The sequence below is a fragment of the Melospiza melodia genome, chromosome 20 (genome assembly GCF_035770615.1).
Source record: "Melospiza melodia melodia isolate bMelMel2 chromosome 20, bMelMel2.pri, whole genome shotgun sequence".
In the NCBI taxonomy this organism is placed as follows: Eukaryota; Metazoa; Chordata; class Aves; order Passeriformes; family Passerellidae; genus Melospiza; species Melospiza melodia.
In genome coordinates this window covers 6,677,131-6,738,078 of record NC_086213.1, presented here as the reverse complement: position 1 = coordinate 6,738,078, position 60,948 = coordinate 6,677,131, and the positions used below count along the sequence as shown (strand labels likewise).

Genomic DNA, 60,948 nt, shown 5'->3' with positions numbered 1-60,948 from the left:
CCTGTGTCTGCAAGGAATGGGGAGGGGACGGGCCAAAGCTGCTGTCCCCAGCCCGATCTGCCTCCTGGCAGGCCCCTGCAGTCCATCTGCAGTCCCCCACACTGTGCGGGGGCGGGCTGGGGCACGGCGGGGATGCTGCCGCCCTCCAGCTTTGGGGATGGGGAGCGGGGCGGGGAGCGCCGCACCCGTGGGCTCCGGCAGCCCCCGCTCCCCGCCTGTCCCTGTCCCTGTCGCTGTCCCTGTCACGGGGACCCGGCGGGCGCGGGGGGCTGGCCGGGGGCCGGGCTCTCCCCGCTCCCTCCTAGCAGCCGAGGAGTTAAAAACTCAGCCCGGGTGATGAATATGTAAGAGCAGAGCCCAGGCTGGAGCCGAGCATCTCCCGGGCTGCGGGCGCTGCCAGCGCTGCCGCCCGCCCCAGCCCGGCACCGGGCGCGCTGCGGAGGGACGGGACGGGACGGGGAGGTGCGGGGGTCCCCCCGCTGCCCCGCGCCGCCATGGGCCCCACCGGGCTCGGCATAACTTTCCTGACGCTGCCCCTCGTCGTGCGAGCGGCCGCGGGAGGTGAGCTGCGCCCGGGGCGGGGGTCCCGCGGGCGGAGAGGACGGGGGCGCGGGGCTGGGGGGCTTGGGGGGCGCCGCTTTTTCCATTCCCTTCCCACGTGTCGAGGGGTGATGCGGGCTGAGGGGTCGGCAATAGGGGCTGGGGGACCCAGTCTGTCCCAGGACCCTCTCCTGCTCTCCCACCGGCCCCTCCCGCTGCTGGACGGCCCTGAGTGCTGCCGGCTCGGGGGGGCTCGAGATGGTGGGGCCAGGGCCCCCTTGGGACAGTGGGGTCTTGGGCTTCAGCCCATCCGCCCCACTGACCTGCACCACCGGGAAGCACCAATGAGGACGAAAGCTCGGAGCGAACGGGCGCTGCCGTCCCGGGCCGCTGGGTGCTCACCTGCATCCGGGCCAGGCTGGGGCGCCCAGCGCTACCTTGGCTCATGCCGGAGGATGCTCGAGGGCTGCTGCGTGCAGGTCTGAGGATTTCCCAGGAGATTTTCTGCCCCTGGACCCCAAGATCCCTGCTCTGGGAACCGTCAGAGTCCTGCCTGCTCTGTCCCACTCGCAGTTCTCCTCGGGGGCTGGTGTCTCCTGTATCACTCCAGTGAGACTGTGGATGCAGTGCCGCAGGCTGGGGCCTTGAGCAGCACAGGTGGAGGCCGGCAGGGCTGGCAGGGCTGCCTTTGTCCTGCTGCTCCGAGCGGCTGTGGCTGGCACAAGAGCGTGGCTCGGCTCGCCGGCAGCCGGCCCGCTGGCATCGCCCTCCCCACCAGCGGGGACCCTTCCCGTGGGCTGGGCCCGGGCTGCACCGGCTCCTCTGTGCCTCCTGCCGGGCGCAGAGCGGGGAGCTGATGGGGTGCCCTGCATCCCCTCTGCAGAGCTGATGGCCCTGGGCGGGTGTGCAGCCAGCAGAGCAGGAGCGGGGCTTGCTCGGCATCCCCTCGGTGTCCCCGCACCTGCTGCGCCAGCCCTTGCCATGGAGCCCGCGGTGCCCAGCGCCACCCGAGCGCTGGTGGGAGCTCGGCAGCTCTGGCTGGGGTGGCCCTGAGTGACGGGGCCGGCCACCATCCCCACAGCGTGGGCTCGGGCCTGCCCACGGCCCCCTGCTGCCGCTGCCAGCCCCCTGGGAGCCGCGGGACACCGGGCACAGGGGAAAGGGACACCGGGCACAGGAGAAGGGGACACTGGGCACAGGGGAAGGGGACACCGGGTACAGGGGAAGGGGACACTGGGCACAGGGGAAGGGGACACCGGGCACAGGGGAAGGGGACACTGGGCACAGGGGAAGGGGACACCGGGCACAGGGGAAAGGGACACCAGGCACAGGGGAAGGGGACACTGGGCACGGCAAGAGGGACAACGGGCACAGGGGAAAGGGACACTGGGCACGGCAAGAGGGACAACGGGCACAGGGGAAAGGGACACCGGACACGGCTGTGTCTGCTCCCCTCGGCTCCCGCTCGCCCCTGCTGTGGGGTGAGCCTTGGCTGCCCAGGATGGAAAAGGGGGGATGGCTCCTCGAGAGCTGGGGAAGGAGCACAGTAAGCAGGAGGTTTGGCTGCCTTGGAGCAGCGATACTGAGGGAGGTTTCCCTGTGAAGCGTGTGGGGGAGGCAGGGAGGGTGTGAAAACACAAGCGCCAAAAATAACCATGATGAACACAAGTGTTGGCGGGACCCCGGGCTGCACTGGGGGATGTCCTCATTGTCGGGGGGCTGGGCATGGCCATAGGTGGGTTTGGGAAAGGGTGCCTGTCTCCATCACCTGCCCTGAGCTCTCCTTTCTCCCACAGGGCAGTGGTGTTATGACTCACAGGACCCCCGATGTGGTGAGTGGTGCCGAGTGTGGCTGTGTTGGGGCTGGGCAGGGCTCAGACCCTCGTGTCCCCCCACAGTGCCCAGCTGAGAGCGCCCTGGGCAGCATCAGCAAGGCCCAATGGGGAGTGAGGCATGGAAAAGGGTAAATTCCCCCATGGGAATGGTTAGAGGAGCTTCACTTTCGGGGATGTTTCTGTAGGGACTTGACAAACACCTGAGCCCCTTGGAACAACTCAGCCCCAGCCCTCACCTCAGCCAGGTCCAGGTGCTCCTGGGACAGCACCAGCTTTCCCCCTTCCACCTGAAACAAATTAAGTCCAGGCTTTAAAGGACTCTATTAGAATCCCCATGAAGTGTAGGCAGCATTGGGGCCTGAGGGTCCAGGGGCCCGACTGAGGAGGGACAGCACCCTTTGAGCAGCCCTGCCTGGATGGGGAGGGAAGCATGGCTGGGGGCACTTTGTCTCAAAACACATAAATACAAATTACAAATAGCTTGTAAAAGGTTAATTAAAGATCATCAAGCATTTAATCAGCTGTTACGGCCCAGCTGTTTTATAGCTCTTGGGTTTCCATGCCCTGTGGCTGCTGAGCCTGGATTGCTGGGCTCGGCCTCACCCGGTTCAGCGCTGCTGGGCAGGTTTTGGCAGGGCAGAGGGGCCGGTGGGAAGCGGCTGGAGCCACGTGGAGCCGGCTGTGTGCCTGCAGCAGAGCCATGGGGAATGTCCCCCCTCACTGAAGGCACCTGGGAACCTGTGGGGCTGCCCAGTTGATGCCAGGAACCCGCTGGGATGGTGGCACGGCCAGGCTGCAGCTCCCAGGGCTTCCAAGTAATGAGAGGAGAACATAAAGGGTAAGGGCTGAGCCCAGGGGGCAGGAGGTGGGATACAGCCCACCAGTGTCTGTGGTTTTGTCTGCCCAAGAGGAAGTGAATGTCAGAGCTGAGCTATGGGGCACCGCTGGGGGAACAGTTCCCCAAACCCTGGCTGTAGGCAAAGCCATGATGTGTGTGTGAGGAGAGCCAGCAGTGCCTGCTGGGATGTGCTGAGCTCCCCTGGGAATGGAGATGCCCCGGGAGGACAGGGCTGGAGGCACTGAGGGAGCTCCTGCTCCCCAGCTGGGACTGAGAACAGACACTGGCAGTGCCCAGGGCTGACACCTCAATCCTGGGCTGCACCAGGAGGAGGAGTGGGTGCCATGGCAGCCACATGGAGCAGTGAACAGCAGGGTGGCTGGCTGGCTGCATCCTACAGCTGTGGGCTGCCACAAGGGTTACAAGAAGAGGTGATGCTGGGGCAATGGGGGCCAGCCACATATATGGGTTGGTTGTGTGGTGTGGCCGTGGTGGCAGCCATGGGGACCCTGCTCACAGCCCCCAGGCAGCACTGTGGGTTTGCAGTGGGTGCAGTCAGCTGCCAGCACTGCTGTGTCCTCACCCAGCTCCTGCCAAGGTGACCCCCCACCCCAGGAGCTGCTGATGGGCATCGTGAGGTCACTCTGGAACATGTGTAGGATTTGCCCCAGGACGAGTTGTGTGGCCAGGTTGCATTGTCACCTGTCACAGCTGGACAGAACCAGTGTGAGTAGGTTGAACATGTTACAGCAGGCAGACGGGGCAGCGAGAAAAGCCTGCCCTTCACCAGCGTCAATGTGGATGCTGCTGCCAGGCTAAATATAGCCCCCAGCCCCTCGAGGAAATCCTGCTGAATTATGGATGAGGCTGGAATAAGCCCCTGCTCATCAATAGGAAGGAAACTTAGCTGGGCAGGAGAGCAGCTCCCATGGGATGCAAGGCCAGGCTGGCAGGGATGGCAGGGCTGGTTGGGGACAGAGCCACCCGTGGGCCTGTGTCCCCTTCTGGGGCAGTGGTGGTTTGGTGGCTGCCCGTGGTGCCCCCGCTCCTCCTCTGCAGGGCCCAGCCACTGGAAGGAGCTGAAAGCCACATGTGGTGGGGACAGGCAGTCCCCTGTGAACATCGACAGGCGCCGGCTGCAGCGGGATGGCGGCCTCGGGGACATCCTCTTCGAGGGCTACGACCAGGCTCCCCCTGGCAAGTGGAGGCTGACCAACAACGGGCACACAGGTGCGTGCTGAAGCCGGGCACCTTCCCCTTTCCCAGTTCCCCAGGCACCATCCTGACGGGGGCCTGGCTCTGCCACCACTCCGGGGTGCTGCAGGATCCCATGCAGGTGAATGTTAGTGCTGGGACAAAGCTGGAGGGAAGGAGCTGTGCCAGGGCTGTTCCCCACCCCGAGCCTCCCCTGAGCCTGTCCTGCTGCCCTTGCAGTGATGCTGAGCCTGGCGGGCGAGTCGGCCTCGGAGCACATCGCCGTCAGCGGGGGCGGCCTCCCCGGGCGGTTCCGCGCGCTCCAGCTCCACTTCCACTGGGGCAGCCCGGCTGGGAACGGCTCCGAGCACACCCTCGATGGGCGCCAGCTCCCCATGGAGGTACGTGAGAAAAACCCCAGCACGTTCTGGGCTGCCCAAGCCTTTGGTGGGGTGGGAAGGGGAGATGCTGGGGCACCCCAAGGCTGTTGTGCAGCAGGTGAAGGGGCTCTGTGACTCTGCACTGGTGGCATCAACAGTGGTCCTGCACAGGCACCTGGCTGGTGAAAGCAGCTGAAGTGAGACTCGAGGTGTTTCTTTACCATGCATGGGCCAAGCTGCTTCAACCAAGGCACTCAGTGGGGTTTGGGGGGCTCTGTGCCCTGCTGGGGTCACAAACTGAGTTAGTGAATGCAAGTGAGAGCAAGCAGGAGCCTGCTGTGCTAAGCACATTGGGATCCTTCTGGATGAAAGAGGCTCTGCGCCTCTAAAATATTCATTATCTGCCAGAGGAAAGCAGAATTTATGTTCTGTGTCTGGCGAGCACCCCGGGACTGCTGGCCCCCTTTTGCACACCCTTCAAAGGATTCTTGCTTCACTGGGGTGCTTTGATCCTCCAAGCACCCACCCCACAGAAGTGCCAATAGGACCAGACGGGAAAGGCTGGCTCAGAGTCTGGCCAAGCTGGCTGGAAGGATCCGTAGCAGAATGTCCTGCTGCCAGAGTGTTGGCTGGGGGCAGCTGTGCACACCTGACGCCTCTGTGCTCTCCTCAGATGCACATTGTCCACATGAATGCCAAGTACCAGACACTGGCAGAGGCCAAGGGGCATCCCAATGGGCTGGCTGTCCTCGGCTTCTTCTTCCAGGTGGGTCTGCAGGGGCCCCCTAGAAACTGGGTGCTGGTGGTGCAGCTGGGTGAGCATTGTATGGGTGTCCTGGAGGAGTGGGAAGGGGCAGGAAGGCTGGGTCAAGGCCAGGAGAGGCTGGGGAACCCACTGACTGCAAGGGAACCTGGCTGGGAACCTTCCCCACTGCCCTGCAGCAGGGGAGGCTGGCTCTGCCTGTGGTTGCTTGGCAGGACAGGATGACCCAGCTCTGCCCTGCTCGGGCTCTGCCTGACTTCAACCACTTATTCTCCCCGGACACAGATCTCTGAAACCACTAACACCAACTACAACACCATCGTGGCAGGGCTGAGGAATGTCTCCCACGCTGGTGAGTCACCTCCTCATTAGGGCAGGAAAGGGTAGACCCTGCAATGGGAGGGCAGGGATGCACCCCAGTGGGTTGGATGGGGGACCCTGCCATTCTCTGAGCTCATCTGGGTTCATCTGCTGAGGGGAAATTGATGGGGGCGGCCCTGCCATCCCCACCACATCCCCGGCAGGGACAGGCTGAGTGTCCCTGTGTTGCCCCACAGGGGACTCCGTGGATTTGGCCTCCACGTTCCGCCTGGGCACGCTGCTGCCGCCTGCCGCCCGCCTCTCGGGCTACTACCGCTACCAGGGCTCGCTGACCACCCCCGACTGCAGCGAGGCCGTGCTCTGGACCGTGTTCGAGGAGCCGGTGGAGATCGGCCGGGAGCAGGTACTGCCACGCACGGCCCCACGTGCCAGCACCCACAGGCTGGGTGCCCAGGGTGACCTCTCTCCTTGTCCTTCCTGACCCTAGAGCAAGAGCACGGGGAAAGTCATCTCTATAATAATGCTCCTGGCAACTTGGCAATTAATTAATTTTATGAAGGTTAAGTAATGGAGATGTGGCCACCTGCCAGTGGGGAGAAATGCCATCCATACTGCACTCCTGCCCAGCCTTGGCATTCAGAAAGAGAAATGGGAGTGAATCCATTGAAGCTCAGTAGAGGCTCCAAGGAGATGGATGGATGCATGGAAGGAAGGAAGGAAGGAAGGAAGGAGTTTTCTTCTGCTGCTCAAGCATTTTAGTAGATGTATTTTCTTGAGAGAGTCATGGGCCAGCCACTCTCTAAGTGCCCACTGTTGGCACCAAAACACAATTAGCTCCTTGAAAACCCAAGACCTGATCCTTGTAAGGACCTGCGTCTGTGCTTACCTATGGGTCTGGCTGCAGCAGAGCCCTGGGGGTGGTGGGAGGACACGCACCGGTGTGGGGCCATGCCCTGGGTCCTGTGCCATTGGCAGTGGGGCAGTCAGAGGTGGGCTGATAGTGGGCAGGGCCTGGGGTTCCTGGCAATGCAGCTGCCCACCCTCCCTCTCTCCTGCACAGCTGAAGGCATTCGTCAGCACCCTGCACTTCCCACTCGAGGGATCCACGCTCCTGAAAATGATCAACAACTTCCGCCCGCCGCAGCCGCTCCGCAGCCGCAGGATCTTTGCCTCCCGGGGGGCCACAGCCAGCGGGGTGTCCCTGCACGGGGACCAGCTCCTGTCACCCCTGCTGCCCCTGGCCCTGCTCAGCCTCCTCTCAGCAGCCCCGTAGGGTCTGGCCCCGCTGCAGTGGAGATGGAGGCGATGTGTCTTGTTCGTGGAAAACGGGAAACGAGGGAAAAAAAGCACCTTGAAACCTTGGCTGGGTGAAGATTTTGTGAAGCTGAATCTCTGCAGAGGTGAATCTCTGCAAGCCTGGAGCTGCCCTGGGCTGCCCCTGTAGATGGGCAGGGGGAGCTGCTGGGAGGGGGATGTTGTATTGACTGGAATAAAGCCAAGGCCCTGTCAGTGGATTGCTGCCTCTTTTTTGCTGGCTCTGTCCCTTCGCCAGCTGGGACAGGGGCTCGGCATGGCACTGTAGGGTCAGTGGGGAGGAGCTGGGGGAGCTGTCTGGGTGGCATCCAGGGATATCCCCTGCGTGCTGGTGCAGGCAGGCAGGAAAAGCCAAATGCCGGCCCTGGCTCGGGAAGCAGGCCCCGCATGCAGTCCCAGCGCTGCAGACGCTGCCCTGTCACCCTCCCTAGGGCTGGGGCTGCCTGTTGGAAGGGTGGGGGTGTCACCGGGAGCACAGCACCTGCAGTGCCTTTGTGCAGGACACAGGGATCTTTCCACGGAGCTCATTTTGTGCTGGCAGGAATAACTGCATGAGCGGGGTGGTTCATAATTAATGTGCTGGAGCTCCAGGCATGTTCCCATCCTCCCCTGAATTATGGGCGAAGAGCACAGGCCGTTATCCGGGAGAAGAGGGGGCAGGCTGAGGTTTTTCATCATTTCTGGATGGAACCACTGCCAGTGCGGGACTCCAGCCCCCAGCCCCAGCCGTCGCCGCCCCACCCGTGGGTCCCGAGCATCCCCCTGAGCATCCCCCGCGCCAGGCTCCTGGGGCAGGCCCTCCCTGCAAGAGCCTCTCCGTGGGCGGAGGGGCCCCGTCGCAGATCCCTGATGCCCACGCCGGGGGATGCGGCTCTGTGATCCCCCGGAGCTGAGGGCTGGAGCCGCGGGACACGGGGACACGCCGGACACGCGGGGGCGCCGCGGGCACGCGCACGGAGAGGGGCCCGCGCGGCTTGGCGGCCGCCAGGGGGCGCCCTCTGCACGGCCCCGACCCCGCCACCCGTGCCCGGTGTGCTTCTGTCCCCGACCCCGACACTGCCACCCGTGCCCCGTGTGCTTCTGTCCCCGACCCCGACACTGCCACCCGTGCCCCGTGTGCTTCTGTCCCCATCCCTGTCACCGCCACCCGTGCCCCGTGTGCTTCTGTCCCCATCCCTGACACTGCCATCCGTGCCCCGTGTGCTTCTGTCACCGACCCCGACACTGCCACCCGTGCCCCGTGTGCTTCTGTCCCCATCCCTGACACTGCCACCCGTGCCCGGTGCGCTTCTGTCACCGACCCCGACACTGCCACCCGTGCCCCGTGTGCTTCTGTCCCCATCCCTGACACTGCCACCCGTGCCCCGTGTGCTTCTGTCCCCGACCCCGACACTGCCACCCGTGCCCGGTGTGCTTCTGTCCCCATCCCTGACACTGCCACCCGTGCCCCGTGTGCTTCTGTCCCCATCCCTGTCACTGCCACCCGTGCCCCGTGTTCTTCTGTCCCCGACCCCGACACTGCCACCCGTGCCCCGTGTGCTTCTGTCCCCATGCCTGACACTGCCACCCGTGCCCCACATGCTTCTGTCCCCATCCCTGACACTGCCACCTGAGCCCCATGTGCCTGTGCCTCGTGTCCCTGTGTCCCTTGTTCTTGTGTCCCTGTCTCTGCCACCTCCATCCAGTGTCCGTGTGCCTGTGTCCCTGCATCATGCCATCGCCGCCTGTATCCTCCTGTCCCTGTTCCTCATGTCCTTGGGGCCCTTTCCTTTGTGTCCTTTGGCCTCTGTCCCCTGACTCCTGGGACCATATTCTTTCATGTCCTCATTCACTTTTCCCCTCTGCCCTGTTACATATGTTTTTGTCCCCCGTGTCCTCATGTCCCTGTACCCCATGTTCTCCTGCTGCTGTCCCTTGTGTCTTCATACAATCATTTCTTGTGTCTCCATGCCCCCAGCCCCTGTGTCTCCGTGCCACTGGCATCCATGACTTCTTCCCCCTGTCCCCCACATCTGGATACCGTTGTGCCCTGTGTCATCATGTCCCTGGCCTCAGTGTTCCACTGCTCCCTCTGCCCTACCACCCTCTCTGCTGTGCCCTCTCTTCCTCCCATGTCCCACCATGCCCCCCTGTGTTCCCTGCCCCTCTATGTTCCCATGTCCTCTATTCTGCCTGTTCCCTCATGTCCACCCATGTCTCACCATTCCCAGCTGCACTGCCCAGCTCCAGCCCCTTGTGCCCAAAGGCCACAGGGCAGCTGCCCCATGGATGTGCCCAGGTCCAGCCCAGGGTGGGCCCAGCCCCAGCTGGTGAGAAAGGGGGGCCCAGTCAGCTGTGGCGAGTCCCAAGTGGCTGCAGCCCCCCAGTCCAGGCCAGTGCCAGGCCAGGGTGTGAGGGGCACCCAGGCATGGGGGACCATGGAGGGCACAGGCTGTGGCTCCCAAAGGCATGGGTGGCCAAAACGTTGGGCAGTGGCTCTGGGAGCAGGGACTCCACCGGGTCCCCATCACCTGGGGACCTGTCCTGGCTGGCTGTGATGACCCCAGCAGAGAACAGTAGTGGCACCAGGCAGGGTCTGGCAGCACAGATCCTCTGTACAGCTGGACACCAAAACCACCCCAAAGGCTCAGCACACCCTGGGCAGCCCTGCTGGGACCCGAAATCTGGGGGGTGCTGTGCCTGTGCTGGGAATGCCGGGCTGCCAGGGAAGGAACAGGCAATGCCCCCTCCATGAGCATTGCTGAGTTGGCGCCAAGCCCCAGCTTTTCCCGCCCTTGCCCTGCCCTGGCCCGGCCCGGCGGCGGTGCCCGGGTGCCACGTGCAGGGCAGTTTGTGCCAGGGCAGCAGAGCGTGCGGGGCCGGGGCTATTCCTGGCTCCCAGCTGATGTTTGCCCAAGCGGGCTCTTGCTTTTGGCGGGCTCCTGCTTTTGGCGGGCTGTAATTTTAGCAAGGGCTGTTTCCAGCCTGCGGGGCTGCGGTCAAAACAGCTGCCTGGGAGGGTGCCTGGCTCAGCTGGGGGGCTGTGATGTGCATCAGACCCCTGCCCACAGCCAGCTGGGGGGTCCGGCCAAAAGCGCCCAAAACATGGCAGAAATGTTTAATCCTGGTGGTTTTTCCCTGCAGTGGCTGCAGAGGAAGGGGAAAGGGCTGTGGCTCTGGTGTGGGGCTGGCAGCATGTGCACAGGGTGGGGAGCTGTTGGTGAGGGTGTCACTGCCTGGGGTGGGAACCCAGAACCCTTAGGGATGGAAAAGCTGTCCAAGATCATACTGACACTGCCAGCTCCAGCCATGTCCCTGCACACCACATCTGCAGGATGCAGGGTCCAGCCCCAGGGTGCACCCAATGTTCTCCTCCACTCTCCATCACACTGTCTGCTCTGCCCACCCTGGCTGTGGAGAGGGAAAAAGGCAGATCTGGCTAAAAGTCCTCGCTAACTGGGTGAGCCTAACCCCGAGGGCCTGGTGTGGACCCTGGCAGCCACCCCCATCACACCCCTCAGCCACCACTGCCACCGCCTTGTTGTCACCGTTCCCTACCTAGAAATTTACTAACATTAAACTAAAAAGTCCCACCCAGGGAGTCAGAACAAGGTCTGCAATTCAATGACCATGTTTCTCCAGAGAGGGAGCACCAGCCCTGCAATCAAATCTTTATCAGCACACCTGACTGGGGATCAGCACCTGTTTATCTCGAATATGAGAGAAAACAAGGTTTTGCTGAGTCCCCAGGCCAGGCTGAGGCTCTCCTGGGAATTACATTTTACTGCCACAATAAAATTGAAAAAATAAATATTTTGAAGCAGCTGAAAGGTGTTTATTTTTTAGTTGGTTCAGCTTGTTTACAATCTGTTTACAAGCCTGGGCACTTATCTTTGGGGCTGTTTACTGGGCTCTCCCCCAGGCTCTGGTGTGGTTTCATACACATCTAAATAACCCCCAGCTAGGGGCTACCTTCCTGCCAGCTGCATGTCCTGGCAGTTGCTGTTTTGACACAGTTATGCAAATGATTGCTCTTGTCTTCACAAATGGGCTTGAATGCTCAGGTTGTGTTTTCGACCACACCAGCCTGAAACATTTATTTATTTCATTTAATTCTATTCCAATTGCAGGGCAATAAACCCTGGTTTTGCACTCTCTTGCCGCCTGCAGCTGGGGCTTTGACCTAGGGCTGCCCAGGGGTGTTTGATAGTATTTTGTCATTCATGACTTGTACTTTATAATTTGTATCTTGTATCTTATTAATTTATAAATTTATTTCCCAGACTTGGGGAAACCTGCCCCATATTTTGTGAACCTGGAGGTTGCCCCTGTACCCAGCAACAGGTCAGACTGAGGGATGACCCCAGAGAAGGGGCTGCCTTGGCAGCAGGCAGGGACTGATTAGTTTAATTAAGTAAATGAGTGGGTAAATTCAGGGTGACCTGACAGCACGGTGGCAGCAGGAAGCTGTCCAGGCTGGTTCCCCTGTGGTGGTGGCACAGGGAGACAAGGCCACAATGTCAGTGTCAGGGTCTCTCCTGGCCTCAAGGCCCACAGGTGTGGGGTCAGTGGTGCCCAGCCCAGGCTGGAAGCACTGGGGTCACTGGAGGGGGGATGTGTGTATACATACGTGTGCAAGGTGTGTGCACACACGTGTGTGTGTGTGTGTGTGGTGTGTGTGTGTGTGTGTGTGCGTGTGTACAGCAGCTGGGACATCCCACACCAGGGCAGGGACCACCCTGTCAGGCAAGACCCCACTGGGTGCCTTGTCAGGGACACTCAGGGGACAGGAGGGGTGACCCTGGCCTGGGGACACGTACTCTGCTATGGCACAGAGTCTGCACAGCCTTGGCACCAGCCCCAGTGGGTCCCTGCTCAGCATCACCCACACTGCAGCAATTTTGGGCAGCACCATGCCACCCCAACCATGCCACCCCATCTCAGGGGCTGATGACCCCACAAGGTGATGATCCCCCACGGTGAGAGCCTTGGGGACACAGAGCTGGCCACCATCTCAGGGCTGATGTCCCCCACAGGGTGATGATGGCCACTATCTCAGGGCTGAGCTGGCTCGGCTGTGTGGCGCTCACTTGCCTTCACACGTCAGCACCCACTGGAGACAGTTTCAGTTCCTTTTTTGGGGCGCCCTTTTCAATTTCTGATTGGGGACTGCAGCGGGTGAGGGTTAAATTTAGCCAGGGGATGCCCCAGTGCTGCACAGCTGCACGGTGGGGCTGGCTGGGGAAAACAGGGGCCCATGCTGGTGTGGCACAACGTGGGCTCTGCTCAGCCTTTCCCCAAGTCCTGCAGAGAACACGGTGATGTGAGTGCAGGGAGTGCCGGGATGGGGAGCAGCACTCTCCTGGTGCTCGGGTGCTGCAGCCCCCGGCTCAGGCAGGGCAGAGACCCTGGGTGTCACCCGGGCTTGGCACAGCTGTAGCACCAAAGCGAGGGCACTTGTGCCATCCTCCCACTGCTGTCCCGGTGCCTCTGGCTCTGCCCCACTCCCCCCAGCCCGGGCTGGGGCTATTCTGGGACGCTGCTCTTGCTTTCGAGTTTCAGCCCCGCTGCCTCCAGGAACGCGGCTTTGTGCGGCTGCAGCTGCCTGGGGGCAGGCGGGACCCGTCCCCTCCTCTCCGGCTCTGCCACGCCGCCCGTGCCTCTCCAGACGAGCTGTTTCATCAGCTCCAGGTGCACTCTCTCTGCTCCTGCCACGTCCCCATAACAGGACCCCACCTCCTCCTGGTACAAGGCATTGGGGCTTGCCTGGCCTGGGGAAATCACCCAGTGATGTACAATAAAAAAATAGCAGGTCAGGGCTGCTTTTTGGGGCACAAATGTGGCCAGAGCTGGTCATCATGGAGGGGACCCAAGGAGGGTTCGGGGAGCAGAGCAGAGCTTTGTGCTCGAGGTTTGTGACTGTGGTTTAGGGACGAGGGTTGCAAGAGCTCCCATGGTCCCACATTCCTTTGCCAACATTCCTGCATCCTTCACTCTATTCTCAGCTGTGGGACCCCTCCAAGCCCCTGATGTCCAAACTCCCAGGGTTTATCAAGAGGCCCCTGAAAGGTTTGTTAAGCCCTCACCTGGGAGCCTCAGCCTGAGAGAGCAGTTCTCAACAAGCCCAAACCCTTCATGGGATCCACTGCTTCTCTTTGCAGCTAATTAAAGCCTTCCCGAAGCATCTCATTTACTAAATTAGATCCCCCTCATTTTAAAATTACTGGCAAGCTGGGAAAATGAGCAAATAAATGACTGTTAAAATTGCAGTGCAGGAGCAGGCAGAGTGAGAGCAGGAGCTGCAGCTGGGGAGGGGAGGGAGGTTTCGGTTCTGCTCAGCACATTTGCTCACCAGACACCCCCAGCCAGGGTGGTGATTGCTCTTCCCAGGCACTGCTTCCCTCCCTGCCAGGGGATGCAGCAGGCCCTGCATCCCTCTGTGATTCCCAGCCGAGGCTCTCTGGCCCTGCTGAAGGTTTGTTAAGGGTAAAGCTCTGGCTGGGAATTTGCCAAGTTGCAGGCAGTGGGGGAGGATGGAGCCCTGGAGCGGCCAGGGCCACTGATCTATAATTAATCAGGCTTTTTTCTTGACAGTTGTTGCTTATGGAAAAGATTTAGAAAAATCTTTTAATCAATAATTAGTGAGATTTCCTTCCCCCTGAGCCAGAGATGTGCTTGCCCTGCCCACACAGACCTGAGCTGAAGCGAGACCCCAGCTCATGCCCCAAATTGAGCCCACAAAAGCTGGGGTGGTGTCCTGTGACCAAGGAATGGGCTTTACTCAGGAAATGCCAAGATGAATCTCAGGACCTGGGGAAAGCATTGCCCTGCCACCAGTGCCCCTCCCCAGAAATGTGGCATTTCTCAGGGTAAAACCTGGCAGCACAGCTGGGATGGGGGCCCTGTGTTACCTCTCATTCACTGCAGCCTCAACCAGTACTGAGGTGATTCAGCAACTGCTGGAATTGGTAATTACTGAGGCTTGATCTTTGCAGCAGAAAAGAAGTGAACATCCTCCCTGGCAGCAGGTCTGGGTCATTGGGGCATTTCTGGCTGGCAGAGTCTCAGCTCTCCTGGCAGCACCACAAGGCTGGGGATGAGATGCCAAAGGCAGGGCTTTGCCAGGGAATAACCTTGCTTGAGCAAGGAAGGGGACCAGTGGCAGTGTGGAGGAGCTGCTGCCATCTCTGGGCTCACATCCCCAGCAGTGAGCTGGAATGGATGGATGCATGCCCAGATGTGGCCCTGCTGCAGGGACCCTCACCTTCAGCACCACCTGCCATAGCCCTGTGGCCCCCCAGGAGCCAGCCCTGCACCTCTGCCATGGTGGGTCCTCCCTGCTCAGGAAACTCTGTTAAAGAAGCTTATCTTGAAACACAGTGGGACAGAGCTCTCCATCATCTGCCCTTCCTTCCTTTGCCTGGCTCCAGTGCAGGGTGAGCATTGTGCTGCTGGCTCCTTCCTTAAGGCCAGCAGCAGCCCAGGGGTCTGGCCTGCACATGGGTTTGCTCTGTGGCAATGGGATTTGGGATTTCCTGTGAAAACCATGAGCTTGTGACCCCACACATGGGAAGGGACATTGTGACTGACCCCCTGAGCAGGGTGATGGGAAGGGGGCTTTGCCCTGTGCATGGGGCTGCTCCATGGCAAGGCCTCCTCTGCCCAGCTGAGGAGGATAAAGCAGGGTAAAAGGCAGTGAAGCTGTTTTGGAGCATGAGGTGCCCTTTGGCAGCTCAGGTGGGGTCAGGGCCTGCTGCCAGCTCTCTGACAAAAAGCAGAAGGGAAGGGACACTGTGCTCTATATCAATACAGGCTGGGGCACGAGGGAACTGACAACAGTCCTGCCACAAAGGATTTGAATCAATCAGTGGATAATGGACCTGGCAATGTGCACCTTCAGCCCAAAAAAGCCAGCCATATCCTGGGCTGCATCAAAAGCAGTGAGGGCAGTGGTTTGAGGGAGGGGATTCTCCCCCTGTAACCCACTCTGGTGGGGCCCACCTGCAGTGCTGTGTCCAACTCTGGATCCCACAATATAAAAAGGACATGGACCTGTTTGAGTTAGTCTAGAGGAGGCCACAAAGATCTCAGAGCACTGGAGCACCTCTGCTATGATGAAAAGATAGGGGAGTTGTGGCTGTTCAGCCTGGAGAGGGGAAGGCTCTGGCAAGACCTTATAGCAGCCTTTTAGCAGGCCCTGATGCAATAGGACAAGAGATGTTTCTTAACTAAAGAAAGGTCAATTTAGGCTAGGTAAAATTAAGAAATTTTTTACTGTGGGAGTGGTAAGGTGCTGAAACAGGTAGCTGAGGGAAGCTGTGGATGTCCCATCCCTGGAAAGATTCAAGATCAGAATGAAAGGGGCTCTGAGCAACCTGATCTGGTTAATGTCCCTGTTCATTCCAGAGAGCTTGGACTGGATGATTTTTAAAGGTTCCTTCCAACCCAACTCCATTCTAGGATTCCATGATTCTGTGTCCCTAGAAGACACTTGCAGGGACATGTGGCAGCCCAAAGCCTGGAGCAAGGCTTTCCATTAACAGAGCCTGGGGAGGAGGATGTGCTGGGGCCATCCCCCCTTTCCCAAGAAGCTGGTGAGGGACACCTCCCCCAGAACTGCACATGGCATGGCTGGCTGCTCCCAGCCCCTGTCCCTGGAGTGGCTCCTGGCTGCCCTGATGGGGTGACAACAGCAGAGCACTGGTGCTTTCAGCACAGCAATGGCTGTCAGCCCTTCCATGGGCAGGGCTGCAGGGAAACCTCCCCAGTGCTGTGCTGGGGATGGGGACAGGGCATGTGGCACACAGGAGTCCCAGCTGTGGTGGCACAGGGTGTGATGGACAGGCTGATGTTTGTGCTTAACTGGCAGCTACATTCTGGGAAGCACTGGGATGACAATGAAAGGGGGACAGAGCCTGGTGGCAAAGGGACATGGCTGGCTGTGCCTTCACCACCGGCCACATGTGCCGGCAAGGCAGCTGGCACCCAGAGGCACAGGAGCAAGGGTCGAGAATGGCACAGCCAGGGCTCTGTGTGCAACGAGTGCATGGGGGCTGACTGCAGGCTGTGCCCCAGGCTGCTCATTCCCTGTCTTGGCAGTGCCAGGGGATTTCATTGGGGTCCCCAGGGTTGAGAAAAAGCTTTGCAGGGCCCTGCAATATGAGTGTGTGTGTACACATATGTCACGAAGCTGAGAAGCTTCAGCTTCTCCATGTTTTGCTGCTTTGGAATGTGATTTGGAGAATTGTTTATCCAGCATGTGAAATTGTTTTTACTTGATGACCAATGACAGCCACCTGTGTCAAGGCTGTGAGCAGTCACAAGATTTTATTATCATTCCTTTCTATTCCTTGCTAGTCTTCTGATGAAATCCTTTCTCTATTCTTTAAGTGTAGTTTTAATATATAATTTTCTTTTAATATAATATATATATAATAAAATAATAAATCAGCCTTCTGAAACATGGAGTCAAGATTCTTATCTCTTCCCATGTTGGAGTTGCCTGCAAATTCCACACACATAAGTGTTCCCATCCCACCCTCCCTACTGGTGGAGGTGTTCCCATCCCACCCTCCCTGGGCTGCTGCCAGGCCGCGAGGGGAGCGGGCGCGTTGGAAGGACACAGAGCCAGGGATGCTGAGCCAGCGTAGTTCAGTGTCGGTGTTTATTTGTGTGACACTCACAGTGGGGGGACAGGAGCAGGGGACGGGCAGACATGGGCAGAGACACCTGCGGCTGGGGGAGCCGCTGTTCCAGAGGTGGGGAGGAGGGAGGGAGCCAGCGGGGTGGGTTAGTAGCACTCGGATCTGTTCACGGTCTTCTCCACATTTCCAGCGTCGTGCCTGACCTTGCACGAGACAGAATTGTAACTCTGCCACGTGCTGGCCTGCAGGGACAGGTAACTGCTGGCCATGTACTGGTTGTTGCTCTGCCGCTGGGCCTGGCTGGTCTCCACGCCAGTGGTGATGGTATTGCCATCAGCCACCCATTCCACTGTCACCTTGCCTGGGTAGAAGTTCTCCATCAGGCACACCAGGGTGGCTTTGCCTGACTCCATCTCCTCGGTGGATGGCGCGAAGAGGTGCACGGTGGGAGCAACCTTAGGCTGGCCTGTGAGGGACAAGAGTGGTATGGGGTCAGAGATGGCCCTGTCCCCCACCACAGCCCCTGCCTGCCCTGCTGACACAACCCAGAAACTCCCCACTTTCCCCACAGCCAGAGCTTATCACTCCTAACTGCAATGTATTTAAATTTGGGATATATATATATATATATATATATATATATATATATATATATATATATATATATATATATATATATATATATAAATATATATATATATAAAATATATGCATATATGTGTGTGTGCAATACACATACATCTCATACATGCTTGTATATATGTTTTTTTATATACACTATGTGCACATATATGTGCATATATGTATTAGATATGATAGATATATACAGTTAATATGCATAATATATATACAGTGTACAATATACATACATAGGACGTCCATATCATATGAATAGATGTATAATTCTATAAAATGCATATAACATGGATATTTATACATTTCTGTATCTCATATATAAAAAGACTAATTTTTTATATATTTATATATTTATGTATATTTTATGTGTATATATATATATATATATATATATATATATATATATATATATATATATATAATTAAATATTAATTTCTTTGCCATAAAGCCATTTCTTTCCTTTTACAGGGCTTTTTTTTTTTTTAAACCCCAAAATTTCACAGACAAACCATCCTGTTTTCTGCCCAGTTCTGCTTTCAGACATTTTCTTGTCTCTGGAAACTACCACTAAAAATCACACAAAGGAAGATGGAAAAAAGATGTCTGGTCTTTCTGGTGTGGTTCTGCTGCCTCCTCCAATGTGCAATGTTTCCATTTCTATCTTCACCTCTATCTCCATTTAAAAACTAGGATGACTCCATTAAATACTTTTTGATTAAAAAGTGCCCAAATAACATTTTTCTTGGTCTTAGCCCTGCGTAATTTGGTTCAAATTGGGATTTTTCAACAAATTCTTTTAAAAATTACAGACAAAGACAGACAAACGACATTTCCGGCAGCATTTTCAGTCCAATAATCTCCATTTTTGACATGTCTTACCTGGACAATGGGCTCTCTAAGATACCTTGGAATCTTTTGTCTAAGATTCCAGGGACATTTTAACACAAAGTCAGGATGACTGTGGGCTGCTCGTAGCCAAGGACAGGCTGCCCTTTCACAGCACCTGCACCCCTGGACCCCGCAGAAGAGCCCCTGCCTCTCACCAGGGGTGACAGAGACTTAGTCCTCAGGACTAAGAATTGAAGACATAGACTTTAGACTGACAAATTTCTTTGACAAAGACAAAAATTACATCTTTTAGGGACCTAAATTTGAGTTTCCTTCCCCCTCAGACCTCAGACACATTTCCTGGACGAATTTTAAGACTTTTCGACTAAGAAAATACGCCCCGAATCTCCGTGGCGTGCACAGAGGCGTCAGAGTCCGCAGGGACGAGGCAGAGCCCCCAAGGCCGGGCTTAGTGCCCGGCCCCAAATGGGCGGCAGAGCCCAGCCCAGCGCCAAGTCCGAGAAAATACCCCAAATCGCCCAAAATCGACAAAATGTCAAAATTCCGCGGTGGGAGAGGAAAGACCGAGGGGAAGTCGGCGACTCACCTTCGACGGTCAACATGGTCCCGGCCCCGAATACACCACACAGTGACACAGGGCCACACAAAAACCTCCTGCCTCATGGCTGAGCGGTCCTGGAGCCCACGGATGTGGGAGGGTGGGGAGGATGGTCTGGAAATATCCCAATGGGTGCAGTGGAATGAAGGTGATGGGATGGGGACTCCCCGATGGACACAGCAGGATGAAGGTGTGGGCACAGCTGTACCTGTGGAGTTTTGGTCCTGGCTGGGCTCTTTCAGTGCAGCTTCCACCACCAGCAATGGAGATAATAGCTGAAGGTCTCTGCAGGCAACTTATTTTTATTCATATTTACCCTAAAAATATGAAAAGGCAAGAGGTGGAGATGCCTTCATAAAGCTGAGATAGCCAAGGAAGGGGTGAGACAAAACGAGTTTCAGCTAAAGCCAATTAACTTCAAATTTCCCTGTAAAAAGGCTCAGCTGCTTCTTTGAAAAATATTTTCCCAGTTTGGTGCCAATCTCACAGATTGGCACATTCAGTGCTCATCTTGGACCACTGAATGCCAACAGCACCAATGTAAATTGAACCCACAGATTTTCAAATGATGTGGTTTGTGCAAGTAGTTATAGAAAGAGGCAGAGTCAGTGAACTTCCTGAGTCACAGGAACTCTATAAATAGTTCACTGTAGAACAGGTAACACTTTGAAGATTTTGTGGTTTGAGACACTTTCTCTTTCAGAGGTTTGCTTTGCCTCTGGGAAGGTTTATGCTTTTGTGCAAAGTCTGAAACTATCCGAAAAAGAAAAAACATCACTGAAATTGTATATGCAAAGCATTTAGCTGAAGCCACTGCCCTCTATTGTGGATGATCATTTTCTGAGCATTTCTCAGGCTTCAATGGGGTTTTGGTTTCATTTTGTGGGAGGACAAGAGGGGGACAATGTTCATCTCTTCAGTTCTGCTCTCCTTGCAGGGAGGCATGGAGGAGGACAGAGGCTGTGCTGCATGCAGCAGGGTGTTGCTGAAGTAGCTTTTGGCATTGCCACCAGAGCAGGAGATCAGCAGTCCCTCCTGTGTTGGCTGACACCTTGGAGAGCTGACTCAGAGATGCTGCCTGGACCAGGGAATGTAGAGAGGGAGAGGGGAGAAGAGAGGTGTCAGTCAGTGCCCCAGGACAGCCCTCTCTGACCTGCTGGACGGGGCTGCTGTCCCGAAAAGTCCTGATGGAACAGAGGGGTCACTGCCTCAGACAGAGCTCACGGCCTGAGCTCAAGGCCAGGGCCCCATGAAGAGCCCTGGCAGAGCTAGAGGACGTGGCTGGCAGCAGAATGAGGTGGTGGGGCTGAGGACAATGCCAGGCACTGCAGAGCCCCTGGACTCCTCGTGCCCAGCATGAGGCAAGGAGGAGGCCATTCAGAGCCAGGGGTGATGGAGGGGGGACTTGAAGCTGCATCAAGCCCACAGGTCTACTCAGCCCTGAGAGAGGACAGAGAAATTCCATTTTTAACTCCTTTGTTTCCAGAGGTGGTGATGGTCCAGAGGGTCCTGGCACAGCAGGGCTGGGAGGCATCAGCAGGGCTCTGGGTGCTTGCTAGGGAGATCAGAAGAATCTTGGCTCTGGGGCACAGGCAGGCACAGGAAGTTATCCCAGCATTTCTTTATTGAGAATGTGGGCAAATATTGGACAGGTTTCCTAGAGAGCTGGATGATATCCCAGGCCTGCAAGTGTTTTATACAGGCACTTGGACAATGCCCTACATTTTTGTCATGTCTGAAGTGGCCACGCAGTTGGACTATGTGATCATTGAAGGTCTCTTCCATCTGAAATGGTCTGTTCAGTTCTATCCTATCTGCTCTCATCCACAAATGACAAGGAAAGGGCTGTGAGGATGGAGCTGTGTCACTGGAAACAGAGCAGGGCAGAAAAAAGACAGGGTTGTTCCAGGGACCTGCCCCACCAAACAGGGACAGCAGAGGCTCCTAACAGGCCCCTGCCATGGCAGGAAGACTTTGTATCCCATCCCCATTGCTCCATTGTGAAATCCAATCGTAACATCATCACTGCCATTTTGGTAGCTACCACATTAACAGACAGCCTTGTCCTGGGCTTGGACCCCAGAGATGGTTACTGTGCTCATGGCGCCAGGCTGGCATCCCCAGAGGGATGTCTGGTGGTCCCAGGTCATTGCAGCAGATCCCAATGACAGGGGCACAGCCAGAAAACTTAGGCTGGTACCAGTCACAGCTGCTGCCATCCCTGGAGCAGATGACTTTGGTGGTTTGTCCCACAATGCTGACACTGAGTAGAGGTGAAAGAGCACTGCCTGGACCAGGGAACATGGAGAGGGAGAGGAGAGAGAAAAGATGAGGGTGAGCCAGTGACTTGGAGCATGGCCCTCTCTGATCAAGGGAACAGTGACAGGACAAATCTGGCTGCAGTCACATACATGGGACACCCTGGGCCATGACAGCACTGCTGGGAGGTCATAACTTCCTCAAATGACAGAGGATGGGCGCAGTCTTGGGGCTCCAAGGGTAAGCTGAGGCAGGAGGTTTTTGTACCACTTCCCCATTGCTCTGTATCACAGTGCAGCAGTACTGCTGCTGTCATAGCTACCACAGAAATAGACAGCCTCGTCCTCGGCTTGGACCCCAGTGATGGTTAACGTGGCCGTGGAGCCGGACTTGGATCCGGAGAATCGCGAAGGGATGCCCGAGGGTCTCTTGTCATTGTAGTAGATCACAGTGACAGGGGCAGTGCCAGGGACCTTCTGCTGGTACCAGCCATAGCTGTAGCTGCTACCAGAGCAGGTGATCGTGACGGTGTCGCCCACCTTGGCCGTCTTCTCGGATGGCTGAGTCAGCGCTGCCTGGACCAGGGAACCTGGAGAGGGAGAGAAGAGAGGGGAGAAGACGGGGGTCAGTCAGTGTCCCGGGAGCACAGGCCTGCCTGGGCAGCAGGATGGGGTCCCTGTGCCCAAGGGCCCAATGCTGGCACAGCGAGTCTGGCCATGGCACCTGTGCTGTGGGCGAGCACCACGAAGAGAAGAGGGGCCCAGGCCATGGTTCAGTCCCACCGGCTCAGCGTCCCCAGAATGATGGAGCTGTGCCGTGGACCCTGACTCCCTTTTAAGCCCCCGCCCGCCCAGGACACGTCCCCTCCATGCAAATCCGACCCTGCGGTCACGGCCGGATCCTGCCCGCGCCTCTCTCCGCACATCCCTCCCTGCTCCACACCCAACCCCACCACCCCAGATGTAGTAGGGCTTGTCCACAGACACAAAGCGGAGACACCCCCCAGTTCTGAGCCTGAAACCCACCAGTATTGACCCCCCTGCCCCCACACCAGGCTGAGTGGCTGCAGTGCCTAAGAAGGGAGAGCTGGGCACTGTGGCAAGGGCAGACAGAAGTATCTGCAGCTCCCAGTGATGGGACTGAAATGATGCCAAGCTCTACCATTCCCCAACTCATTTTTGGCATTTTTCCCTCCCACAGGTGTTCCAGGCCTGTAAAGTACCTCCTTGATCTCCTGCTTTTGTGTCCGAGCCCTTCCTCTGATCCACCACTCAAGACTAAGACCTTTGCTCTTCCCAGGCATTCACACCCCACAACAATGGGAGTGGGCCAGCAATGAGCCCCAGGGTCCAGCAATGCCTCCCCATGATCATGAGCCCAGTGTGCTGGTGCTCAGCAGCCAGAGCTGGGGCAGCTCCTGGTCAGTGCTGCTCCAACTCAGGGCACAGGGATCATGGCTGCCTCTGGCAGTCTCAACCCATACAAAGAGTGGCTGCATCACAGGAAATTCCCTCTTCCCCAGGATCCTCCCTGTCCCCGACTATGCTGTTCCCAGGGTGCCCAGGGCACCAGGAGCCTGGCTGGCATGGGCAGGGCAGGGCTGCAGGGCTGTCTCCCTGCGAGCAGCACGGAGGGGACCTGCTAGAGCACAGCATGTGTCCCATAGCAGGAACTGCCACACAGGCACAGATGCTGCTCCATGTTGTCCCTGGGCAGCTGCAGGCAGCACGCAAGGGTGTCCTACTGGGGCAAGAGTGGGCCTGTGTCTCCCTTTTCCTGTGCTGGGAGTTACCGTGGCCCTGATCACTGCTGGTGTCCCTGCCAGAAGAGTGAGAGCCTCCTCCCGCTTCTCCTCCTCCTCTGCCTGGACCCAGCCATGGATAATGTGGCCGTGGAGGCAAGTGTGTTTCCAAGTGCTATATATCCCCTCCCAGAGTGCCAGGGAACGGGCAGGGACCTGGGGCTTTAAGGGAGTGCCAGGCTGAGACACGAGGCACAGCCACATTCAGTGCAGGGCAGCAAGGGCAGGGCCATGGTGAGGGCCTGACCCTCCATCAAGCAAGCACAGCAGAGACTCCTGACTGATATCTGCAATAGCAGGATGTTCTTGCATCACTTCCCCAGTTGCTGCATGCCACTGTCTAAGCACTGCTGCTGCTGTCCTCACCACCACAGAAATAGACAGCCTCGTCCTCGGCTTGGACCCCAGTGATGGTTAACGTGTTCGTGGAGCCGGATGTGGATCCGGAGAATCGCGAAGGGATGCCCGAGGGTCTGCTGTTACTGTTGTAGATCACAGTGACAGGGCCAGTGCCAGGGACCTTCTGCTGGTACCAGCCATAAGCATTGTTGCTGCCCCTGCAGCAGATCGAGGTGTTCTGTGCTGCAGAGACATGGACACTGGGGACAGCTATGCCAGAGCCATGTGAGAGCCGGGGCTGAGGCAGAAGCTCTCCATGCCCAGCCAGAGCACCCAGGGGTGGCAAATGCCCACACTCCCAGTCTGAGCTGCCAGGGCAGCTGCAATGCTGCCAGGCCCTGGACAGGACTCAGACTGTGGAGCAGGTATGTGGCAAAGGTGTTCTTGGGCAGCTCCACTGTCTGCAGCTCCAAACATTGTCCCAGGCTCCTCTGCCCCTCACATGGCTATTGGGCAGTGAGGATGAGCCCAGGTCAGGGCTTCTGCAGCACCAGGGCCCAGTCACTGGGAACAGAGTTGTAGAATCATGGAATGGTTTGAGTTGGAAGGGACATTAAATACCATCAACATTCCTGCCTTGGGCAGGGACACCTTTCACTAGACCAAATTGCTCCAAGCCTCATCCAACCTTGCCCTGAACACTTCCAGGGATGGGTCATCCACAAGTTCTCTGAGAAACCAGCTCCAGTGCCACATCATGCTCAGAGTCACAGCCCTGGAACACTCAGAGAAGGGAATGGAAAAGTCCCAAAGCTGGAGAAGTGGTCCTGCCTGGTGGAGTGGAATGAGGCACCAAAACCAGTCTTTTTGACACTCAAGATCTTGCTTGCCTGTGGGACAGGTGTCACCATGAGATCAGCACTGCTGCTGTCAAAGCTACAACAATAGTAGACAGCCTTGCCCTCAGCTTGAACACCAGTGACCCTCTGGAGCCAGATACAAAACCAGAGAATCACGAAGGAATGTCTGAGGGTCTTAGGTCATCCCAGTAGATCACAGTGACAGGGGCACTGCCAGGGACCTTCTGCTGGTACCAGCCATAGCCACTGTTGCTCCCAGACCATATGGCCCAGGCAGTTTGTCCCAGGCTGGCTGGCACCGAGGACGATTGACTGGACCAGGAAGCCTGCAGAGGGAGAGGTGAAAGGCAATGAGATGGTGTGAGCCATTGCCCTGGGAGCACATCCTTGCCCAGGCAGTAAGATAGGCCTCCTGTGCCCATGGTCCTCATGCCACGGTGACATATACAGCCTCAAGACAAAGAGGAAGTGTTACAGAGCTTGCAAGGATTTTCAGGGCAAAGAGAGAGGCGAGAATGTTGATTCCATGTTTAGAAGGTTTGATTTATTATTTTATGATATATATTACATTATTACTATACTAAAAAGAATAGAGGGAAAAGTTCTCAGAAGCTAGCTAAGATAAGAATAGAAAAGGAATGAATAACAAAGTTCTGTGTCCAGGCAGAATGCAAGAACAGCTCTGCCATGAGTGGTCAGTAAATCTAAACATCCACCTGAGACCAATCACGAATCTACTTGTTGCATTCCACAGCAGCAGATAACCATTGTTTACATTTTGTTGCTGAAGCCACAGCTTCTCAGAAGGGAGAAAAATCCTAAAAAAAGGGTTTTTCACAAAAGATGAAACACTGTGATCTATCTTGTCTGTGACAAGGAAGATTAGAGACCCATGGTCCTGGAAGAAGAGCTGGCAGCAGCAGAGCGGTAGAACATCACCCTCTGAGGGCAAGGGACCTGGTCACGGGTACAGAAACATGGGGGAATCAGGGCCCAGCCTGGCCCAGGGCAATGCAGCAGAGGCAGCTTCAGCAGCAGCAGCTGCAGCAGGAGGGAGCAGCCTGAAGCAGAAGGCAACAGGGCTGGGGATGAGGCAGTGCTCTTCCTATTACGGGAACAGGGGCAAGAGTCCCTTCCTGTGCCTTGTCATGCACATTCATGTCCTTAGGCAGGGGACAGGAACCTGCCTCAACTCCACTATCACAGTTTTGTTTGTGTGAGAAAAAAATGGCTGAAAAGCTTCTTGTCTTGACATTAGCTTCTGTGTCTCACTTCCCAATTACTCATCTCCAGTACTGCTGCTGTCCTTGCTACCACAGAAATAGACAGCCTCGTCCTCGGCTTGGACCCCAGTGATGGTTAACGTGCCCGTGGAGCTGGACCAGGATCCGGAGAATCACGAAGGGATGCCCGAGGGTCTGTTGTTGCTGCCATAGATCAGAGTGACACAGCCCCAGGCACCCCAGCACAGAGGCAGCAGGAGGAGGACATGGTCACCAGTAACAAGATGTGATGGGTTGGGGGACAAAGCCACACTGATCTTTGTAGGAACAAGGACAATGACCTTCAGACATGGTGGAGAACAAGAGAACCTCCAGTTCTGTGGGACAGCAAAAGCAGGGCATTCGTAGCCATTGCTGTACAGAGGGGACAGGAACCTACCCCACAGCCAGCCAAGAGGGAGGAGGGCTGAAATATTTTCTTTCATTTTGGAGTTTGGAAATCATTGGAATTCTCACTTCCTACTTCTTGTTGCCACTATAGACCATAGCCACCACTGCTGCCGTCCCAGTTACCACAGAAATAGACAGCCTCGTCCTCGGCTTGGACCCCAGTGATGGTTAACGTGCCCCCAGAGCTGGAGAATCGTGAAGGAATGCCTGAAGGTCTATGGTCCTTCCAGTAGATCACAGTGACAGGGCCAGTGCCAGGGACCTTCTGCTGGTACCAGCTATGGTGGCTCTTATGCCCAGAGCAGGTGATCCTGATGGTGTCTCCCACCTTGGCTGATACTGAGGATGGCTGAGTCACTGCTGCTGCTTGGACCAGGGAACCTGGAGAGGGAGAGGTAAGAGAGAAGAGGCTGTCAGTGAGTGGCACAGGAGCACAGCCCTCCCCAGGCAGGGGAACAGTAATGAGTAATGGGACCATTCTGCCTTCAGGCACACATGTGGGACACCCTAGGTTCAATGCCCACCCTGGGCACTCCTGAGGGATTGCTGTAGCCAGGGCCTGAAACCTCTCCCTGCCCACTGCCCTCAGGGCACTCCTCATCCCAGTCACTGAGGCCAGACAGCCTGGGGACACGGCCTGCTGTGGACATCCAGTGTCTGGAGCAGTTGGAAACAGCCCCGCCCATGGGCCGAGGGGAACCACGTCCAGGCCAGCAGCCAGGTACTGCAAAGCAGGGGGTCCCTAGGCAGTGAGAAGCTCTGTGTGGTTATAATGCATGACAAAGTAATGGGGACATCTTCAACACACTATGGCCACCAGATGAGATGCGGCACGAGGACAGAATTGAAGACAAGACCTGGTAAACCAAAGGCCACAATAGCTGCAGGCACCAAGGATAGGAACTGCCAATGCTCAGAAGCTCTTCCCCATACAGGGAAAAGTTCTGCAATCAAGAGGAGCGAAAAAATTTCCCCACCATAACCAAAAGCCTGGGCAACACTGCCATCATAGCTACCACAGAAATAGACAGCCTCGTCCTCGGCTTGGACCCCAGTGATGGTTAACGTGCCCGTGGAGCCGGACTGGGATCCGGAGAATCGCGAAGGGATGCCCGAGGGTCTGTTGGTATTATCGTAGATCACAGTGACAGGGGCAGTGCCAGGGACCTTCTGCTGGAACCAGCCATACCAGTTGTTGCTAGCTCCAGAGCAGGTGATCCTGACAGTCCCTCCCACATGGGCTGACATCGAGGATGGCTGAGTCACTGCTCCTGCCTGGACCAGGAGAGGGAGAGGAGAAAGGGAAGGAGAGGAGGTCAGTCAGTGTCCAAGGAGAACAGATCTTCCTGGGGAGGAGGTTTACAGGGAATGCCACAGTCAGAGGAGAATGAACCCAGACACAGTCACCAGCATATTTAAGAAGTAGAGCCCAGGCCAAGGCATCTGAGCAGAGAGTCAGCCAGCTCTGGCAGATGAAGGTGGACATGGTTATCACTAGCAAGAGGCAGTGAGGTGTGGAACACAGCTATAACATGAGTTTTGTTAGAGGTGAGGACAACGGTCCCCAGCCTCCTGTTCAATAAAAAAATGGTATTCATAGCGATGGTCATGCAGAGGAGACATATGCCCACCCCAGCCGCACATTTACAACTCTGCTTGGCCATGAGAAGGACTGAAAATCTATGCTTTTATTTCCTCTGTCTTTGGAACTTCATCAGCATAGCTGCTGCTGTCCTGGCCACCACAGAAATAGACAGCCTCGTCCTCGGCTTGGACCCCAGTGATGGTTAACGTGGCCGTGGAGCCGGAGGCAGATCCGGAGAATCGCGAAGGGATGCCCGAGGGTCTGTTGGTATCCCGATAGATCACAGTGACAGGGCCACTGCCAGGGACCTTCTGCTGGTACCAGCCATAATAGTTGCTGCTACCCCCAGAGCAGGTGATCAAGACTGTGTATCCCACCCTGGCTGTAATATCGGGTGGCTGCTGAGTCAGTGCTGCCTGGACCAGGGAACCTGGAGAGGGAGAGAAGAAAGAGGAGAAGAAGGAGATCAATCTGTGCCCCAGGAGCACAGCTTTCCTAGAGCAGCAGGATGTGCCTTGCATGCAGAAGCCCTTCCCAGGCACAGTGAGTTTGGCCATGGCACCTGAGCCGTAGATGAACACTGTGAGGAGGGGAGGGGCCCAGGCCATGATGCAATACCACCAGCTCCATGTCCTCATCCTTGTTTGGGCTGTGCTGTGGTCCTTGTCTAGCTTTTAAGCCACCACATGTCATGGCTCCTCCATGAAATTAAGACTCCGTTCACAAGGCAGGAACCTGCCAATATATCTTTCCCCAGCACCTGCTCACCTCACTCATTAGAGGATACTTCCCATACCATATTTCAACTGCTGAGAAAAACCGCCAGATTTATGATGAGGTACACATGACATGGTGATGGCCGAATGTCCAAATGGCAGAACAGGGTGTTGGTCCCACCAGGGATCCCTAAATCCAAGGGTCTCTGATGCACTATCCATCTGCATAACCATTCCTGTAAACTGCAGTTCTCAAACCTCAGTCATTCCTCAGAAACAGCATCCCCCAGCATCCATGGTCAACAACAACCATCCTGCAGGGGGCTTCAATCCTGACCAACACTGCTGTCCCAGCCACCACAGAAATAGACAGCCTCGTCCTCAGCTTGGACCCCAGTGATGGTTAACGTGCCCCCAGAGCCGGAGAATCGCGAAGGGATGTCCGAGGGTCTCTTGTCATTGTTGTAGATCACAGTGACAGGGCCAGTGCCAGGGACCTTCTGCTGGTACCAGCCATAGCCATAGTAGCTGCTACTCCCAGAGCAGGAGATCCTGACAGTCTCTTCCACACTGGCTGGAAGCAAGGATGGTTGCTGACTCAGTGCTGCCTGGACCAGGGAATGTGGAAGAGGAGAGAAGAGAGGGGAGAGGAGTGGAACCAGTCAGTGTCCCAGGAGCACAGACCTGCCTGGACAAGGTTACAGGGAATGCAACAGTCAAGGACAGAACAGACAGGGACATGGTTACAAGCACATTCCAGGAGCAGAGCCCAGCCCATTGCAAGTGGCTGCACAGAAGCAGCTTTGGCAGCATAGGAACACATGGCCATCTGTAGCAAGAGGCTGTGGGGGACACAGCTACACCAAGAGCTGCTAGGAGGGAGAAGGGTCAAAATCTTTCCTCTGCATTTTGAGTCTCAGTCTCTTTCTGTTATTCATGGTTGCCACACACCATAGCTGCCACTGCTGCTGTCATAGCCACCACAGAAATAGACAGCCTCGTCCTCGGCTTGGACCCCAGTGATGGTTAACGTGCCCGTGGAGCCGGATCTAGATCCGGAGAATCGCGAAGGGATGCCTGAGGGTCTCTGGTTACTATCGTAGATCACAGTGACAGGGGCAGTGCCAGGGATATTTGTTGGTGCCAGCTATAGCTGTAGCTGCTACCAGAGCAGGTGATCGTGACGGTGTCTCCCACTTTGGCCGTCTTCTTGGGTGGCTGCTGAGTCAGCGCTGCCTGGACCAGGGAACCTGGAGAGGGAGAGAAGAGAGGGGAGAAGACGGGGGTCAGTCAGTGTCCCGGGAGCACAGGCCTGCCTGGGCAGCAGGATGGGACCCCTGTGCCCAAAGGCCCAGTGCTGGCACAGCGAGTCTGGCCAAGGCACCTGAGCTGTGGGCGAGCAGTGCGAGGAGGAGAAGGGCCCAGGCTAAGGTGCAATCTCACCAGCTCCATGTCCTCACAGTGATGGGGCTGTTCTGCGGCCCTTGGTCCACTTTTAAGCCCCTATCTGACCAGGCACAGGCTCTTCATGGATACATGGCAACCAATGTTCCCTAGAGCTCCTGTCCCACAGCTCTCTCCACTACAGACACCTCTGTCCCACCAAAAGGCAGCAGGACTGGTCTGGGTTGCCTGCTCCTTCCTCACCATGCCTGCTGAGCTCTCAGATCAGCCAGGGACCACCCTGACCCTATTCCTGCCAAATAGGACCATGGCCTTGGTGCACACATTCTGCTTCAACCGAGAGTGCCACCCTGGGCCTCTCTGAATTGCCACAAGAGAAGTGCAGAGCAGAGAAAAGGGGCTTTGAAAGGGAATGGGAACCACACCAAGACCAGGAGCTTCCAGGCTCAACAACACAAAGGAAAATCACGTCCGGCCGGGGGCAGCCCCTCTGCCGCCCGCGCACAGCACGGCCCAGGGCAGCCGCCAAAGGAGCCGGCGGGGCTGCTCTGGACCTCGCTGGCACCTGGCTGCCCACAGCCCCTTTGCCTCCCGCCGGGCCCGTGAGCCTCCTGCCTGTGCAGCGGAGCCACACTGACACCGTGTGGGGACAAGCAGGGCCTCAGGGACAGCAGTGCAGGAACTGAGAGCAGAGCCAGGGACAGCATTCTGCCCTTGCTGCCTCTCACACCTGCCACGGCTTCCACCAGGTCCAGAGATTGCTCCGGCCCTGGCCACAACCATCAGGGTTTCTGCACGGCACCGCGGCCACTCTGCTCCCAGGGGAGAGCTTCTCACACAGACACAGGGTCCTTTGGCACAGTTGCTGTGACCAGAGATGAGTGTGCATCAGCCCTGAACTGGCAGGGACCAGCACCACTGTGGATCTCCTGCTGTTATCACAGATGACAGTGACAGGGACTTGTGCTGGGAGCAGGCCCAGCCACTGCTACTGATCTTGAAAGTCTCTCCCATGTTGGCTGACACCTTGGAGAGCTGACTCAGAGATGCTGCTGGGACCAGGGAATGTAGAGAGGGAGAGGGGAGAAGAGAGGTGTCAGTCAGTGCCCCAGGACAGCCCTCTCTGACCTGCTGGACGGGGCTGCTGTCCCGAAAAGTTCTGATGGAACAGAGGGGTCACTGCCTCAGACAGAGCTCACGGCCTGAGCTCAAGGCCAGGGCCCCATGAAGAGCCCTGGCAGAGCTAGAGGACGTGGCTGGCAGCAGAATGAGGTGGTGGGGCTGAGGACAATGCCAGGCACTGCAGAGCCCCAGTTCTCCTCGTGCCCAGCATGAGGCAAGGAGGAGGCCATTCAGAGCCAGGGGTGATGGAGGGGGGACAAGAAGCTGCACCAAGCCCAGAGCCCTGCTCAGCCCTGAGAGAGAGGACAGAGAAGCTCCATCTTTGACTCCTTTGTACCTCATTTCCACATCTCTCTTTATCACCATACCAACTGCCGCTGCTGCTTTCCCAGCCACCACAGAAATAGACAGCCTCATCCTTGGCTTGGACCCCAGTGATGGTTAACGTGGCCGTGGACCCAGATAAGGATCCGGAGAATCGTGAAGGGATGCCTGAGGGTCTGTTGGTGCTCTCATAGATCAGAGTGGCAGGGGCAGTGCCAGGGACCTTCTGCTGGTACCAGCCATACCAGTTCCCATTGCTAGCCCCAGAGCAGGTGATCCTGACAGTCTCTCCTACACTGGCTGAATTTCTGGATGGCTGAGTCACTGCTGCTGCCTGGACCTGGGAACATTGGGTGGGAAAAAATAGAGGGGAAGAGAGGAGGTCACTCAGTGTCCCAGGTACACAGATCTGCCTGGACAAGATTACAGGGAATCCAATGGATAAGGACATGGTCACAGACATTTGAGAGGCAGAGCCCAGCCAATTGCTGAATGGCTGCACAAGTAGCTTTGGCAGCACAGAAGGACCTGGCCATCAGTACCAAGTGTCTGTGGGGGACACAGCTACACCATGAGCTGCCAGGAAGGAGAAGGCCAAAATCTTTCCCGTTTTTGACCCTGTCACTTTCTGTTACTCACTGTTATCTCACACCATAGTAGCTGCCACTGCTGCCTTCATAGCTACCACAGAAATAGACAGCCTCGTCCTCGGCTTGGACCCCAGTGATGGTTAACGTGCCCGTGGAGCCGGACTTGGATCCGGAGAATCGCGAAGGGATGCCCGAGGGTCTGCTGTTATCAGCATAGATCACAGTGACAGGGGCAGTGCCAGGGACCTTCTGCTGGAACCAGGCAAAGTATTGTTTGGGATTGCCTTCAGAGTAGGTGATCTTAACAGTCTCTCCCACCTTGGCTGTAATCTCAGATAGCTGAGTCAGCGCTGCCTGGACCAGAGAACCTGGAGAGGAAGAGAAGAGAGGGGAGAAGATGGGGGTCAGTCAGTGTCCCAGGTACACAGACCTGCCTGGACAAGATTACAGGGAATCCAACAGTCAGACAAGGACACGGTCACAGACGTTTGAGAAGCAGAGCCCAAGTGTCTGTGGGGGACACAGCTACACCATGAGCTGCTAGGGGAGGAGAAGACCAAAACCTTTCCCCTATTTTTTGAGTCTCTGTCACTTTCTCTTACTGTTACCTCACACCATAGTTGCTGCTGCTGCTGCTTTCATAGCTACCACAGAAATAGACAGCCTCGTCCTCGGCTTGGACCCCAGTGATGGTTAACGTGCCCGTGGAGCCGGACTTGGATCCGGAGAATCGCGAAGGGATGCCCGAGGGTCTGCTGTTATCCCAATAGATCACAGTGACAGGGCCACTGCCAGGGACCTTCTGCTGGAACCAGGCATAGTTGCTGCCACTGCTACCCCCAGAGCAGGTGATCCTGACGGTGTCTCCCACCTTGGCTGACATCTCAGGTGGATGAGTCACTGCTGCCTGGACCAGGGAACCTGGAGAGGGAGAGAAGAGAGGGGAGAAGATGGGGATCAGTCAGTGTCCCAGGAGCACAGATAAGCCTGGGCAGGGGAATGTGGCCCCTCTGCCCTCCAGGCACAATGACTCTGGCCATGGCACCTGAGCTGTGGGTGAGCACTGCAGAGGAGGAAGAGCCCAGGCTATGGTGCAATCCCACCAGTTCCATGACCTCACACTGATGGGGCTGTGCCACGGACCTTGACCAGGAGAGCTGCTGCTGTCCTGGCCACCACAGAAATAGACAGCCTCGTCCTCAGCTTGGACCCCAGTGATGGTTAACGTGCCTGTGGAGCCGGATATGGATCCAGAGAATCGTGAAGGGATGTCTGAGGGTCTCTTATCATTAAGATAGATCACAGTGACAGGGGCACTGCCAGGGACCTTCTGCTGGTGCCAGCCATAGTTGTTGCTGCTCCCAGAGCAGGGGATCTTCATAGTTTCACCCATGTTTAATTACACTGAGTATGGCTGACTCAGTGATCCTGCCTAGTCCAGGTACCCTAGAGAGGGAGAGGGGTAATACTAGAAGGATCAATTATTTCTCCCCAGGAATACAGCCCTGCCCAGGCAGTGTGGCAGTCCGCTGTGCCCAATGGTTCTGATGCCACATTGGGAAAGACAGCCTCAAGACAGAGAGGAAGATTAGAGACCCATGGCCTTGGAAGGAGAGCTGGCAGCAGCAGAGCAGTAGAACAACACCCTCTGAGGGCAAGGGACCTGGTCATGGGTACAGAAACATGGGGCAATCAGGGCCCAGCCTGGCCCAGGGCAATGCAGCAGAGGCAGCTTCAGCAGCAGCAGCTGCAGCAGGAGGGAGCAGCCTGAAGCAGAAGGCAACAGGGCTGGGGATGAGGCAGTGCTATTCCTATTACGGGAACAGGGGCAAGAGTCCCTTCCTGTGCCTTGTCATGCACATTCATGTCCTTAGGCAGGGGACAGGAACCTGCCTCAACTCCACTATCACAGCTTTGTTTGTGTGAGAAAAAAATGGCTGAAAAGCTTCTTATCTTGACATTAGCTTCTGTGTCTCACTTCCCAATTACTCACTGGTTTCATCATCCCCACCAGTACTGCTGCCGTCCCAGCTACCACAGAAGTAGACAGCCTCGTCCTTGGCTTGGACCCCAGAGATGGTTAACGTGGCCGTGGAGCCAGATGTGGATGCGGAGAATCGCGAAGGGATGCCTGAGGGTCTCTTGTCATTAGCATAGATCACAGTGACAGGGCCACTGCCAGGGACCTTCTGCTGATACCAGCCAGCATAAGCATAGCTGCTGCTGCTGCTAAGCCCAGAGCAGGTGATCCTGACAGTGTCTCCAGTCTCTCCCACCTTGGCTGACATCTCAGGTGGCTGAGTCACCGCTGCCTGGACCAGGGAACCTGGAGAGAGAGAGAAGAGAGTGGAGAAGCTGGGTGTCAGTCAGTGTCCCAGGAGCACAGGCCTGCCAGGGCAGCAGGGTGGGGCCCCTGTGCCCAAAGGCCCCATTCTGGCTCAGCAAGTCTGGCCATGGCACCTGAGCTGTGGTGAGCACTGTGAGGAGAGGAGGGGCCCAGGCCACAGTGTGATCCCACCAGCTCCATGTCCTCACACTGTGGTACCCAACACCCTCTTATGTGCCTGCCTACCTGGCACAAGCCCTCCATAGAAATGTGTTCCCCAACATCTCCTGCTGGCTTCTGTGCCACTGCATCTTCTCTTTCTGGCCCACCAATGCAGCAAGATAACTTCAGGCCACCTGCTCCCTTGGGCACTCAGCTGGGAAAAAGAGGTCCTGCTCCAAGCACAGGTGGTGGATCTTAGAAGGTGGTGTGCTTCAGGAGCCACAGGACTATGCTCAGCTGGATTGAGTTGTGTGAGCAAAGGCCCCTCAATCTTAGCAAAGATCAGCTCTTCTAGCCACTTTCTTCTCATGCAGGGGCTCTGTGCTGAGCTCTGCACCTGCAGCTGCCCCAGCCAAGCCCATGGCCCCCACCAGTGCTGAGGTTCCACAACACCCCTACTGCAGGCACTGCCCCAGCACCAGCGACTCTCCCCCTTGTCAGCAGCACCAGAGGGAACAGAAGGGCTCTGCATCCTGAAGCCCCTGGAGCACAAGGGCAAGTGCCCAGCCTGGCCAGCCCCACACACCTGCACAGACCTCTCTGCCCTGCCTCTCCCTGACCTGCCTCTGCCTTTCCATGCTGCTCCTTTGGCTGTGGAGGCAGACAAGGAAAATTGCAAAGGCATGCTGGGGAGTATGTTGTTGCTCTAGTGACAGGGACCCCCTCTGGGAACAGCCACCATAAGTCCAGATACTGCTAAGGCCAGAGAGGCTGATCTTTGTGGTTTCTTGGAGATTAGCTGAAAGCAAGGATGGCTGAATAGCAATACTTCCAGGACCAGGGGAGCTGGAGAAGGAGACAAGAAAAGAGATTGTTCAGCAAGGCAGGGAGCTCTACCCTGATGCTTGATATTGGAATGTAGGGAATCCTCACAGAACTCTGCCATGGTAGGTTTTGTATCACATCAACAATCTGCTGCACAACTGTAGCAGCATCACTGCTGCTGTCCCAGTTACCACAGAAATAGACAGCCTCGTCCTCGGCTTGGACCCCAGTGATGGTTAACGTGTTCGAGGAACCAGACCCAGATCCGGAGAATCGCGAAGGGATGTCCGAGGGTCTCTTGTCATTCTGGTAGATCACAGTGACAGGGCCACTGCCAGGGACCTTCTGCTGGAACCAGCCATAGTTGCTGTAGCTACTCCCAGAGCAGGTGATTTTCATGTACTCTCCCACAGTGGCTGACGCCAAGGATGGCTGAGTCAGCGATGCTGCCTGGACCAGGGAACCTGGAGAGAGAGAGAGGGGAGGGGAGGGCAGGAGAGGGGGTGAGTCAGTGAGCTGGGAGCACAGATCTTTCCAGGCTGTGGGACAGGGATAGCATTCCTGTGCTCAAAGTCCCCAGCAGGTCACACTGAGTTTGGCCAGGATATCTACACCAGAGATGAATAACAATGCAAGGAAGGGGACAAGGTCAGGCAGGTGCCAGCTGCTCAGACATCACAGGATGGGGATGGGCTCAGGCTCCTTGCTGTTGTGGGGTCACAGCGGGATGCTGTCCTTGGCTGGGGGTTCCCTGAGGGCCAGAGGTGCTTGGGGGCTCCTGCAGAGGCTGAAAGTGAGCCCGGTGGACTGGCACTGAGTACACACAGCCAATGCAGCCTTAGCCCAGCAGCTGCCCTTGAACACAACAGAGCATTCCCTGATGAGCCCTGGTCTGCCCTGGCAGCCTCATGAATGATGCCAGAGCTCCAGCATCCATGGGAAATATTACTTCCTAGGCTTTGAAGGCAAAGATTTGGCCCATCCCCCTGGCACTCGGTGTTGGGGCCACAAGGCTGAATCCCCTTGGGTGATGTCGAGGGGCTCCTGATGTAGCTGGGCAGGGAGGCAGCCAGCAGGGCCCTGGACACCAGCTGAGGAGCACAGGGGGACATTGGCCCTGGCTCAGTGCACAGGGACAGGGCTGCAGGGGGGTCCCTTCCCCAAATGACAGGAAAAGGGCACAGCGATGGGACTGTAAGAGACAGCTGAAGCGGGAGGGTTTTGTATCACTTCCCCATTGTTCAGTGTCACTGTGCAGCATCACTGCTGCTGTCCTGGCCACCACAGAAATAGACAGCCTCGTCCTCGGCTTGGACCCCAGTGATGGTTAACGTGGCCGTGGTGCCGGATGCAGAACCGGAGAATCGCGAAGGGATGCCCGAGGGTCTGTTGTTATCCTGATAGATCACAGTGACAGGGGCAGTGCCAGGAACCTTCTGCTGATGCCAGCCAGCATAGCTCCAGCTGCTAATCCCAGAGCAGGTGATCTTGATAGTGTCTCCCATAATGGCTAACAGTGAAGATGGCTGAGTCAGCGCTGCCTGGACCAGGGAACCTGGAGAGGGAGAGAAGAGAGGGGAGAAGACGGGGGTCAGTCAGTGTCCCAGGAGCTCAGACCTCCCTATGGAAGATCATGTGGCCCGTGTGTCCAGAAACCCTGTTCAGGTACAGCAAGTCTGGCCATGGCACCTGAGCTGTGGGCAAGCACTGAGAGTAGAAGTGCCCAGGCAATGGTGCAATCTCACCAGCTCCATGTCCTCACAGTGATGGTGCTGTGCTGTGGGTCTTGACCCTCTTTTAAGTCCCTATCTGACCAGGCACAGGTTCTCCATGGATATGTAGCACCGCATGTTCCCTGGAGGTCCTGTCCCAGTGCTACCACAGCGTGCTGCAGGCACCTCTGTCCCACCAAAGATGGCTTGGGTTGTCTGCTCCTTCCCCAGTATGGCTGATGTACTCTCAGATCATCTGGGGACCACTCCGTGCCTGTTCCTGCCCAGTAGGACCATGGCCTCTATGCACCAGGAGCTCTGTGCACAGAACAGGGAACAGCACCACCTGGCCGTGGGGACACATCCACCTGCCCTTGAGCACCCAAGGCTGGTTGGTGCCTCCTGGTCCCAGGGCACTGCACTCCCTGGGCGCTGATCATAAGCAGGGACAGAGCAACTGGGAAAACCACATTCTGCTTCAACCGAGGGTGCCACCCTGGGCCTCTCTGAATTGCCACAAGAGAAGTGCAGAGCAGAGAAAAGGGGCTTTGAAAGGGAATGGGAACCACACCAAGACCAGGAGCTTCCAGGCTCAACAACACAAAGGAAAATCACGTCCGGCCGGGGGCAGCCCCTCTGCCGCCCGCGCACAGCACGGCCCAGGGCAGCCGCCAAAGGAGCCGGCGGGGCTGCTCTGGACCTCGCTGGCACCTGGCTGCCCACAGCCCCTTTGCCTCCCGCCGGGCCCGTGAGCCTCCTGCCTGTGCAGCGGAGCCACACTGACACCGTGTGGGGACAAGCAGGGCCTCAGGGACAGCAGTGCAGGAACTGAGAGCAGAGCCAGGGACAGCATTCTGCCCTTGCTGCCTCTCACCCCTGTCACAGCTTCCACCAGGTCCAGAGATTGCTCCGGCCCCGGCCACAACCATCAGGGTTTCTGCATGGCACCGTGGCCACTCTGCTCCCAGGGGAGAGCCTCTCACACAGACACAGGGTCCTTTGGCACAGTTGCTGTGACCAGAGATGAGTGTGCATCAGCCCTGAACTGGCAGGGACTGGCAGGTTACCTGAATGTCCAGAAATCATGACAGGGATTGTCCCAGCTCCTCTGAGCAACCATAGCACAGGACATTTTGAGGGCAGGGACTAGTAGCCCCACCACAGATCTTCATTTCCATGAGCCATGTCATTTCAATGTCTTCCAGCACCACTGAGGGTCTCTTTGAGCTTATCACAAAGACACCATCAGAGGCCTTCTGCTGGGACCAGCTACAGCCACTGCTACCCTGGGACCAGAAGGTCTTGATGGTTTCTCCCAGACTGGCTGACAATGAGGATGGCTGACTCAGAGATGCTGCCTGGGTCAGGGGCTGTGGAGAAGGACAAGAGAGGGCAGTAGAGGGGTTTCACCCAGTGTTCCAGGAACATGGTCATCTCCTGGGCAGGGGGATGGGGAATACAACACTCAAAGGAGAATAGGTGCAACCACAGCCCCTAGTGAATCTGAGGAACAGAGCCAAGCCAAATGTACCCCAAGGCATCCCAGCTTGGGGGCACCTCTGGCAATAGCAGGAGAATGTGGTCATCAGAGGCAGTGGGATGGGGGGAAAAGCCACACCATGGGTATTGTAGGGACAAGGATAATGATCCCAAGCCCCAAGTTTGCTTCCAGTGTGCTAGGACACAAAACGGGGGACATTTGTAGCCATGGTCATGCAGAGGAGACAAAAACCTGCCCCAGCCTCAGATTCATCACTCTGCTTTGCAATGAGAAGAACTGTAAAATGCCATTTTTATTTCCTCTGTATATAATTTGAAAATCTGTCATTTTCATTACACCAACATAGCTGCTGTCCAAGCCACCACAGAAATAGACAGCCTCGTCCTCGGCTTGGACCCCAGTGATGGTTAACGTGCCCCCAGAGCCAGAGAATCGCGAAGGGATGTCCGAGGGTCTCTTGTTATTGCTGTAGATCACAGTGACAGGGCCAGTGCCAGGGACCTTCTGCTGGTACCAGCCAAAGTAGCTGTTGCTGCTACTGGAGCAGGTGATCTTGACGGTGTCGCCCACCTTGGCTGACATCTCAGGTGGCTGAGTCACTGCTGCCTGGACCAGGGAACCTGGAGAGGGAGAGAAGAGAGGGGAGAACCTGGGGGTCAGTCAGTGTCCCAGGACCACAAAACCTGCGTGGCAGCAGGATGAGGTCCCTGTGCTCAATTGCCACAAAGATACCATGAAGTGGACTAGAGACACACACAGAACACAGGGCCTGAGGGTGCGTCCGCTGTGCTGACCAGCATTGCTGCCATCATTGCTACCACAGAAATAGACAGCCTCGTCCTTGGCTTGGACCCCAGTGATGGTCAAGGTGGTTATGGAGCCGAATGTGGATTCAGAGAATCGTGAAGGAGTGCCCGAGGGTCTCTTGTTGTCATTATAGATCACAGTGAAGGGGCCACGGCCAGGAACCTTCTGCTGGAACCAGCCAAAGCGAAAGATGCTGGTAAACCCCAGAGTAGGTGATCCTGATTGTGCCTTCCACCTTGGCTGACAAAGAAGATAGCTGACTCAATGGTGGAGAGGGAGAGAACAGAAGGGAGAAGAGGGGAGTCAGTCAGTGTCCAAGGGGCACAGACTGGGCAGCACGGTGGTGCCTCTGTGCCCAAAGGCCCCAAGATGCAAGGGAGGGGCCCAGAGCCATACACAGAACCCAAGGCATGAGGGTCTTGCAGGGAGAAAAGGCAGCAGCAAGAGGAAAGAGAATGCTGGAGTCAGGGCTTCCACGGTGCTGACCACCGCTGCTGCTGTCATTGTTACCACAGAAATAGACAGCCTCGTCCTCGGCTTGGACCCCAGAGATGGTTAACGTGCCTGTGAAGCTGGACTGGGATCCAGAGAATCACGAAGGGATGCCTGAAGGTCTCCTGTCATTCCAGTAGATCACAGTGACAGGGCCACTGCCAGGGACCTTCTGCTGATACCAGCCATAGCTGCCGCTACTCCCAGAGCAGGTGATCCTGACGGTGTCTCCCACCTTGGCTGATACTGAGGATGGCTGAGTCACTGCTGCTGCCTGGACCAGGGAACCTGGAGAGGGAGAGGAGAGAGAGGAGAAGGACAGGGGTCAGTCAGTGTCCCAGGAGCACAGGATTTGTCTGATAAGGTTATGGGGAATGCAACAGTCAAAGGAGAACAGACATGGAAAATGGCCACAGGCACAAGTCAGGAGCAGAGCTCAGCCCTAGGTATCCCAGCACACAGGCACCAACAGGATGACACGGTCATTACTGTTTGTCTTAGTGGAGTGGGAGACAAAGACATTAGTTTTGTAGGAAGTAGAACAATGATCCCCAGCCCCAAAGGCACTTTCTAATATTTCAGATATTAAATGAGCCAAATTAAGAGCTATGGTAGTGCAGATGAGACAAAAACTTGCCCCAGTACCACATCCACAACTCGGCTTAATTATGAGAATGACAGAAAATCGCCATTTTCACTTCCTCTGTTACCTTACTTGAAAATCTCTTTGTCACTTTAACCAGCACCACTGCTGTCCCTGCCACCACAGAAATAGACAGCCTCGTCCTCGGCTTGGACCCCAGTGATGGTTAATGTGCCCGTGGTCCCGGATGTGGATCCAGAGAATCACTAAGGGATGCCTGAGGGTCTGTTGTCATTCCGGTAGATGACAGTGACAGGGCCACTGCCAGGGACCTTCTGCTGGAACCAGCCATAGTTGCTGTAGCTACTCCCAGAGCAGGTGATTTTGATGTACTCTCCCACAGTGGCTGACGCCAAGGATGGCTGAGTCAGCGATGCTGCCTGGACCAGGGAACCTGGAGAGAGAGAGAGGGGAGAGGGGAGGACAGGAGAGGGGGTGAGTCAGTGAGCTGGGAGCACAGATCTCTCCAGGCCTTCGGACAATGATTGGACCCCCGTGCTCAAAGTCCCCAGCAGGTCACACTGAGTTTGGCCAGGATATCTACACCAGAGATGAATAACAATGCAAGGAAGGGGACAAGGTCAGGCAGGTGCCAGCTGCTCAGACATCACAGGATGGGGATGGGCTCAGGCTCCTTGCTGTTGTGGGGTCACAGCGGGATGCTGTCCTTGGTTGGGGGTTCCCTGAGGGCCAGAGGTGCTTGGGGGCTCCTGCAGAGGCTGAAAGTGAGCCCGGTGGACTGGCACTGAGTACACACAGCCAATGCAGCCTTAGCCCAGCAGCTGCCCTTGAACACAACAGAGCATTCCCTGATGAGCCCTGGTCTGCCTTGGCAGCCTCATGAATGATGCCAGAGCTCCAGCATCCATGGGAAATATTACTTCCTAGGCTTTGAAGGCAAAGATTTGGCCCATCCCCCTGGCACTCGGTGTTGGGGCCACAAGGCTAAACTGTCTTGGGTGATGTCGAGGGGCTCCTGATGCAGCTTGGCTGGGGGCTGGGCAGGGAGGCAGCCAGCAGGGCCCTGGACACCAGCTGAGGAGCACAGGGGGACATTGGCCCTGGCTCAGTGCACAGGGATAGGGCTGCAGGGGTGTCCCTTCCCCAAATGACAGGAAAAGGGCACAGTCATAAGACTCTTCAGAGACAGCTGAGGTGGGAGGGTTTTGTATCACTTCCCCATTGTTCAGTGTCACTGTGCAGCATCACTGCTGCTGTCAGCACCACCACAGAAATAGACAGCCTCGTCCTCGGCTTGGACCCCAGTGATGGTTAACGTGGCCGTGGTGCTGGACTTGGATCCGGAGAATCGCGAAGGGATGTCCGAGGGTCTGCTGTTACTGTTGTAGATCACAGTGACAGGGGCAGTGCCAGGGACCTTCTGCTGGTACCAGCCATAGTAGCTGTTGATACCAGCCATAGTTGTCGCTGCCACCAGAGGTGGTGATCCTGGTGGTGTCTCCCATGTTGGCTGACACCGAGGATGATTCACTACTGCTGCCTGGACTACAGAATGTGGAGAGGGAGAGGGTAGAGGAGGATGAGCCAGCCTCCCAGGAGCACAGACCTTCCTGGACAAGGTTACAGGGAATGCAACAGTCAAGGACAGAATAGACAGAGACAAGGTCACAGGCACATTTGAGGAGAAGAGCCCAGCCCATTGCAAATGGCTGCACAGAAGAAGTTCTCGCAGCACAGGAGGAGATGGTCATCAGTATCAGGAGGCTGTGGGGGACACAGCTACACCAAGATCTTTGTAGGGAACAGGACAATGGGCCCCATCTACACAGTAACTTTCTAATCTTTTCAACAGCAAAGAGAGGACATCCCATGCTGTGGCCATGCAGGAGTGACAGGAATATGCCTCATCTGCACATCCAGCCAGGATGGAGAAGGACCAGAATTTTTCCTCTGGTTTTGGAATCTCTCTGACTTTCTGGTACTCACTGTCACCATAGACCATAGCTGCCACTGCTGCTGTCAACACTACCACAGAAATAGACAGCCTCGTCCTCGGCTTGGACCCCAGTGATGGTTAACGTGGCCGTGGAGCCGGATAAGGATCCGGAGAATCGCGAAGGGATGCCCGAGGGTCTCTTGTTACTTTCGTAGATCACAGTGACAGGTGCAGTTCCAGGGACCTTCTGCTGGAACCAGCCATACCAGCTGCTGCTAGCCCCAGAGCAGGTGATCAAGACAGTCTCTCACATGTTTGCTGACATCTCGGGTGGCTGAGTCACTGGTGCTGCCTGGACCAGGGAACCTGGAGAGGGAGAGGAGAGAGGGGAGAAGACAGGGGTCAGTCAGTGTTCCAGGAGCACAGACCTGCTACATTAAGGTTATGGGGAATGCAAAAGTCAAAGGAGAGCAGACATGGAAAATGGCCACAGGCACAAGTCAGGTGCAGAGCCCAGCCCCAGGTATCCCAGCACACAGGCACCAACAGGAGGACATGGTCATTAGTAGTAGGTCAGAGAAAAGGGGGAGACAAAGCCACACTATGGATTTTGTAGGGAGCAGAACAAAGATCACCAGCCACAAAGTCACGTCCTAGACTCTAGTACACACAATGGGCAAAATTCAGGGCCAGGATCATGTGGAGGAGACAAAAACTTGCTCCACTCCCACATCCACAGCTCTGCTTGGTAATGAAAAGGACTGAAAATTGATGCTTTGAGTTCCTCCGTACCTCACTTGAAAATCTCTTTGTCACCATAACCAGCACCACTGCTGTCCCAGCTACCACAGAAATAGACAGCCTCAGCCTTGGCTTGGACCCCAGTGATGGTTAACGTGCCCGTGGAGTCGGACTTGGATCCGGAGAATCGCGAAGGGATGCCCGAGGGTCTCTTGTCATTGTAGTAGATCACAGTGACAGGGCCACTGCCATAGCTGCTGCTACTACCAGAGCAGGTGATCGTGACGGTGTCGCCCACCTTGGCCGTCTTCTCGGATGGCTGCTGAGTCACCGCTGCCTGGACCAGGGAACCTGGAGAGGGAGAGAAGAGATGGGAGAAGACGCGGGTCAGTCAGTGTCCCGGGAGCACAGGCCTGCCTGGGCAGCAGGATGGGGTCCCTGTGCCCAAAGGCCCAATGCTGGCACAGCGAGTCTGGCCATGGCACCTGAGCTGTGGGCGAGCAGTGCGAGGAGGAGAAGGGCCCAGGCTAAGGTGCAATCTCACCAGCTCCATGTCCTCACAGTGATGGGGCTGTTCAGCGGCCCTTGGTACACTTTTAAGCCCCTATCTGACCAGGCACAGGCTCTTCATGGATACATGGCAACCAATGTTCCCTGGAGCTCCTGTCCCACAGCTCCCTCCACTGCAGGCACCTCTGTCCCACCAAAAGGCAGCAGGACTGGTCTGGGTTGCCTGCTCCTTCCTCACCATGTCTGCTGAGCTCTCAGATCAGCCAGGGACCACCCTTACCCTATTCCTGCCCAATAGGACCATGGCCTTGGTGCACACATTCTGCTTCAACCGAGAGTGCCACCCTGGGCCTCTCTGAATTGCCACAAGAGAAGTGCAGAGCAGAGAAAAGGGGCTTTGAAAGGGAATGGGAACCACACCAAGACCAGGAGCTTCCAGGCTGAACAACACAAAGGAAAATCACGTCCGGCCGGGGGCAGCCCCTCTGCCGCCCGCGCACAGCACGGCCCAGGGCAGCCGCCAAAGGAGCCGGCGGGGCTGCTCTGGACCTCGCTGGCACCTGGCTGCCCACAGCCCCTTTGCCTCCCGCCGGGCCCGTGAGCCTCCTGCCTGTGCAGCGGAGCCACACTGACACCGTGTGGGGACAAGCAGGGCCTCAGGGACAGCAGTGCAGGAACTGAGAGCAGAGCCAGGGACAGCATTCTGCCCTTGCTGCCTCTCACACCTGCCACGGCTTCCACCAGGTCCAGAGATTGCTCCGGCCCCGGCCACAACCATCAGGGTTTCTGCATGGCACCGCGGCCACTCTGCACCCAGGGGAGAGCCTCTCACACAGACACAGGGTCCTTTGGCACAGTTGCTGTGACCAGAGATGAGTGTGCATCAGCCCTGAACTGGCAGGGACCAGCACCACTGTGGATCTCCTGCTGCAATCACAGATGACAGTGACAGGGACTTGTGCTGGGAGCAGGCACAGCCACTGCTACTGATCTTGAAAGTCTCTCCCATGTTGGCTGACACCTTGGAGAGCTGACTCAGAGATGCTGCCGGGACCAGGGAATGTAGAGAGGGAGAGGGGAGAAGAGAGGTGTCAGTCAGTGCCCCAGGACAGCCCTCTCTGACCTGCTGGACGGGGCTGCTGTCCCGAAAAGTCCTGATGGAACAGAGGGGTCACTGCCTCAGACAGAGCTCACGGCCTGAGCTCAAGGCCAGGGCCCCATGAAGAGCCCTGGCAGAGCTAGAGGACGTGGCTAGCAGCAGAATGAGGTGGTGGGGCTGAGGACAATGCCAGGCACTGCAGAGCGCCAGTTCTCCTCGTGCCCAGCACGAGGCAAGGAGGAGGCCATTCAGAGCCAGTGGTGATGGAGAGGGGGCTTGAAGCTGCATCAAGCCCTCAGGTCTACTCAGCCCTGAGAAAGAGGGCAGAGAAGCTCCATCTTTAACTCCTCTGTACCTCATTTTCACCTCTCTCTTTATCCCCATACCAACCAGCACCACTGCTGTCAGCACTACCACAGAAATAGACAGCCTCGTCCTCGGCTTGGACCCCAGTGATGGTTAACGTGGCCGTGGAGCCGGACTGGGATCCGGAGAATCGCGAAGGGATGCCCGAGGGTCTCTGGTTATCGTTGTAGATCACAGTGACAGGGCCACTGCCAGGGACCTTCTGCTGGTACCAGCCAGCATAAGGATAGCTACTGCTAAGCCCAGAGCAGGTGATCCTGACGGTGTCTCCAGTCTCTCCCACCTTGGCTGACATCTCAGGTGGCTGAGTCACCGCTGCCTGGACCAGGGAACCTGGAGAGAGAGAGAAGAGAGTGGAGAAGCTGGGTGTCAGTCAGTGTCCCAGGAGCACAGGCCTGCCTGTGTAGCAGGGTGGGGCCCCTGTGCCCAAAGGCCCATTCTGGCTCAGCAAGTCTGGCCATGGCACCTGAGCTGTGGTGAGCACCGTGAGGGGAGGAGGGGCCCAGGCCACAGTGTGATCCCACCAGCTCCATGTCCTCACACTGTGGTACCCAACACCCTCTTATGTGCCTGCCTACCTGGCACAAGCCCTCCATAGAAATGTGTTCCCCAACATCTCCTGGTGGCTTCTGTGCCACTGCTTCTTCTCTTTCTTGCCCACCAATGCAGCAAGATAACTTCAGGCCACCTGCTCCCTTGGGCACTCAGCTGGGAAAAAGAGGTCCTGGTGCAAGCCAGGACACCAGAAGCTGGTGTGCTTCAGGAGCCACAGGACTACACTCAGTTGGATTGAGGTGTGTGGGCAAAGTCCCCTTACCCTTAGCCAAGCTCCATGTCAAGGGATGGCAGGAACATTTCCTACCCTACCTTGCCATTGCATCCTCTGCTGCCGCCTTCACCAAGCCTGTGACCCTGTTGTCATTCATTCACTGTGCATCCCCTGAGACAGCTCAGCTCTTCCAACCATTCTCTTCTCATGCAGGGGCTCTGCGCCAAGCTCTGCACCTGCAGCTGCCCCAGCCAAGCCCATGGCCCCCACCAGTGCTGAGGTGCCACATCACCCCTACTGCAGGCACTGCCCCAGCACCAGCGGCTCTCCCCTTTGTCAGCAGCACCAGAGGGAACAGAAGGGGTCTGCATCCTGAAGCCCCTGGAGCACAAGGGCATGTGCCCAGCCTGCCCAGCCCCACACACCTGTTTAATGATGTCCTTGTGCATGAAGTAATTAGAACATCAGAACATGGTGCAAACCCTCCTTTGTGGTCAATGTGTTGCATGAGCTCAGCAAATTCACGATGCTTTTGATATGCTGTTGGTCATACTTGACATACTCTGGAATCGTGGCCTGATCAGAATGACTACAACAGCCTTGGTTCTACCACAGTTGCTTCTAGCTCTCTAAAGCTGCAATTTCAACTCTCTCCCTCTAAATACCATACAACACAGAAACGGTGGGTAGAGGACTTGTAAAATGCTGACTAAATTTCTGCTCCCCCAGACTAAACAGTGCTGTTCCTGTCTATATGCAGAGCCTCATTTCTCTTTGTTTTGTCCCATTCATCTTCCCCATATTTTTGACTTTGTGTATGCTTGCCTAAACTGCATAAAATAAAAATTAAACAAAAATATAGATGAAAGTCTGTCTACAAAGGTGCTGAAGATAAAAACCACAAAACCCAAACAATTGTGGAGTATCCTGCTGCAAAATATCTGTAGAATGCTATTGCAATCATAAATGATATACACAAGTAGTACCAGTTATCAGATAAAATCTACTTGCATCGTTTTCATTGTTCTTTCCCAGAAGTCATCAAGTGAAATAATGGCTCCATCAGCAGATTGTCTTGGAAATCTTGTTTTTCCAAAAGCTTGAGAGCTTTAGCCTTAGCAATTTATCCAACTGAAAGTCTGCCTCCCCTTTGCTGCCATCTTATGGCAACTTGCGGCAGCAGAGTGCTGCACCAGAGTGAGGATGCAGTGTGAAATGCTGTCTTCAGAGGGCAGCAGAGGTTGCTTCTCTTTTCAGTGTTAAACAGATTCTTCACACCTTTTCAGCACTTCATAATAATTTTCCCTAAGGAAGGCCATCAGCTTGGTCTATCATATAATTCCTGCTGAGACATATTCCAGCACTTCATGTGTTTGCACCATGGCTGATGAGGTCATGATGCTGATGGCTTGCTCTTGCTTTTTTTTTTCCAACTTGGTACTAATTCTTTAGCAGGTGATACCACTGCATGAAGCCATAATTGTAAGAAGTCATGAGAACCAATGTGATTTCAACAACTTTGTGGGAATTCCTGGCCCTTTTCTCTCCTAGAAAAACAGGATGTGTTCAGAAGTGCATTGTGACCTTTGTCCATTGAATGGGACAGAAATGGCATCCTCCTTCCTTGGTAGTACTGTTCAAACAGTGTCTGTACATGTTAAATCATTAAAAATTTGTATTCCAAAATATTGCTTCTTCTTGTGTCTTTCTTTGAATTACAAAGCAGCTGTATCAAAATGTAAGTTTGAAGAATGTCGTGGAGCAGAGAAAGATTTGAATATGTGTAAAAAAGGCAAGCAAGTAGAGGCAAACAGAAAATTTATTTCATTTTATCATAAGACAAGAGCATGCTTCTATCAATGATTAACAGATAGATCAGACCCTTTGCAAAAGTGGATCAAGCAGGGGAAGGAATGCAAATGATTGCTTCATGTTGGGAAGATATGATGAGAAATGTCAAAATCTGTGCTTCCTGATAATACTTCTGTGTGGTTTAAGTGATGTCCATCCCTCTTGCAAAAAGCCTGGTAATTCTGTGGGTGTCTGACATCTCCTTTTTATTTGTCAGCTGAGAGACTGGGCTGTTTGATGTGTGTTTGGCAGCAGATTTAATGAGAGCACCTGATGGAGAAGTAGCTCTGCTTATCTACACTGAGGTCAGTGCTGGGGATAATTGGATGGGTTCTATACTGCCTGATTTCTGTAGTTTACAAGAATATTAATGCTAGTGAAAAATGGTAGCAGTTGACATGTAATGAGGAACAGATATAGAATTTAGCTGTACCAATTTGGAAATAGCTATCTGTGGCAGAAGGGGAGGTTCTAACTGCCAGCTTTGCTGAATTTTAACATGAGCCACTGGCCTTGAAAGAACCCACTAGTGCTTCACTAGGATGTTACATGGAGAACTGGATAAAAATCCTTCCTGTCAGGGGCTGGAGTGCTGAAATGCAGACCTCTGAGTTGAGCCTACCACTGAACAGTTGATGAATTGGCCTCATGTTCTCTGCATTCTCAGAATCTCTCTCATTTCAGTGGCAATTCTTTATCTCCAGGCTTGTAAAACTTTCTAACAAACTATACTGGGAGTCAATTTCTGAATATAAAGAACTAAAGCACAGCAAATCCTAAACACGAGTCTTTGTTCTGATATTCTTTTAAAAAGCAAATGCTTTTATTATTTTCCTCATCATTTAGCTGGACAGGTTTGAGCTGTAGGATTTGTTCTGTCTTGTGCTAGTCACTTAACTGCAAACACAGTTGATCCTTTTACCTAGCACCATAATGTGATATTTGTTCTTCAGTTCAATTCTAGTCAAGGAGGGGTGGGGGAGGAGGTGAAAAGGAATTTTCTAACTCAGCAAGTTCCACAAAAGATGGAGTTCAGCAAATTATCAGTGCTTTAATAACAGCCCTCTGCATTTCTTTACAACCCGAGGCAAACAACTAACTATATGCAGAGGGGGGAAATGCCAACTTCAAAACCTGCAGGGAATGATGGGAAAGTACTTAGTTCTTCATTTTTGATCCATGTCTAATTAAACAGACAGCTCTATCTAATATTTTTGGTCAATTAAGGTCTGACTTGTAGCAACATGCACATTGTCTACACGATGTTTTCCATTTTGAGGCAGTTGTGTGGCCACAGATTTTTCTTAGAAATCATGGTTTTGGTAGATTAGAAGTATGTGTCTTAAGCAGAAATTCTCAGGATGCCTTTAGATTGAAGCATGTTTGTTGCTGTGGGCTGCTATTTCAGATATGGTAAAATAACAGAAACCTGCAGAGTAGAGAAAATGAAATTAATTCTGGCTGAAATCTTATGTCATAGAAGCTTTTCTATTAAGTATTTCAGTTAAGGAGATTGAAGACCACTATAGTTGCAAATAGAATGGGAGGCAAGTGTTAGGTTTCCCATGGATGAGGTGACAATCTGTTTCTACTGGTAATAGTTGAAATGAAGACTAGCACCTGATTCCTTGCCAGTGTGATAGAAGCTTCCAGTAAAAACCAGCTCTCATTTATCCCATATGTATTCCATCTCTCTGCAGGCATCTACAGAGTAAGGCAAGCTAATAGGAATCCAGATAAATCAGAATCCTATATCCATTGCCTGCATTTTGTTCCCATCCTGCCCAAAATCTGTTTAGATTTTAAACTTCTCAGAGCAAAAAGACAACATTTGTAGTTCCGACAACTTATGACCGTGCCCTCACCTTTAATGTACCTATTGATGTGAATAGTACCTGTCTTGCACAGATATGAAATATCACCATTTGAAGAAGTGGGACAGGGTTGGACATAAGTCACAAGTGTGACATGTTTGTTTAAACACTGAAGAAAAAGTAGCATTATTGACATTATCCTATGCATAAAAGGCATCCCTCAGGTATGTCAGATGGTGCATCCACATCTTCAAACAGAATAATGTAGATTAGCTGCAAACTACAGTTACAGACCTGCTTGGTAATAAATAAAAGCTGCACTGTCTGAGGAAATAAACATGTTCATACTTGGATGAACAGGGTCCTAATTTATCTAAATCACCGATGCTTTAAAAATATACATTCAAATAAAAAGTTCCAATCCTCTGTAGTAGCAAATACATACAAAAGTATGAATAAGCAGATGTGAAATACCTCTTCTGATGTCTTTTTGTCTGCTTAAGTACAAGCTCACCACTAAGAACATCTTAGCTCATGTAGCAGCCAGGAGCTGCCAGCAGAGGTTACCACAGCCTTTGGAGAAAGGCTGGTCCCTTTCCACGGAATTTGGCTGGCACATGGCCCCTAGAGCTGGATTCCCTTTGGTGAAAGGCAGGCAAACCTATGACTACAGGACATGAATCATTGCACGGTTCCACCAAAAAACATGGAGTCTGTGTCTGGAATTCCTCCTGCTACTTTGGCCCGGCTACCTAAAATAACCTACAAAATAAACTTCTCTGTGAGGACTGCCTGGGTTTTAAACCTCTTGGGTGATCCTGGGTGCTAATGTGAGAAAAGAGACATGACAGAGGGGTAGCCTCATTAATAACTGAGTAGTAATAATAATAATAATAATAATAATAATAATAATAATAATAATCATCATCATCATCATCATCATCATCTTGGCCCAAGTGAGGCGTATCTGGAGTATTGTGTTCTATTCTGTTCTCCACAGCTCAAGAAAGACAAGGAGCTACTGGAGAGGGTACAGAGGAGGCCACAAAGATGAAGAGGGGTCTGAAGAAACTTCCTTATGATGATACACTGAGGAAGCTGGGCCTGTTTAGTCTACAGAAGACTAAGAGGGGATCTCATTAATGCATATAATTGTCTCCAAGGGATGTCAGAGGATGGTGCCAGACTCTTTTCAGTGGTGCACAGTTATAGGAAAGGAAGCAATGGCCATAAAATAAAACACAAGAGGTTCCATCTCAACATGAGGAAAGAGTTCTTTCCATGGAAGGTGGCAAAGCGCTGGAACAGCTGCCCAGGGAGGCCCTGGAGCCTTCCTCTCTGGAGACATTCCAAACCCACCTGGACACCTTCTTTTGTCACCTGCTCCCGGTGACCCTGGCTGGGCAGGAGGGTTGGACTGGGTGATGTCCTCCCAGATTGTTATTCTGTGATTCTGTGAACAGCAATAATAGTACTAATAATTATTATAACACCCCTGACCGTCACAGTAGGGGTAGGAATTGGATAGATTTGCCCAGCAGCTGCTGTCTGGGCTGTGATGGTAGTTCTCCTCACACCTGATGGGTCACTGCAGTGCACTCTGAGGGTACTAGGGGACCTTCCCGCCTTTTTCCCCTCAGGTACTTCTGGGTCCATTTCCCTTCCTGCCTTTTTCCCCTCATGTGCCCCTGATCCTATTTCCTGCTTTTTTCCCCCTCTTGCACTCCCAGCCCTGTTTCCCATCTTTTCCCCTGTCATGCATCCCCAGTCAAACTAGTTTCCCGCCTTTTCCCCCTCACACACTCCTGGGTTTGTTTCCCGCCTTTTCCCCCTCACGCACTCCTGGGTCCGTTTCCCGCCTTTTCCCCCTCACGCACTCCTGGGTCCGTTTCCCGCCTTTTCCCCCTCAGGCACCCACAGCCCCCATGATCCTTCTGGCATGGGGCTGCTGTGACAAATTCATCGTGGGATGAAGCTGTCGGACAGGATGGAGTGTGTCACCCTCACAGAGGTGTCCTGTGGCTCATGGAATTCCATGACCGTGCCCGGACTGTGGCCAGGGACTGAAGCGGCCCAGGGCCCACCAGGGAATGCCGAGGTGAGGTTGAGGGAAGTGGTGGCCATGCCATGTTGAAGTGTTACCTTTTCCCTATCCCAGCTGTAGCTTTGCTTACACTTCCTCTCACTGCCTGCAGCCCAACAAGCTTGCTGCAGGTTTATGTTTAGTTTTAAGACCACATTTTAGTCTGTATTTAAGTGTTAACCTCCATGTGGGGCTCAGAACCGGCCCTGCCCTATGGGACTGGCCCAGCCCCTTAGCCTGACTTTACTTTTCTCAGCCCCTCATTGATGTAAATTTGCTTTTAAACCTCCTGCCACCCCTAAACCTGCTTTCATTTTTATCCACTCAGCTAATTGAATGCTTTTGTTTCTCTTTTTCTTTTCTCCTTTCCTCAAGCCCCTTTGTTTGTTCTCCCTTCCCCTGCTTTGCCTTAGCTCTGTCTCAGCTGTAGTTACTGAAGGCTGAAACAGGATAGTGGGAATTCTCCCTCCTAAAGATAAAGTTGTTTTTTAAAGAAAAGCACTCCTTGTTCTTGATAAAAGAGGGCATATCTCCTTTTTTCCCCCCCTCCTCAATTTCTCTCCACCTCCATATGGATCTGGTGCTACCTGTGGCGTTCCATTGTCTCAGTCCACATTTACTTTGTATATTTTTGCATCATTTCATACCGTAATGGTTGCAATCTGTGTAAAAGGCACACCCATCCAAAATTTCAGGAGAGGAAACTTGTTTCTTCACACCTGTGCCATTCACTGGGCTGTGAAACAGTGTATGAATTTTCCCATTTATGTTACATTTGTCCCTAAAAACAGATCTTGGACCTGGATCCCACTGAGAAAATCATCTCAAATATATGGATTTTGCTTTGATAAACATGTATACTTTTTCAGCCATAGGAGTTGTAAACTTGCTTGAAAGTCACTGAAAACCCCAATGTTGCTAAAGAAAGCATTTGTCCTCATTCCAATATCCCATCCTGCTGCCAGCAGCAGATGAGGTTTGCTTGCAGGAGATAAATTATTTATGGAAAGGTGTACATGCTATCTGATCTGAATCTTTACTGTGATAAGTTTATATTTAGAACCTTTTATAATATCAAAATAGCACCAGCATCAGTTAAACTTTTTTTTCTTTAGTAGGCACACAAAATTTTGCTGTTATCTCTAAATGAGCCCAAGTAAGCTGTGCTCATGAACCTTCATCTCGATGCACGGAAACCCAGTCCTATGCTGAAAAGTAATTCTTTTATATATATATAAATATATAAATGATGTTCTCCTGCTTTGCTTAATGATGTCTGGGAAGACTAGTTCTCAGTGCTCAACAGGCTTTTATCCTGTCCTGCCATTTTTTAAATTCAGGCTGGGTTCTCCCTGTATCTTGTATGTTCCTGTTTTTAAAAGCTTGTCAGTTGGAAGTGAAATGATTTACAGATGATACATGAACTCAAACAGCAATGTCAAATATTCAGAGTTCTAACACTAAGTATTCAGCAATTGTGTGCCAGGTCCACTCCTAAAATCATACTAAATTTAAAAATAACTGAGAATGTGCTTGTTTATAATCTGGAGATGGACCAAAGAAGCCTCAAAGTTCTGAGTTCCTCTTTACAATTGCAGAGGTTGAATTCTTACTTCTTGTGTAAAAACTACATAACTATCTTACTCCAGCAGCTCAAAAAAAAAAAAAAAGCCACAAATGTTTTCAGACCCATGAAAACATTGCGGGAGTTGGCGACTGACAATGACTGCAAGACGAGTGAAATAAAAATCAAACTTCAACCTGTGTTGTCTCAGTTGTTTCTGATTATGAAATGGAAATGCATTCAGGTTTGAGGGTGTTTTTGGTACACAAGCAATACTCAGCTACAGGGGATGTATTAAGAAGCTGTAATTTTTTAAAGTCAATATTTCAGATCTTGAGTCCTGCAACTTAAAAATGGTGCAGCTGGGGGTGAGTGGAATTCCTTTGGAATTTATTAAGTGCTGTAAGCTGGGTAAAGACTGAGAGCTTTGGACCTCTCAGGATTCTCCTTGGCTTCCTGCCAGCTGGCTTGCAGGTAAGCTCCATGTAAAGAGCTGATATATTCTGTCCTCAAACCCGGAGTTTGCTGCTGAAATGCTGCAAGGGACTGGGCTATTAAAACAAATTAAGCTATCTATTTGTGAACATTTTGTGATGTTACACTGTATGCACTTGTCACAGTGCTGCCACATCAAGGTTAGAGTGAGAAGGTGACTAGCTGGCAGTCACTTAATCAAAGGGAGCTGTTGATGTCTCAGGTAGCCCAGGCAGGGTGAGGCTTGCATGCTCCATTGCTTTTAACAGCCAGATAATGAATATGCTTTCCAGAATCTGTGTTTCTCATAGGGGAAGCAGCAGCTGCCTGTGATCTGTGTCGCTGTCAAAGGAAAGTGAGATGTAGTTAATTCAGGGCTACACAACAAAGACATATTGATCAGGGTTCTTTTGGCTCTGGTTGGATTTCTGCAATAACAATGACTAGGACAATGAAGTAAGCCAGGATGGCAAACCCAGATATGCCTTGTCTTACCCCAAAAAGCATGAGTTCTTACCACCAAGATCTGCTGCTGGGCATCAGCATGTTCAGAGCAATTCCACTCCAGAGGGACAGTCAGACACTCAAACCAAGTGAAAAGGGCACATCTTGTTCACGTCCTTATAGATGCACTTCATTTGTAGCTCTAAGTTAAATTCATAGATTTGGTACAAACAGCTTGCAGTGTATAAGTTCCACATGATTTAAAGAAAAAACAAACAACTTTGTGTTTATGGTATCTGGATAAAGTCATACAGAGCTGCTTCCAGAGGTAATGAATGTTGCAAGAATTATATAGAGTGAATGTATACATTATGTTTCCTCTGTTCCTGCTCTACTAGTAGGACTTGGCTGTGGATGATTATGTGCTGTATATTTATTAGAGTATTGCAGCGTATTGTTTATTGCAAAGCTAAAAATCCTTGTGTACTGGTTTTGTAATATAAATATGTAATTACTATTTTTATTGCTGCAGAGTTACCCAACTCATTGCCTGTCTTCCCACCTTTTTTTCCCTGTTACTTTCCCTTAATAGCTGCATCTGCTTTTCTTTTGTTCATGTGTTGTGCAGAAGAAAAATGGGCACTAACAGGTTTGCTAATTACTATAAAAATCTTCCCAGCCTTGTTCAGTTCAGATCATTCTATTAGCTAAAGTAATGGAGTGCAGTGGCACGACGGTGCTCTCGCTTTTCATTGTCTGAGGTCTTTTGGTGCAATATATTACTGGGATTGTGTTCTGGGGCTGTCACAATAGCTTTTGATTTCCCATACCTGCTGTTTTGTTTTATCTCAACATTCCTTTTTTTACTGCTACTTAATTCTCCTTATCCTTCCTAAATAACTTTTAAGGGCACGGGACTTTTTGCCCCCTGCTTCCTCAGGTTTTTTTTTTGGAATCAGTAAGGCTGAGGATTGTTGTGCTCAGTCCCTTCAGATGGACCTGTGACCAGTGTCAGGGTGCTCACATCACTGCAACAGCTCCTGGCAGTTTTCAGCTGTACTATTTTACCTAAAGGCATGGTCTTTACCCTCACTGCATCATTTTGCTCCTGACACCTATTTTTCCTTGCCTATCAGCATTGTCAATGTCATATTCCTTAGCAGTATTTGCAGCAGCAGACTTTTGTCTCATCACTCTGATTGTATTAGCTCCAGTGATTGTACTTTCACCTCATTACTGAAATAAAGTTAACATTAATGAGAGTCATGCAGCTAAACCTCTGCTCACCTCTCCGGAAATTTATTCTAATGATGAAAAGAAGATGCATGTGGATCTATTTGAAAGCAAGCCAGCTTTTTTCCCCACCCCCACCTAGATACCTACCAAACTCAGTGTTAAATAAAGTCTTTTGTTATTAAGAGCTGATGATGCAAAAGAAACCAAATACATTAAACAACACTAACAAGGAAAAATGTGATTGGCTGAACACTGATTTATGTACTAGTCGGCTATGGAGTTCCTTTATGACCCAAATTTCTTTGTTCCTGCTGCTTCAGGAAAGGGTTTTCTCATGTCTGACTCTCACTGTAAATTAGCCATGAAGTACTTGGAGGTTCTAAGGGAAAGTTGTGTGCTAAGAAAGTTCAGGATATTATCAGGGGTAACAGTAATTGCACTTCTAAAGATGATGAAGTATTGAGAGGTAGAAATTTTCTATAGAAACACAGCAGGGCTTTGAGCCTAAAGAAGAAATATAATTTAGAAAAGCAAAGTTAATTAGATAAATGTACATGCTACATGTGCCAAGCAAGGGTGTTCAAGAGGTCTTCTACTGATCAGAATTTGGATTTACATTAGGAGCAGTCCTTTTGCCACTGGTCACTGCTAGGGAAGCCATATGAATAGAGAGAGTTTGTTTGTGTTTTCCTTTGTTTACTTGTTAGTTAAGGTTAGAGAATAAAAATTCACTTTTTATTAAATCTTCTTAGAAGCACTTGTTGTGACATGGCTTTAGTTCTGTCTGAGGCCACTGCCTGCTCCAGCAACACAGGTTATCTAGAAGGATATAGACTGAAAGGAATACAGCTTTGGAGTCAATCTGATTGTTTGATGTTTTCCTTAAATTTTACCTCTTCATGTATGAAACTAGGCTGGGCCTGGTGTGGTGGAACAGGGCCAATATAATTCTTGCTAAATATTTGCATATATTTAGGATAAGATACAAAGAAGGATGTTGACTCTATACAATATTGTGAGCAAACAAACCTTTTTGTTCAAAAAGACAAAGTTATGTTTTACTAGGAAATACCACTGGCCAGTACAGTAAGTGTAATATTTTAAGTACTAAGTGTTCTAAAATGTTTCCTTAGGCTTTCAAGGAAAAAAGTAATTCAAGAATTAACAAAGCATGATTAACTCAGAAAAGGGAGTGAAATATGACTGTACTGATAATCACATTTTGACCTATTTTAGATTCTGGGCTGTGGAAATATCTTCTCTCCTGTGAAGGCTTGTGATTTTGACCATGAAGTTTACAAGGAAGAATATCTAGACTTGTCACCAGAAGAAAAGCTTTCTAAGAGGAAGGCTGTTTAAGTTAGCCTTTTCAAATGTCAAAATCCTAAACAAAATAGATTAAGTTGGATAAAGGTAACCCTCTACAAAGGTTGATGAAATAACATTATCGCCCTTTGGCAGAGAGAGAATTTGTACCACAGTGTTTAGGAGACATCAGTCTTGCCAGGCGGTGCAGCAGGAGTGGGCTGGGGCACCGCATCTGAAACTGGTCCCTGGATCACTGTCCTGCTCTGCCTTCTGGACATTTCTGCCTTCTCTTTCTGAGCTTGCTGCTGTTGTGCCTGAAGCACAATAGCACTGACTCATGTCTGGAGCCATAAACTGAGTGTGTCAGGTTGAAATGTGCCTTATGGAATAATAGTACGTACTATGTTTAGTTTGAGAGGATTTTACAAAACTATCCTAAAGCAGCTTTTCTTACAGATGCAGATTAAATGAACAAACAACATGAATTAACTAATTTTCAGCTCATGTTTCATGGTCATTCCCACAACTCCTGCAGCATTCTTTTTCAAAAATAGTCCATTGGTTGCAGGTATTTATTTCACAATTTGTTCTTTTTCCTTTATGTGCACATCTCCTCTTCTCCCACCTGCTTCCCAGCTTGGCTTTTCCTCATCTTGGTGCCCAGGAAATGCCAGTGTCTGGTTGAATGAGCTCTGCTATAAATCAAAGTGTCATCACTTAGCTGGTAGAAGTGATTTAATTAATGCATCGTGCCTTCCCCAGAGCCTCTCCTCACCTGACTGCTAATCAACCTTCATCAGCAGGAGGAAAATGCGGCCCTTCTTACAACTGTGCAGGAGAGACTGAAGGAAAGACAGTTAATTGCAGCTGCCGAGATCAGCCTTGTCACTTGTCTGTAATCTGTTGTCTGCTTCTTGAAATATTGCTGTCTTAGTCCCTTACAAACCATGCTTAACTCCATTCATACAGATATGATTCAGTATCATCCCAGGGATCACTTTCTGTCAGAAAACATATTTGGCAGATGACATGTTTAAAAGCACCCTATTGTGCATAGCAGTACTGGAGCAACTTTTACAGCCTGAGTATTCTTTTAACTGGAAGGAGCAGTTTATGTGTGAACATTTTTGCACTTCCAAGGTGGTGCTGTGCAGTTAGCACTGCAGATTCTGAGCCAAAAAATTGTTGTGCCAGTATGGAATTACAGGGCAGATGTTGTTAGCAAGCGGTCCCCTTTGTCAGCTGCTGAATAAATACTAGATGATTTTATCTCAGGTAAATATGTACCAAAATGATAAACTCTGTACAAGCCAGAGCACTTGTCCATTTCAGTTTGGTGTCTCCACCATTCAAGGCAGCATCTGTGGTAATGGGAATCTCAGATTCCATCCGCTGGATAATATGAGCAGAAGAATTTAGTTTGTGACTATTCATAGTTATATAGGCAATCAAGGTAAATATGGGGAATAGCACTTGTGAGAAGCAGCGTTTTTTTTCTGGCAGCTGGAATAGGAAACTGAGTCAAGATTCCTGCTTTCTAGGCTTGACCACACCCAGGTTGCCAAATGACCATGAGAAAAACACTTGACTAGTTTTTATCTGGGTTTGCCCCCAATATAATATTTGTTGGAGAAGGACATACTGTGCTTAGGACAGGACACACTCTCTTCTCCCTTCAAACAGCTGGTGCTATGGAAGCAGATGGGCCAGGGCCACCTCCTGTGGTGAGCAAGGAGGCTCATCAGTGAGATGGACAGCTGCGCACCCAGAGGTGCTTTAAGGCCCATGGGCCATTTGGATGACAGAAGTGCAATAATGATAATTTCAGCTGTAATACTGCAGGTACTGGGGAGGACCTTTCTGCTTGTGGAGCCCGAGATGATGTCTCAGTGTGGGTTTGGGGTCACCTTCACACACCAGTGGGAGAAGGACTTGGCCCCCACTACCTCTCAGTGTGAGCTGAAAGCTCCCACAAGCTGTACAGGATGTGTAAGTTGGGCCACAGTGGGTCACTTCTGATATCCCACCACCTCCTGATGGTGCCCCATGGCCTGTATCAAGCAAGCCAGCCTTTAGTCCTCCCTGGGAGGACCTGTCACAGCCAGCCAGATGCACTGGCCTGGTCCTGGTCCTCAGCCTACACTGTGACAAAGGGCACACATGAGTCAGCGCCGAGCTCTGGGCAGTGGCACCAGTCAGTGCCAGCTCTGTGTCCTGTGTTGCACCAATCGGGTGCCCTGAGCCGCAGCTCAAGGTTGGGTGCTCTCAGTCTGACCAGGGTAATTACCATTATGGCCAAGCAGCTGTTTCCTTTGTAAGTCCATAATTTTGAGGGTTCATTACATGGACATAAAAGTCCTCTCCAGGCAGAGATTTGGCAGAAAAAACCCAGCCAGGGAGCTGTTTCATCATTTGTTAGTTTGTTTATTTTTGCATCTGTTGGGCATTTCTTTGGGTATTTTGTATACAAGGCTGCAAAAGATACAGCTGCAATCATTTTCAATGGCTTACCATTAGGGTCTTCATTGGTCTTTATTCTTCTATTGGTCACTTATGATTCAATTGAGGAAACAAATTTGTATTTCTGTATTAAAAGAAATAACAAAATTTCCAGATACTATGCTGATTCCATTGTTCCATAGGTGCATTGTTTTACTTATTCCCACTCCACTGCTCTGATTATTTATTGCTGGTTCTGTTGTTTTATACTAGTTGTAGACAAAGAGAGTGTTCACTGCATAACTTTGCTGCTATTTTTATTCTTTCCCCAGTTTGTTTTTTTTTTTTTTTGACAGAAGTGAAAATCTGGAACCAAGCTGCTTAAGTATCTATCTTTTTGGGGATTTAATTGAGAAGAACTTCTAAAGTAGTGATATTACTGTAATTTTATCCCAATGCAACTTGTAATAGAGTTTGTGCCTATTGAGGAATTATTTTTTAGGGAATGCTTTTGAATATAACATCTTTAAATATGATCACTGAAGGGAACTGCATCCTCAGGCTTTCTCAAATTCCTCAGCATCCCTTATTTCTATTGTTTAAACCACACCTGAGCACTGATATCCACAGCAACCCATGCCAAATAATACTGCCTCCTTTGTAGGATTTTGCTGAGGGCACAAGACTGAATTAGTGGCCTTGTTCTAAGTTCTGTGCTGCAGGTGAGTGAATGGAGCTGTTCTTTAGCAGATATTTGGATGCTAGGGAATCCTGTAGCTGACAAGATGCTGAGCTTGTAAGTGCTACATCTATGTTTTTTCTTCTCTTTTTTTCCTTCTTAAGAAGACTTGGCACTACCTGATGACTTAAATCAGAGTTGTCATCTGGCCAGTTTTCATCTTGCATTGAAAAATATTGCAATGACTTCTTTCAGACCGGGGAAAGGAGCTGCGACTGTGTTTTCATTTCACACTTGTAGTTCATTTTAGCACTCTAATGAGTGCTGTCTGTGAGTGAGCAGGTCACAGAATCGCTGTGCTGCCCTCTAAACCAGGAATGTCATTTTTTGTGAGCATTGTGAGCTCAAGCAGTGTCAGAAGGAAGGGCTGTACTCTCTGTCTGTGTGCGAGGTGCTGAGGAGGGACAAAGTCAGTAATTCCTGTACATTGTTACATCACTGCCTTTGGACTGGGACAGCGTGACCTGCAGACAGTGGCCAGGGAGAGCAGAGCCCTGTGCCCTGTCAGACCCCTTCAGCTGGGTCTGTTTCTCCTCTGTTCATGCCTCAGGAAAACCGACTATTTTGCAGGAGAGCAAAGCTTGTGTTCTCAAAACAGGCCAAAATTCTGTTACTGCTCTCATGACAAATGCAGTACTAACCAGCCCCTAAATTTGTAAGGACTTACTAATTAATTTGGTTTACGTAAAAATGTTTTGCCAAAGACCTTCTATCCTTTTCCCCCAGAAAAATTGCTTTTTGATAAAATTAAAAAGTAACTTTTGATTTAAGAGTATTAATTTCTTGGGGGAGGGAGGGGGGGAGAAAACAGTAGCCAGATGTTTGACAGAATCACAGAATATTCTGAGCTGGAAGGGACCCACAAGGATCAAGCCCAACTCTTAAGTGAATGGCCCATACAGGCACCAAACTGCTGCACCTGGTGTCATTAGAATCTTGCTGTAACCAACAGAGCTAATCTCAGGGTCACCAATTCAATTGATTTCAATTAAAAACCTAAACCTTGAAAATATTTGGTTTTTTACCTTAAAGTTCTTGTGTGATACAATTTTTTTTAATAATAAAAAACAAGCAAGAAATAATTCCCTTCCAGTGAAAGCAACACAGATTAGTGGATAATGTGTCAGAGTGTTGGACTGGGAGCCTGGTGAGAAGGCTACCTTTATGTGGGGAGTGAAAGAGAAGAAGTCTGTCATTTCTGAAGGTATCAGAAATGCAAGGGGTTTATTCTCTTCTGTGTTCTGCCTCTCATTCTCATTTTTGTGTGTGTATTAAGTGGCTCTTGCTGAGACTGGTGTTGAGATGTCATTGTGATAAATCACCTTTTACTAGAGATTATATTTTTTCTTCAAATGAAGCTGCCAGCAAGACACATTTTAACAGTTGCAAGTGACTGCAATATTTTCTGTCACCTTTTCTCTTTCTCTCCTCAAAATTTTATACAATAAATTCTGACTTAATTCTGTTGATGACCACGTTTTCCAATGGGAGAGAAAAAATGGCAGAGGTGGCAATTAACAACTGTCAGCCCTATTGAAGGATCTTTATATGGGTATTAAAATTGGATTTCCTCTCATGCTG

General features: G+C 52.8%; 3 protein-coding genes and 1 gene segment (V, D, J or C); 1 reads left to right on the top strand and 3 right to left on the bottom strand.

Moving 5' to 3' along the window:
* The first annotated feature begins 326 nt into the window (after positions 1–326).
* Positions 327–7,385, top strand: LOC134427442 (carbonic anhydrase 15-like). Its single transcript, XM_063173283.1, has 8 exons — positions 327–561; positions 2,337–2,372; positions 4,273–4,443; positions 4,648–4,808; positions 5,461–5,553; positions 5,836–5,902; positions 6,108–6,274; positions 6,932–7,385. The coding sequence occupies exons 1-8, from the start codon at positions 495–497 to the stop codon at positions 7,142–7,144; spliced, it is 975 nt and encodes a 324-aa protein (XP_063029353.1). The 5' UTR covers positions 327–494; the 3' UTR covers positions 7,145–7,385.
* A 9,413-nt stretch (positions 7,386–16,798) lies between these two features.
* On the bottom strand, positions 16,799–21,959 carry LOC134427196 (immunoglobulin lambda-1 light chain-like). Its single transcript, XM_063172817.1, has 4 exons — positions 21,875–21,959; positions 21,449–21,740; positions 18,881–18,918; positions 16,799–17,274 (listed from the first exon to the last, which is right to left on the bottom strand). Exons 1-4 carry the CDS (start codon positions 21,918–21,920, stop codon positions 16,955–16,957), a joined length of 696 nt encoding a protein of 231 aa, XP_063028887.1. The 5' UTR covers positions 21,921–21,959; the 3' UTR covers positions 16,799–16,954.
* A 1,333-nt stretch (positions 21,960–23,292) lies between these two features.
* Positions 23,293–27,072, bottom strand: LOC134427546 (immunoglobulin kappa light chain-like). The gene is made up of 5 exons (XM_063173476.1): positions 26,802–27,072; positions 26,633–26,705; positions 25,998–26,234; positions 25,448–25,527; positions 23,293–23,534 (listed from the first exon to the last, which is right to left on the bottom strand). Exons 1-5 carry the CDS (start codon positions 27,070–27,072, stop codon positions 23,293–23,295), a joined length of 903 nt encoding a protein of 300 aa, XP_063029546.1.
* Positions 27,073–27,504: 432 nt separating this feature from the next.
* Positions 27,505–28,017, bottom strand: LOC134427545 (Ig lambda chain V-1 region-like). The segment is given in 2 exon segments: positions 27,505–27,839; positions 27,972–28,017. Coding segments are annotated over 2 exon segments (381 nt in total).
* Positions 28,018–60,948: the final 32,931 nt, after the last annotated feature.

Excerpts from the sequence above, each read along its gene's own strand:
- LOC134427546 (XM_063173476.1), bottom strand. The coding sequence starts at position 27,072 with ATGTCAGCCCATGTGGGAGGGACTGTCAGGATCACCTGCTCTGGAGCT. Across the intron at positions 26,706-26,801 it reads TGCCCAGGCTTTTGGTTATG|CTATTGTGGCCTTTGGTTTA; the intron begins GTGGGGAAATTT and ends TGGTGCCTGCAG. Across the intron at positions 25,528-25,997 it reads TTCTCCAGCTCTGGGGGCAC|CTCCACGGGCACGTTAACCA; the intron begins GTTAACCATCAC and ends ATCCTGGTCCAG.
- LOC134427196 (XM_063172817.1), bottom strand. The coding sequence starts at position 21,920 with ATGGCCTGGGCCCCTCTTCTCTTCGTGGTGCTCGCCCACAGCACAG. Across the intron at positions 18,919-21,448 it reads TATGACAGCAGCAGTACTGC|TGGTGTATTCGGGGCCGGGA; the intron begins TGCACTGTGATA and ends TGTGTCACTGTG. Across the intron at positions 17,275-18,880 it reads GACCATGTTGACCGTCGAAG|GCCAGCCTAAGGTTGCTCCC; the intron begins GTGAGTCGCCGA and ends TGTCCCTCACAG.
- LOC134427442 (XM_063173283.1), top strand. The coding sequence starts at position 495 with ATGGGCCCCACCGGGCTCGGCATAACTTTCCTGACGCTGCCCCTCGTC. Across the intron at positions 5,554-5,835 it reads TCCTCGGCTTCTTCTTCCAG|ATCTCTGAAACCACTAACAC; the intron begins GTGGGTCTGCAG and ends CCCCGGACACAG. Across the intron at positions 6,275-6,931 it reads TGGAGATCGGCCGGGAGCAG|CTGAAGGCATTCGTCAGCAC; the intron begins GTACTGCCACGC and ends TCTCCTGCACAG.